Consider the following 72,089-nt stretch of genomic DNA (forward strand, 5'->3'; position numbering starts at 1 on the left):
ATTTTGTCAGGGTTTATATGCATATTCCACAAGTTATACAATTCAAACAACTCAATAGTGCTTATTGCTTTCTTATTTTTTATGTTTCGTAAGGTTTTGACATATTGTTCCAGTTCAATTTGCAAAACAGTAGGTTTAATAATTCACAGTTTTTGTTTGGAATATCATATTTGCCGAAAAATACACACGGGTTTACTAAATGCTATGGTTAAGATATTTATCCTGCAATATATTGTGTAAATGGGGTTAAACACTGCAAGTGGGATTGGATTAAACCCTTGGCTAAGGAGCCAATATGAATGCACAGCCTGTGCAAAAAGTAAGATACTTAGTGAGATCGTGTGACTAGCACACCCCAGCAGCTTTAATGGAAGTAAATTAGACTGGTGAGCAACGGGTAAGGAATCCAATGTGCTCCAGGAACCGGTGCTGCCAGGACTCCCTCGGCACGGTGGCAGCGCGCAGCATGTTAGCTGCGCAGCACCGTTCACTGCAACAGCACTCATTTTCCCCAGAATTCAGCGCGGTGCGGAGACTGGTTTTCCACTGTTTGCACGTTGAGATGGGAACTGTCATTTTTAAAATCAGTTACAGTGGTCTTATTTTTTCCTCTGGCGCTCGTTGTTTGGTTTCACGATGTTTTCGGGGAGGATTAATTCCTCACATGCAGAGAAACGTCCTTGCAGGCAGACAAAAAGCGGATTTATTTAACACAGGTACAAATACAGTCTTCAGTGTAGTAGTGGTGGAGGAGTTGCACAGTCAGTGTGACTAGTCTAATACTGTTTACTGAGACTGTCACCTCGTGCATATTTTGTCATTATTATTATTTAGGGGTAAATGGACACACGAGAAAGCGCGTTTTTGACATGCAGCCAGGTCAGGTGGTGTTCAAAACAGATCATGCGAGCCCTGACTGATCATTCCGAACTGTGCTGTGTCTCGGGACGGCTTTTTTGGAGACTGTTCTTTTAAAAGTGCACTTCGCTACCGCCGTAATTTTAAAGTCGTGTACTGTTGTTTCCACTCACTGGCTTGCTTTTAAAGCTGAATATCTTCTGCACCGCTTGGATTGCTCCGAGTAGGGACGCGATAAAAGGTGTCAAGGACGCTGTCAGGACAGTAGGCGGCGCTGTGTTGAGGGCTCCGGCCTCCAGTACCTTTCCTGTAGTTCTCTTCATCAGACTCCTTATCCTGTATTAATACCCTCAGAAATCACTGCTGTACCTCTGGGTAAACAACTGTAAAGTTGATCATCTCCTGTTTTAAGTCACCTTGGGTGAAGGCATGAGCTAAAGGTTAAGAATACCAGTAATAATACTCGAGCGTTCATTGTCAGGTCCTGGTAATAACAAGATGAACTCTCTGAATATGTTCAGCAGTGACTCTGCCAGCATCCAGTTCTGGGTCCGGTCCTGAGAGCATGCAGGGGGTGTCCCGAGAGCTCAAAGCAGTGTTGAAATTTGCAAGGCTTTCTGAAAATGCCACTGTCCCCACAAAGGCTTCTGCAGGAGCTGCAGGTTATGATTTGTATAGGTTCGTAAAACCTTTCCCACTGCTTTTCATTCTCATTTACTCCAAATGGAAAATGGTGTATCCAACAATATCTTTCATGGACAGTGCCCACGACTGCTCCATTGGTCCCATGGAAAAAGCTGTAGTCAATACGGACATCCAGATTGCTGTTCCTGCAGGTTGCTATGGAAGAGTGGGTAAGTAGGTGGAGATCCATCAAGTATCCGATGTTTGTTGGAGATCCAACGTCAAGGACATCCCTTTCTTTTTTTCTTTTAGTAAAGTTGTCTTTTCTGATGACTTCATTTTAGCTAAATATATCCTTCTAAAAACATTTCAGTGTATGGAGTAATTTTTCAACGTGTATCTGAAAATTTTAAAGTCATTTATTCATGTTTAAATTTTGTTTTTTAAGCTCCACGTTCTGGATTAGCTGCAAATTACTTCATCGACGTCGGAGGTAATCGACGGTTGGATCAATGGGTCATTGGATAAATTGAACGTTAAATATGATGCAGAATATAGTATGTAGTATTCATGAGTTAATTCCTATCATCGCAAGCAGAATGATTTTCTTCTGACCAGGGATTGTCTTAATGAAACAGCCCCTGTAAGGAAATTGTATTTAAACAAATTGTTTAGATACCATTCTAACTTATTCCAACATTTTTTTTGAAGCGGGAGTTATAGATGAAGACTACAGAGGAAATGTTGGCGTTGTACTTTTCAACTTCAGTAAAGAAATATTTCAAGGTGAGCCCTTCAATGTGCATAAAATGAAACATGATTGAAACTGATGGGGGGGGGGGGGGGGGTTTTCTGTGGTGTGAATAATTTCGTCAAATAAATTAAAAATTCAGGCAATTTTGCTTGGGTTGGTATGTTCCTCATAATATATCTTCCTCTTTTAACAATATTCCACCTGTCATTTCGGTAGTCTGCAGACAGATTTGAATAGTGTGTAATGTGTAAAAACGAGAAATGTTCACTTGTAGTATTTACATTGTAGTGAAAAAAGGGGACCGCATTGCCCAGCTAATCTGTGAGAAAATCTGCCACGCAGACCTTGAGCAGCATGAGGTACGCAGAGAATGTGAGCTGGCTGTGATGTTGCTTGGACTGTCCTCAAAAATATTTACCAGTATCTGAAATGTCTCTAAATATCCACCTAGGAACTTGATGAAACTACACGTGGAGACAGCGGTTTTGGATCGACTGGCCAAACATGAGACTCCTTGAGATTTTGAGTATTTAAAGACCTTTTCTGTATTTTTGTGTTTAGAAAGACTTGTGCAAGAGGAAAGAATCCCCCCCCATGATTTTGAAATGAACACATCCTCAAAGCACGAGAACAGTATAGCCCTATTTGGGGCTTATAAGTCAAAGGATCAGTACTTGTTTACTTTGTTACCTTCTGATCTTGCTGTTGAAGCACTTGTGGGCAACAAATTTGTTCTTTCACAGCAGAATTCACTGAAGAGTGAATAGTTTCTTCCCTCCTGTAGTCAACATGGGCCACTGTTAATTTGTTGATACTAAAAAATTATGGTAATCCAGTTGAATTTATTTTATTTTAATGTTGTGTTCTTCCCAACAAGTTTTCTCCTTGTGCTTAACAGGGAGTGAAGAAAAAGCAGTGAGAAAACAATTAATGAAAGTAACAGCCAAGATGTGTGTTTAAAAATCACTGGGAGAAAATCCAGAGAGAAACTGAGGAGAGGAAACAAAACTTCTAAAGCAGTTACATTAGAATAACATCTGGAGGTCCAAGGCCAGATGACTGCCCACCCTGCCTGGCCTTTTGCCCTGAGACATGGTTTGTTGTTAATATTACCACTATGTGGTGCTATAAGTACACAATTGAAAAAGAACACAAAGGTTGGTTTGAATCTGTTCTTTAATTTTGATATATTTTACTTCTGAATCTCTCATTTTGTTAATTCAAAGCTATGGAGTTCAGTTTTTTTGAAATTATAATCTAGATGATGAAATTATGGGAAGTGCGTACTGTACTTTATTTTAAGGTCACTATTGTTAAGTGGTTAATCTTTCGGATTTTTTTTTTTTTTTGCACTGGAAATTCTTCTGCAAAAAAAGTCTAGGGTTTTGTGTTTCTAGTCTGAGGAATAGTCCTGAAAGCCTAATGACCATAAATGCTTTCTCTGTAATGGAATTATTTCATTAAAACTACTGTTATAAATTATGACAGTGCTGGATGTACAATATCAAAATTGACCTCTGAGGTCGTTTTCACCTGTGTGTCCATCATAAACATTCACTTGCCCCATAGGATTTGGTGCAGAAGTTCATTCAGATTGCAGTGCTCTTTATAAAGCTTGTATGATGTAAGTACATCTGACCATGTGTAAGGAGGACTACCTAGGGAGCAGCATGGAGGCATTCCTGCTATGTGGACACTTGGGATATTGTGACATTTCTACATGTTTTTCACAAAGAATTTGTAAAAGGAATATTGCTGAAAATCAACATTTCTCTATTCTAAGTAATCAAATCTGTTTAATTCTGGTGCCCAGATGAGTGCCCTAATACCTGGTGCTATAGTTATAGATTAATAACTTGGGCCACAAAAGAAGTAAGGCTGCTGCCACTCTACTGAGCAGGAATAAAAGGTACTGAGTGTCTATACTATATTGGTTTAAGCTGCTTCACTTGCTGAAGAAGCACACATTCTTCAGTGTTTACTAGAAGTGTAGAGGTACAATCACTGGCTGTGTGTACAAACAGAAGAATGTGCTCTATGTGTATTTTAATGTGTTGAAGTAAAACTAATAAATAATACCCATCCATACATTATTAATAACTGCTGATCTTAAGACGGGGTCATTGTGGTGCAGAGGCTATTCCAGAAGTATTTTGTGTGAATCGGAGTACACCTTGGACAGAACACCAGTCCATCACAGGGTAGGCACCCACATAGACTACAGGCAGTTTAGAGTCTCTGGTTTATGTGAAACACACGTCTTTGCACTGTGGGAGAAAACTTGCATGAACGTGGGAGAAAACTTGCATGAACATGGGAAAAACATGCAAATTCCAGATGGAGCTGGATTCAAACCCATAGTACAAGCCACAGTCCAACAGCTGAGGCACCAGCTGGGCAACCATGCCACCCTAACAAATAATCAAAGTGAAATGTGATGCAACTGGATCGAGCTAAATTGACCATTGCAGAAAATTACTCCTGATTCATTTTATTGGGACTTTTTCTATACTAATCTATTTACCACGTGTATTGAACTATACATTAAAAACATGAATATTCTGCTTAACATATTCCTGTTCTCATTTAGGGGGTCATTTTTGAGCCATACTACAGTTCATGTAATGGATCATTTCTTAAAGCAAATGAATAAATTTATGCACTATATCCTCTGAAAAGCAATCTACAGCAAGCCTGCATGCAGAGAAAAATCTTACTTTCTGGCTATTCATTTGTAACACCTTGATCACCACAAAGACAAATAGCCTGACTATTTTTAGTTAATGAAAGTAGTATTAAACTTGTCACTTCTGGTTAAATATTCCATGATGCCTATCATTACATGAACTAGGAGTGCAGCTGCAATCCAAAACAGGTGACGAGGGAAATATCCCAGCAGCACACTGGGCAGCTTGTTGGTGCTCCTGCCAATTCTCTTTTGAATGTCTTAAATGGAAGCTCACAGGGCATGTTGGAAATATAGCATTTAAGCAGAATCAGACCCCTTTAAACCAAAAATATGTTTTATTGTGAATTTACTGGAACTAAACCCTCACTGATGTGAACAAACTCTGGTACTGAAGGATCATTTCATCATCTTGGATGAGAGCACTGATTGTACTTGTGAGAATGGGTGTGGCCTCCAAGGCCTCAGTGCACAACGTTGAGTCACAGATATTAATTACATTGACAGAATGGCGTATACAGTGAAGAAGTAGTTGGTCATTATAAGCACCATTACAAAACCCTTCCTTTCAGGGCTTTACCTAGTTAAAAATGCTTTTGATGATTAAAAAGTGGCATGGTTACAGTATAAACACACTTCATTTACATGTAGTATAGGAATAACTGTGAACAAAGAGGCTACTGAGCTAACTTTGGTTGGTTGCAAACTTAATCTTCAGACTGTAGAAAACTTGCGTTTTGGCTACCATGTTCATATGTTAATAAAATGTCAGATGGCCCAAGTATTCCACAATGAGCAGGGGAAATATGCAAATAACACTCGCAATTAAAATAGCAACATTTCACCCTGGAAGAAAAACAAAATGTATCATAAATGTATCAATGTGATGATACAAATGGCAAAATATATAATTTATTATCAAAACCCAAAATGGGGAAAAACCTTTATAATAGCAAAACAACACCCCTTTGAAATCCCACAACCATGGTTGTGTAGTGCGGCTTATAAAAGGTGACAAAGTGTATAAAAGGGTCAAACCCATGTACCTTTAAAGTACACTCAGCACCTTTGCTCGGCCCTTGACTTCACTTGTTTAATCAGTGACAAGTGAAGTGCTTTCAGTACAGACCACCCAGAAATCACCGTAATTCATGTTTGGCTAGAATACCTTAAATAAGAGCCACCTGGTGATCAATCATTTTGATTACCTGTGTGATCTAGACAAATAAATGCACTTATCTCCATGTTGTACTTAATTTTATTATATTGAATGCATGATTATTTTGAAGGTACACAATTTTGCTCCGCTCCTTGCCAAGGTCACCTGCTGCTGCTACTACCTCCCCCCGTAGTTTTTTAAAATCCTCATCAAACTTGGGCAATCCGACATTTTATTCATAAATCTAGGATGTCAAGTTACCAGCACAAGTTAATATATAATACAATGCTGATCTATTCAATGGAAAGCTAAATTATGTCAGAAAGTCTTTCAAGGCCGTGCCAAATCCTCAACATCAGCTAAGCAGGAAAGTCTTAGCATCAGTGCCTTCTTGCAATGTCTATGTCCCACAGAGTGTCACGAGATTCGACATACCATAATACAAAACCTTATTCAGAAGAGCGCTCTGAATGAAGCCTGAGAAAATGACTGCTTTTGGGATAGATTTTTTGCTCATGCTTTTCCTTCTCATCCCCTGCTTGCTAAACACATGCCAGTGTTTCTTTTCCATATGCTGTATGCAATAAGACATTGTATCCATGATATGTGGAATCATCTTTGGGAGTCATCAATGCAGTCCCTCAGTCTCTTTGGTTACAGGCAATCTCACTGGTCTCCTTGTGCTGTTAGTGGAGAACAATCTGCACTTTCATTCGTAGCGTATCTCCCAGCTGTCCCGTGAGGTAGTCTTTATCATGGTTGTCTTCCAGCTGGGCCAGTTCTTTCTTTCTGTACAATGGAATGCTGCTGATTTGTAAATAATAAACTCCAGGATGTAGTTTCTTCTTGGTTAAATGAAGATAGCTTATTCCTTCTTCCTGGTTGATCTTGAAGAATCCCTCCTCATTTCCCAAGTCAATCAGGTAGCGGATATGGTTGGAGAGTGTGGAGAGTGCGGGCGTGAACTCCAAAATGCGATGTTTGTTGTTCAGGTCGCTGATGTTGAAATTGAACAGAATGGGGTTTTCAACATCCACACTTGCCAGGCTGACTGTTTCTTGTTCATCCTGAAAATGACAAACAAATGTGCATGCACTCAGTCAAGTCTCAGTAAACAAAAATATGCCATTTTAAAACCACTCATACTTTTATTTTTAATCAGTGACAAGATATAGTAAATATTTATAAAAAATAAATATAATTTTAAGATAAAATTTTCAAATGACAGCATGAATGGACAAACTGGGAGAGAAATGGCTAAATACAATTTGCTCTTCGTCTCAAAAATGTAGCTCATACATATTGTGAGTTCTTTTGAGAGGAGCCATCGAGTTACCTGCGAGTCTGCTAGAAGTGCATCATCCGTTACATCGGTGCTTCTACGTTTTCTGCCCTTCTTTGGGTAGCCGTTGACTTTGCATTCATAGCAGGCCTCTGGAGAAAGCGAGTTGTCCTCTGCATCTCCACCTTGGCTTACACCCCCAAAGCCAGTGCCTGAGATACAGTGCCTGAATCACAAACAGGCAAAAGCCTTTGGTTAGACCAGTAGTACATGCATAAATACATTGTTGCTTGGCAGTGCCATAAAGCTCTCACCCTTGCCCTGCTCTGTAATAGCCCGGGGGACACCCACACAGGTAGCCCCCGTCGGTATTGGAGCAGCCATAGTTGCAGGGGTTCTGTGGGGAGGAGCATTCATTGATATCCTCACAGCCACCGCTGAACTGCTGGTAGCTGAAGCCTGTGGGGCAGAGGCAGCGGAAGCTCCCCAACGTGTTATGGCAGGAGGCTTCACCGCAGATCTGGCTGTTCTGGCACTCGTTCTCATCTGACCACGACAACAAAGAAACAATCGTGCAATGAGGTCCATACTTTTGTCTAGAGCTTATCATATCTGCACAATAGCAGGACAAATACCTTTCACATAAATCTCTGAGCTATCTTGAAGTATTTCATGCAAAAGTAAAACAAAAACAAATATTTAACTGACTTTTAAAAAGTGTTTCAAACCGTTGTTGCAAGCTGCCAGTTCAAGTAGTTAATTCATTTAACAACAGATGCATAACAAATAAAATTTTCAACTGTTGCAGTGTATGCTTTCCTTTTACTGTTATACTTAATGCAGCCATTCATCTTATCCAATCAGGGGTCTGACATGCTGAATACACCCCCAGAAAACAGAGGACATAATTAAGGGTATACCCTGAACGGTACGGTATGGGTACTTACACACTGAGGACAATTTAAAGCTACCAACTTGTGTGAATTGAGAGGAACAAAACATTAAACATAAAGTATGCACAAACTATACTGAGGTTCACTGAAATGCACAACCCTGTGAGTACTCGTGGAGCAGCCATGCCACTCTTCTCTTCATGTAAAAGCTGAAAATTAGCTGTTAAATGAACGTGACGTATGAAAGCTGAAACCTCGTGGCCACCAACCACAGGGGTTGTGTGTGCCTTTGGTACAACAAACACTTTCAGACCTGGGTACATCTAAATTAATGTGTACACTGATGGAGTCCCTCACCTACACATTGGTTCCACTGGTAGTGCTGGAGGTAGCCCTGAGGGCAGCTGCACCTGTAGCCTCCTACCAGGTTCTGACAGCCATGTTGGCACCGATGGTTCCCCTCACATTCATTCATATCTGTCAAGACAACAGGTGCACACTTAGCAATACAGTGATGGTAAAGTACCTTCACCATCCCATAGCATGTTAAATACAAACAAAGAAGCTTCAACAGGGCACGTATGTAACCAAATTTATATGAGACAGCAGCGGAGGAGGACAGTGAAAGCAACGCCCTTCAATGGGGGTGTCCAGCAAATGGGAGGCAGCTGACCTTCACAGCCCTGCCCATTCTGGTCCAGGGTGAATCCACGCTGACACTCGCAGTTATAGCTGCCAGGGCTGTTCTGGCAAATCCCGTTGGAACCACACAAGCCCGGGTCCATGGCACACTCATTGTTGTCTGCAGGAGGGGTCATGAGAGAGAAAATGCAATTCTGCTAATTGGGTCAGCACAGGAACCTAGAACACTGCATTAAGTGTATCAAAATCAACCGGACACACTCAACCCCTCCCCGAGTTCAAACGCAGCAATTTCAGTCTTGCAATGCATCATAACAGGCTCAGAAATCAGCTTTGGCCAATGAAATGATCAATATCCAGTGCTACTGCTAACATTATTTTAGGGCAAAGTATTCATATTTACACGTTTGTTTCCCCTATGGGAGTCTGCTATCTGATTTTTCTTTCTACGTTACACCGAGAAACAGTGACACTGTCAACATGACACTCTTTAAACTCAAAAGTAAAAAATCTTTTATTTTTATAAATGCACACTAATTGGATCCAGGTTCAAGTCCCACTGATGTAGCACCCTTGAGCAAAATACTTACCTGGAACTACTCCCATGGAATAAATTACACAGCTGTCTAAATGGATTAATAATTAGAAGTAATGTAGTGTAAAAACTTCACACTGTAAGATACTTTAGAGAAAAGTGTCAGAAAAACAAATAAATGTACATTTATTTTAGTGAATAAGAAAGATGCTTTACAATGACCACTATTTGCTAAAGAAGTACCTACTGGACTGCTTGAAAAACTTTGCCTAATTTCAAAGATTTAATACTGAATTCACGGGAATTACAGTAGAAAGAGTTAAACCCTGTTGAATTGATCGTAACATAGTCATAATAAGTCATAGTTATGTAGAAATTAGTCAAGCTTAATTTGGTGTTTAGATATAATCCTGAAACCACTAATTCCTAGAACTCCAAAATGAGTTATTTTACAGTGAGTGCTGAACAATAAACGGATGCATTAGTTTGAGTCACCTGCCCTAGCAGAGATCTGTGCCTACAGGACTTACCAATGCAGGCTGTGTGGTGCTGAGTGAACCCAGGTGGGCATTTACAGGTGAATCCGCCGATGGTGTTGACGCACAGGAACTGACAGTTATGTTGTTTGGTTGAACACTCATCCAGGTCTGGAGGTGGAAAAAGGAAAAAGAGGAGAAAGAGTCACACTCGTGGGCACCCATCTGTCGCATTTCTCCCACCGCCAGTTTCTAGGGAGCTCTGAATACAAGAGCAATGTGAGTTCTTTCCAGTTCCTACAGTGTCTCCTGTCCTGCCACAGAGACCCATCTCTTTCAGAAGTCTTCACTCTGGCAATTAATCCACATTCATGCAACCAGTCATGTGAATGACACATTGCAAAGGGTATGTGACCTATTAGACATCAGATGAGAAGTCCCGGAGAGACCTAAAATGTCAGCGCATGTGTGTGCTTGCATTTCTGTGTTTGCTGATGTCGCCTCCGGGCTCCTCACTCCTGCCAGTGAAATAGCAGAACAGAGTTGTGGTCCAGGAAGTGAACAACTACATGTGCCAAACAACACAAACTGTTCCTTCAACAAGCACCCATGTTTCTGCTCCTCAGACACTGATCAAAGCCCCTGCATTTCACAGGCCATGTGTAGTGAGAACACACTAATTGTTGATTATTTTTCCCATCCAGAGTTAGTGCCCTGTAAATGAACTGGATTTCGGGGAAACTTTGAGGAAAATCAGTCCACAAATATGTAAATAAAGATTAAAGATTAAAAATAATGGCACAAAGTTACTTGTGTTTGTTATGAATTCTAACCCTAACTTTAAAAAGGCCTTATTCACCAGAACCTCTGTTTATGAAACACATGATAGGCCAGTAGGAAAGTCCACAGTGACTTCAGTAGTACAGACCGTCTGCAGAGAAGCCAACTGAACAATGAGCCCAGAAATCTCCTTGCCAAACATTAACCTTACAATTAAATCAAAGTACTGTGAATGCCAGTATCTAATTAGGATGAATTCTATTAATATTAGTATTTTACTTCACCAACATTATTTATACACATTCAACAGCCTTTGAGTTACTTTTGGGGAAGGTTAATTTAGTACATGGATCCTCAGAGGATCCTTGAAGTACAGGTTTGTTTTAAAAACAACACTGTTTAGCTACATTTAGCTAGCTTTGGAAAAAAACATTTGCTAAGAAAAGAACATAAACAAAGGTTAAAAACAAAATATAGATACATTTTTATTATATATTACTACGATATTACTATCCACTACACAACCCATTGTGAAGGCAATCCATTTTTGGTGCAATAACTTCAGTGCAATTTTGTCCCTGATTTACTTTACAGACATTTTTCTGGGAGGGGTCCATAGCTTTCATCATGTTCTTAAATTGGTCTGTGCCCTAGAAAAGATTAAGAACTTCTCATTGAATGCCAATGGGCTGCGGAACCATAAATCCTGTCTAAATGCAGAATTCTAAGCATGTGAAGTTGTATGACCTCGGCAACTCTTGCCGTCCTCCTGCAAGATGTAGCCCCTGGGGCAAGAGCATAGGTAGCTGCCATCTGTGTTCTTGCAGATGAAGTTGCAGGGCTTCGGAGCTTGCGAGCACTCATCCACATCTGTAGTGCCAAGAAAGGTGTGAGAATTAAGCATTTGAACAATAAAGGTTCAAATGGTGCAAGAGAAACTGCTGAAAGGTACAAAATCTAAACTCAGTAGGTGTATAACTCACTAGCTGTAGTTCACTAGTTGCACTATGAAAAACACTCATCTTAAATTGTATTATACAGCTGTAAAAACAAAAGCCGTGTAAAGTGTTGTATTATGCTCATGAGACTAGTCTGAATCCAAGTATTTCTGTAACGTGTCATAACTCTGTTTTCGTGATCTTAACAAACCACTTACCGACACATGTGGTCTGAGTAATGTCAGCAGTGTACCCCAGTTTGCATATGCATTTGTAGGATCCCAGAGTGTTCACACACTGTCCGTTACGGCATAGGTTTCCCATGACCCGGCACTCATCGATATCTGGAAAGAACGAAGGGCTAGATGTACATCATAACTCAGTCGCACACCAATACGTTATACAACAAAACAAACATGACAGCAATGTGAAATGACAAACACAGTGGTGGTCCAGTGTCATTTCCATGTACCTTGGCCATCAGTGGTGTACCCAGGCCCCAGTGGGCACATCTTCTTGTACTGTGTGGTGCCTGGCAAGGGGCAAAGCTCACAGTTGGGTCCCCAGCCACGTCCGCCATCACAGCAACACTCAGATTTGGTAACACTATTACGACTGGTGGAGGTCATCTGGCAAAGGGTCTGCAACACCTCTGTGAAGCAGAAGCCCTGTCGGTTGTCTGCAGAGAGGAAGAGGAAAAGTCACACACAAAGGCAGAAGGTCAGAGAACATCCACTTAAAAATAGAGCTGAAGAGGAATCAGTCTATGGTCAGTAAGGTGATATCAAAAACTATCCATTACAGATTTTTCTGTTGCTGTTCACAGCCACAGCTTCTTAATGGCCTGTGGTTCAACTGTTCAGCTGTGAACTTGTCATTTTTATTCATTTTAGTACAGACCTCAGGTTTCAAGCACTTTATGAACACATGAACAGATAGATGGAAGAGAAATTGCAGAAAAATAACTTTGCACTGGTAGCTGTTTGGTAGTGTCTTTGGTAAAGGTCTGAAGCACAGCAGAACATGTTGAGGAATAACATCTATAAACCAAAGATGAGAGAACAGGGCTCGGCCCTCCTGATAATTTAATAACAGCCTGTTGTCTTGCAGTGACGGCCTTTGCCATCTTGGTGGCATCATAACATGATTTTTTTGAAGGTAGGCTAGTATGGAACTCACCAATACATTCAGTCTGTGAGGGACTGGGGGTGAAACCCTGGTCACATCGGCAACGGTAGCTCCCCACCATGTTCTCACAGCGGCCATTCACACAGATCCCGGGCTTGGCTGTGCATTCATTCAGATCTGGCACGCAAGACAGACAAGAGTGCATCACACGTGAGGCCCTGAGGTCAAACGGAGGACGGAATAACTTGGTGCCCATGTTTACACTCAGAGAGTAGTGGGAAGGCAATAATAAACACCTTGGACGGTTTTACCTCATTCAGTTATCATGTAAACTATTTGAAGCAAGTTTGCCTTTTGCCAAATGACGTCAGGCAATTACAGAACACTAAAGTACTGCTTTTGAATTGCTCAACAAAAACAACAATCAGCTAAAATCTCACATTGTTTCACTAAGATGCAATGCAAGGCTTTCAACCCAATGGAATTTCAGTTGTATCAGCCATTATGGCTAAAAAAGCCTTTAATAAATAAACTTGATACCTTTCTGTACTGAGGGCACATTACAGACTTCATTCTGGCAACAACCCCGAACTGAAAAGGCAGATGTCTGAAAGAATGATTTTTCTGCCAAGTAGCTTGCGTACATAGAAAGTTCAAGCCCTGCTTCATTTAAGGGTGGGGTGTATAAAGATCTTAATAGAGATCCTGACAGGTTTATAGGGTGCCAGAATGTTTAGGAGATTCATTTTTCTTTCCCAGCTAGCAATTTACACCCATGGAGATGGAATTCAGTGAAATGAAGCCCTAAGTAACACACAAGTGCATATGAGAAACAACACAGCCAGTCTTACCCATACAGCCCTCGCCGTTCGGCTGTCTAATGTATCCCGGTGAACAGATGCACATGTACGTGCCTATCAGGTTCTTGCATGTCATCCCTCTGCTTTCACAGTCATCGATGCCATCCTCACATTCATTTTGATCTAGAAGAAGACATATTTTACTCCACAGGCCATATACTCTTAGTCTTTATGTTGCTGGGTATCAATTATCATAATGTGCAGTAACAAACATAAAATTAAGGACCTTGCCGTTCATTTCTGAAAAGGGGTACACAGAGCCTCAAGTAACACACACACCAGCATAAATTGCTGAAACTACAGGTAACTTTGGGGAAAACTGTTAGAAAAGCTACCACTAATAGCTAATATTAGTATTTATAACGATTTAGGATACTTGGGTGTTTAGGATACTACAGTGGTGTGCAGCCTTTGCTGTTTCTGAGGAATTTCAGCTCACTGTGTCACATGTAATGTTGTCCAGTGAAGCCAAAGAGAACTGTAATCCACTTACAGTACAAACTACTCCAGACTGACATGTTTAAAAAGTGAGATAGTGCTGTGTTTATAAATTAAATGAAAATAACGCAGTATAACTCAGACACTGTCTAACCAATTCAGCCAGCTGTGGCTTTTAAACGTTCAGCTGTTTACATCCTTGGCCTTTTCAAGTCCACACTGAACATGAAACCATTTTAACTTTTCCCAACTCACAGTCTCCACAGCCCATGCTTTTCCATTTAATTGTTAGAGAATACACAAAGGATTGATACTTTTTTAATCATTTATTGTGTAGGTGATCCTTTTTCCAAAGTGACTTCCAGCTTTTTCTACCCATTTTTATAACTGCGTATTGAACTGGAGCAATTCATGTTAAGTAACTTGCTTACAGGGAAATCAGTAGAGCTTCTCCTGGGCTTCAAACCAGCAACCAGGTTCTCTTTTATCAACTTATTTTTCTGTACATGAGGAGATTTAATCACTTAGTGTTATGTATCCAATCCTGTTGTGTATGAGAACAAAGACCAGGACATGTGAACCAGGCAAAACAACGAGGACACTATACCTTTGCACATTCTTTTGTCTTCCCGCAGGACGTAGCCTGCAGGGCACTTGCACTCATAAGAGCCCACCGTGTTGACACAGCGGAAGGCACAAAGCAAAGGATTCTGGGTGCATTCGTTCACATCTAAGAAGACAGACAAGCCACAGCTAATGTTAAATGCCAAACAATACATCTGCAATACAGCTGTAGCATCAAAGAGATCCTTTTTAGATTCATTTTTTTTTCCATTTCACTGAAGAAAAGAGTAAAATTCCTTTCTTTTCATTTACTCCATATTGCAGTTATAGGGAAGTCACTCGCAAAACATAAACACGTGCCTACATGTCAAAGTGACAGTAAATCAAACTGTACCTTCACAAGTCATCATAGGTCCAGGCTCAAAGCCCTCGTCACAGGCACACTCAAAGGCCCCAACCACATTGGTGCATGTCCCATTCCCACAGGGAGCTCCCAGGTCGCACTCATTGATATCTGTGACACAAACACTTTCAGCATGTGGCCTGTTTCTTCCAACATCGCTGTCTGCAGGGGTGTTAAAGATGTCTTATAGTAATGATGAAAAACAAAACACCCAAGGGCTCTCTGATCTTACCTTTACAGTTAACCCCAGTGTAGTCTAGTTCGTATCCAAAAGGACACTCACAGCGGAAAGACCTGTCCATGTTGATGCACTGCCCAAACTTACAAGGGTTTGTCAAGCATTCATCAATATCTGAAATATTCATGGAACACACATTCACAGCAAGTGAGTGAGACAAGTCAGTATGGTTCAATCAGTCAAGAAACAGAATACTGAAGTCAACCTACCTACTGGGTTGTCATTTTTGTCAGTAGTTTGGCCCACTCCAGGACAAAGCAAACCAAAAGCCTCTGGAATGAGAAATACCTCACTTTCCAAATGTACCCTGCAGTTTTTCGTATACACAAAAGCAGCAAAGCATTTATTCTTGTCATTAAGAAGCTCACAGAGAATAGAGTGTGTCATTTCTGCACTGTTTGTTGTAACCTTGTAAGCAAGCGCATGCTGGTGTGTGGACTCTTACCCTCATCTTTGGTGGGACAGATCTCGCAAGGGTCACCCCAACCCTGGCCGGGCATGGCACTGCAGCAGCAAGTGCCCTTGGTGGTGTTGTGGGGTTTGGGTGCCAGGCACCTGCCATTTTCGAACTTGGTATAACAGTAATTGACACGAATATCTGAAGAAATAGGGTGGAGAAACCAGTTTAGAATACATAGCATTTACATTTTCATTCATTCATTTAGCAGATACTTTTCTCCACATGACATACATCTCACAGAAAATACAATGTGTGCATTACATTAAACCTTTACTTTAAGGTCTGTTAGTAAAAAAAAAGACAAGGAGGCAAAATTGGGCCCCATTGTTTGCTTTGCTGTTTTTGCTTGGCCTACCTTTACAGAGCACAGTACACCTGAACTCAACTTTTCATTATATACAAACAGCTCAAAGAGCAGAATAGAAAATGTAGGACTGTTAAGGGTCTAATTTCCCTGTGAAACTGACAGGTCTGGTTATCCTACACAAATAGAAAAGATTTATATCCATCGATCCTCTCACAGCAGCTGTGTGTAAAAAAAGAATCATATGTATGACCCATGTTCATCGAAGTGTCACATCTGATCATAATAAATTGTGACTAGTCTCTGGAAAGGGTGCCTGGAAGCTGTTTATTAGCTCATTGTATTCTTGAAGCTCTAAAGTCTGCTTCCAATTTTATAAACCGTTCTCCCACCTTTACACAGTCCATCTGTGCACGGGTAGACCAGGAATCGTAAACATATCCTCCCTTTTGGTGAATGACATCATCACAAGTTTTAAGTGGGGAACTCCCAGCCTGTGGAGGAAGTCCCTCCAGCTCCATAGGTGAAGAAATGGAAAACTGCTGAGAGCTGTTCACAGACACCCTCGTGTACTACAGCCCAAGAGCAACACGCAACCACTAAGGAAGAAATCTGGAGAGCGTTAACTGCCTTACACCCTTGAAAACCAGAAGAAAACCCTCCTGTTGAACAATCAAATGTTCCACCTATTGAATCATTTTGTGCTAAAAGCCTTGTCTAAGACTCCATTGTGCGCATATGTATGGGAAATACATTCCCCCCAGCTCTCAGAGAACTGCACTCGTTTAGAGTCAGTAAAAGGGCTAGCAAAATCATTCTAGACCCCTCACATCCAGGCCACTTCCTCTTCGAACCTTTGCCATCTGGCCAGCGCTACAGAGCACCGAGCACCAGGACAGCCAGGCACAAGAAAAGTTTATTTCCTCAGGCCATCTACCTAATGAACAGCTAAATCCCCCCCCTAGGGAGTAAACCAGTGCAATACACAACGCTATTTATATTTATATTTATATTTATAACTATTTATCACATCATATCTCTTACTCACACTCCCTTGCATTTGTATCTAGTGACTATTCTTGCATATTGGGTACTTTGTATTTTTATATATTTTTTTACCCCTTATTCACATACTCTGTCTTCTCATCTGTCTTGTCACTGTCATTCTGTCTGTGCTGTGGAAGTTCCTGTCACCAAGACAAATTCCTTGTATGTGTGAACATACTTGGCAATAAAGCTTGTTCTGATTCTGATTCTGAAAGGGCTTAGTTTATTGAACAACTTGCCTTTAATTTTGTCTGAGTCTCTTTTGAAACTATTCACTGACCATCCACTTTTGGTTTATAGCATTTGGTTATATACAAAATATTGCTAATTTCCACAGGAATGAATTTATTTAGTCTGTTTAACATTAAAAAAATACATTATTTTTATTCATCCTGAGGTCGTATGAAGCGTCCTGAATGTGTCAGTTTTTCTTTCTTCTGGCTGGTCTCCATGGGGAGCTTCCATGGTGAAAAGGTTAGAGATAGGCAGCAATGGACTCACCTATACATCTTCTTCCACTGGGGGAGAGCAGGAAGCCCTCTGGACAGGAACATGTGAAACTGCCTTCTGTGTTGTCGCAGGTGCCAAGCACGCAGAAGTCAGGACTCTGTGCACACTCATCAATGTCTATGCAGCAACAACAAAGACATCATTTTAAAACTATTTAAACAAAGAATGGTTCAATGGTTCTAGTGTAACCAGAAGCTCTCCTTCTAGGAAGTGGACTGGGTAATGTTCAAAGTTCATTCATTTTGGTGCCATAGTGACTTTATTTTACATCTGTAACAACAACTCAGTTATCTAAACACCACACAGTTACTCATGGTTCAGGAAGCATTATGTGAAGCTGGAGAGGAAGATGAGCTCAACAGCATCATTCTGTATCTAAATGCTATAAACAACCTGAGCTCAATGGTATTACTCATCCATGGCTCTGAGCGAAGGGGAACAGTTGGGAGTCCACAAGATTTACTTCCCCTATTTCTTCCCTACGTCAGCAAAGCCAAACGTACCTTGAAGTCAAATGTGATTTTAGCACTATGAGCCACATCGTATTTAAATGCAATTTTGTATGAACAGGTGCAGCTCTTGCAGCCCTTCCCGTCAGGGAGCAGTTTCATATGTGAGGCATTTAGCTTGTCAGCACAAGCCAAAGCACATTTGTCTGAAAGGGAAGTATTTCTGCTTCACAAACAGATTTTTGCTGGATATGCTTGCATGATTTTTTTTAAATACAGCAAACTTTAAAGACATTTAGACCACACAATCATGCACATGCAGGATCATATTTCTACAAACAGTTTACTTTGAGCTGGATATTGTTTTAAGACAAAATCCATGATCAAATTGTACAAGTTTTGCATGCAAAGGCCCTTTGTCATGATTTCATAGGACTGTGCATTTTTGGTGAGGGAAGGCACACTGGTAGTTCCCGCTAGGTGAAATGAATGTGCTGTCAATAAGATACATGACACAGCAAAATAACATGATAGATACCTTCACATTTTTCATCAGTGACGTAGTACCCAGGTGGGCAAATACATCGGTAGGTGCCATCAAGGTTCTGACATGTTCCAGGTCCACATGTCCCCGGATTCACGAAACACTCATTTATATCTGCTCAGAGAAGCCACATCAGGAAAAACTGTTGAACTTCACCCATTTAACACCCTTTTCTAGGTCTTATCTCAGTTTTTGAATGGAAACCATGCAGGCAATGCAATTTATATGGAAAGAAATTTTTGGTGAATGGAAGGCATTATTCAGCACCAAGACCAATTTGAGTATGGTATATTTGTCAAGTCTATAGCCTTGGTTTTTTGAAATGAAATAACTCAAGAAAAAGATGCCATTATTACAGATAAGCAAGATAAACAAGATCCACATAATAAAGAATGGCTTTAGAGCCCTGTGCCAAATGGGTCTCATTTCTCTTGAATGCAGACAGTGAAAATTAGGTCAGGCAATTTAAAAATAGTAAACAGGTACATAAACAATATAATATGCATGTAACTCTTTCTATGTGATGTATTAATGACTTTCAAATGATTGTGATATCAATCTTCTGACGAAATGTAAATGTACATACTAAAACCAATAGTTCTGGAGCATGTGGGTGCCTGTTGATGCCTACTATTAAGTATATGCCTGAGGGCAGCTGTTGTTAAAAAGCGTTGCAAATACCCACTTACCTATGCAGTTCCTGCGGTCAGCTGTGAGCTCATAGCCATCACGGCATACACACACGTAGGAGCCAACTGTGTTGATGCAGTTCCCATTCCTGCACAAGCCTCTCTGGAAGCTGCATTCGTCGGTGTCTGAAAGAGAATGACACCATCAGATAAAGGCGGGGTGATGTGATTCTTAAAGGAAAAATTGAGCCAGCTGCAACATCAAAAACTACCTGAAAAATCAATTTTATCTGTCACAAGTTGCATTTAGTTGAAGATTGTTTTCTAAAACAAATTTCACACTATTTTGTTCATACACTATATTGTTTCACACTGTTTTGTTCAGTTACCAATGCAGAACATGAATAGGGATCGTTACCTGTAATCCTGTTGTGGAACACTTACCGATGCAATCGTTATTGTGCGTCAACTCAAAGCCGGGGAAGCACAGGCAGCTGTATGATCCTACTGTATTTTTACATGTTCCATTCCCGCATGGCTGCCTCTCGCACTCATCAACATCTGAAAGAAACAACATTAAGGTATTGCATCACTCTGCCTCTGAGAACAGCCCATCAGCCCATCCATACTTTACTCCTTAGTTACATAATGGGTTAATAATGTGAATCCAGCCACATTACTTAACTTCTGGCATAGCTGGAACTCTTTCTGAGAAAAAAACAAATATAACAAAACCCACCTATACACATGGACAAATCCGGAGTAGCCTTGAACCCATTAGGACATACACAACGGTAACTTCCCAGTGTGTCAATACACCTGCCAGGGTTGCAGATGTTGGGGATGTCAATACATTCATTGCGATCTGCATTTAGGGGAGAACATTTTTTACTGAGCAGACAACCTGATTTACAAATTAGTAAAACTGAATGAGGCAGTTACACATTTTTAAATGCACACATAAACATGTACACATAATGAACTGAAAAAGTTTTAAAACAAGGCTCAACATACTAAAACCCACGTCATAAGCATTCAGCTCCAACCCAGCCACAGTACTGAGAAATAAACAGTTGAATTATTCTCCTGAATAATGTCCAACACTAAAAAAAGCAGGTCTTGTTTGATCTAATAACAAATGCTCTCATGTGCTGAAATACTCCATTAAAATGTGACTTTGAAATTGTCCTCTGAATAAGTGAACCTTTTTACATTTTGAACATAACAGTTTATAGAAACATTAAACTTTATTATAATGTGCCACTTTTCATCTAAATGCACATTTTCTGTAACTGATGTACTGTTTTAATCCTTTAATATATTGGGCTGGGGGGATGTGGTGGTGCAGTGGGTTTGGCCAGGGCCTGCTTTGCGGTGGGTCTGGGGCTCGAGTCCTGCTTGGGGTGCCTTGCGACGGACTGGTGTCCTGTCCTGGGTGTGTCCCCTCCCCCTCTAGCCTTGCACCCTGTGTTGCCGGGTTACGCTCCGGCTCACCGTTACCCTGCTTGGGACAAGTGGCTTCAGACTCTGTGTGTGTGTGTGTGTGTGTGTGTGTGCATATTGGACCTCATAAAATAATATGGTATGAGCTGTTTTATATTTCCAAACTCTTGTGTAGTGGTGTTCTGTTGTTCTTCTTTTATGTCAATAAATTTGAGACAGATTACACTGCCTTTCTTAGCTTTTAAGACAAAAGAATTACAGGAACCAAACACACCTAGCAACAGACTGACTCACAAAATCCATTTTGTTTTCTTCCTGTGAAAAATACCTCATGCTTCAGTGGGGGTAGCAAACAAAAGGTGTGTAATTGAACAGCAATTCAACTGTTGCGAGTTGCTAAGGCTGCAACTACAATAGAATCTGGGTTTCCTAAAACATAATACTGTAAGCTTTTCTTTTTCCAAATATAATCTGCAACCTCCTTTTCCATCCATTCCAAAGGCTTTATAAATGTGGAAAGTGAAAAAATCTCTCAAAGGCTGAATACATACCCAGGCACTGGCCAGAAGGGGTGAAGCGGTAACCAGGCTTGCATTCGCAGCGGAAGCTTCCAGGGAGGTTCACACAGTCAGCATTTTTCTGACATATGGGGCCATTCTGGCACTCATCAATGTCTTAGTGGGCAACATCAATGGTACAACATACGAGAGGAAAGCACAGAAAAATATATTACAACCAAAAATGAACACACAGCCTGGCATGTTTTCCAGAACCAGATCCACAACAAATTTTGAGGAAACTGGAGGAAACAGGGCATAGTACGGCTCCTCTAGGAGGAGACATACTCAAGAAACAGGTAGGCAGAGCCGATACTGACCTTCGCAGAAGAGCAGCTTATCATTATAGATGAAGCCCATGGGACACTCGCACCTGAAGCTGCCAATCATGTTGATGCAAACTCCATTCTCACACACCCCAGGAATCTCCCTGCACTCGTCAATATCTGTCCAGCAAGAGAAGTGTTCTCACAATTTCCTACCAATAACTACAGACTGCAGCCTGCCAACATCTAAAGTTGACATACAGCTTTATTTTCAGGTATCATCCTTACAGCTAGTAGAATATGAGCAGTATGATGTCTGTGCTGCTTACCTACTACCTGCCCAGTGTAAATGTCAATGTAGTATCCTGGCCTCTCGCTGCCACACAGGATGGTGAATTCATCTACAGATACAAATAGCAGCAGTGGGTTAGCAGGTACTAGCAGTGATTGTGAATTTGTGTTCATACCATTGTGGTACTCACTTGTGCTGGGCACAGGACACTGCTCGCATGGTTTGTTCCAGGCTCGGCCAATGTTGTACGAGCAGCAACACATTTTTTTGGTCATGTTGAAGGCCAGTTCGCCGTCACAGGTGCCATTGTCAGAGTTGTAGTTGCGGTAGCACAGGCTCCTCCTCATATCTGAGGTAGAGGTCAAAGGCAACCACTGGTGTCAGAGGTGTGTAAGCCTTTTGTCTTGTCTCTCTTGATAAGCTTTTCTTTAGTTCCTTGAAAATCTCATGGAATAATCTCAGGCTTTAAGGACAGAAGAGTGATTTCTGGCTCACGCATGGACAGCCTTACCCATGCAGTTGTTTCCACCGTTGATTTGCATGTAATCAGGGGGACAGAGGCAGGTGTAGTTCCCTATGGTGTTATAGCATTCGCCCGGACCGCAGATACCCGGTCTCTCACACTCATTCACATCTACAACCACAGTGAAAGAGGAAAATCATTTTCATTGCAACCCGCGTGTCTCCAAACAACAGAGAATTATTTTGTGCATTTTCAATATAAACTGGACATCATGTAAGAATTCCACAAACTCTGACAGCTAGCTGGACTTCTTACTTATAAGGGTACACTCTGCTCTGTGCTAGATCTCAGAGATGTTGTATTTAGAAGAGCTTGTTCATCTATTGGTTTGTAATCATAACACAAAATCTCTTTCACTAACAGTGGTGGCCTTTCAGTACAGCACAAGAACAAATGAAGTCAAAGCACTATGAAGTGTTGACTCATGAAACATTTTTATACATTACATATAGACACTTAACACAACATGATTATCCGCTTCCTCCTCTTTCAGGAAGCCATGTGACAAACTTGCTGTCAATTAATTTTCAACTAATGAGTCCCAGGGGGAAAAACTGCTTATTTTACCTTCACAGATTCTAGTTTCCTCATGCAGTTGAAAGCCCTTTGGACATTCACACTGGAAGCTCCCAAACGTGTTAATGCAGTCTCCTCCTTGGCAAAGCCCAGGAAGTTCCTGACACTCGTTGATATCTGCCAGATGGGAGAGTAGGAGGAAATGTAGAATGCTCCAGTATCTCAGCAGCACATCTTCAAAAATGATGCAGCACAAGTATGCTTAAAGACTAAATGAAAAGTCCATGGACAATGGCCTCACCTTCCAAAATAACTGTGATTGGGTTGGGCCGGAATCCCTCTCCTCCCGGACACAAGGTTTTATAATCAGCTATAATAAAAACAGTTAATAACACCATTCAATGCACAATGCTGTATGATGGTATTTGCTTGTTCTTAACTATTGTTATGAATTAATATTTTGCTGAAACCTTTGTCCAAGACATTTTATGTTGTTAGATCCACTACACTAAGCAAGTTACAAGTATCCCATGCTCTTTTCACACACACACACACACACACACACACACACACACACACACTATCTGAAATCGCTCGTCCTGAGCAGGGGTGGGGCAAATGGGAGCCTAACCTGGCAACACAGGGCACAAGGCTGGAGGGCGAGGGGGACACACCCATGGTGGGACACCAGTCCGTCACAAGGCACCCCAAACAGGACTTGAACCCCAGACCCACCAGAGAGCAGGACTCAGCCAAACCTGCTGCACCATTGTGCCCCCATGCTCTCTTCAGAGCAATGTAACATATTCACTCACACATTCACACAATAAAGACAATTTAGAATCATCAATTCATCTGAATCACATTTTTGGACTGCACAATGAAACACCTGAATAAAAACCATGTGAACACAGGGAGAACAAGCAAACCCTACACAAACTGAGCCAGATTTAAACCCATGTTTGAACCTATAGCCCAAAAGCTGTGAGGCATCAAATTTACATATTGCACCACTGAATTTTCATATTTAACATGACACAAGTACACTGAGAAAAATTAAGAGGTTGCCAAGGATACCGTAACAAAAGGCTTCAACATACTGGAGCACTGAAATGCTTAAATAAGCACGATTTCATTAAACACTTTTTAACATGGGGCATACAATCTACTGAGTCCTCCTTAGCTTCATCTCAGTTCCTAAGTGTTAGGTGTGATCACAACCTATGAAACTCACAGGAGTTGAGCGGAGGGCAGGCCTCACAGGGGGTCCCCCAGGCTCGACCCTGAGAGCAGCAGCAGGAGGCCTTAGACACCCCCCTGCCAATGTCGTTGGAGCAAACCAGGCTTTCTGATGCATCACCTCGGAAGCGCACCTCCAGGTAGCAGACACCAGATCGGGTATCTAGGAAGCAGCCCAAGTGAGGATTGGGGAAGGGATTACTCTTGTGCATAGCAAAAAAATAAGTACTTCAAAATAGTTTTGTTAACTAAACTTGCGTAAAATGCTTTCCTGCATCCATGCATAAAACAGTATAGCTGTTGAGGAGAACCAATTTGGTGCACCTGTTACCACTAAAAATAAACATTTTCAGGTACTCTTGAAGTGGAATCAGGAAGTTTACAAGCAATTTGGGAATAGAAAGGCCCCTGCGACTCAGAGGCCTGACTCAGAGTCTCACCCACACAGCCGACTCGAGTTGGGTTCAGTTCAAAGTCTGGTGGACAGTTGCAGATGTAGCTGCCAGGAGTGTTAACACAAATTCCACTAATGCAGAGGGTTGGATCACCACACTCGTTGATATCTGTGAGGCATTTAAAAGAACATCATCAAAGGCTGCTGCTTTAACTGGGAATCACCGAAAACCTCTGAGCATTGGAAAAGGTCATTACATGCAAAGTGTGTTGTGGAGAAAGAAGGGATGATCACACATGCCTGTCAGAGTTGTGCATTTTTGTATTGCATCAGTGGTCATCATTTTTCAGCATGGTGACTCATACTAATTCCCCATGACAGCATACATGGGGGATAGCAGTTAGCCACATACAGTCACATTTTCCACTCATGATATACAAGATGTTAGCTGAGGCTGGTAAAATACAAAACCCGCTGTCTAGCAATGTTTAACCTGTGTAGGTGTTCTACAGCAGTGGGGGGCAGCACTAAGGTTTAAATTCAAGGCAGGTTGCCATGATAGACCATACCTGTACAGTTTCCTCCGCTTCGGTCCAGTTCATAGCCTATGTGACATTCACATCGAAAAAGGCCTGGAACATTGTGGCACCTTCCATTGACACAGATATCTGGGAAGGTGCACTCGTCTATGTCTGTGGGTAGATTGGAAAGACTACTGATTAATTCGGCATGGGAGTTACATAAACATGCAGCAGATATGGGGTTTTATTACACCTCCTTGTTTATGGGTTAATTAATATGTTATTCCTCAAAGACTATTGCAGTTTTTAATATCAGTTAATAAAGATGCATACTAAGGAAAAATATAGTCACTCTTCCTCCCTCAACTCTTTACCTACAGTTATACTGCATTAGTAATTGCTTGCTGGGCAAAGCCCGAGCAAAATGTCTGAAAAAAATTACACCACAACTGCAGACTGGCCTACTTCACATACATGAATTAGGGACCACAGCTTAGCTCCTTTACCTTCACAAGCCTTCCCATCCAAGGTGGGAATAAAGCCCATGTCACACTCGCAGCGGTATCCTCCAGGAGAATTCAGACAATGTCCACTCTCACACAGGTTAACATTCTCCGCACACTCATCAGTATCTGTCACCAAACACAGAGCGAGAAGAACATTATTATACACCCTTCTATTACTCCAGAACAATTCCAGCATTCACATGCAACAATACAACCAGAACTCCGGCATGACATTAGCTGTCCCAAAGCTAATAAGCATAAAATTCAGTGTGCCATGCCGTGATTTGTGGGTAATGGTGAGCACTGTGTGTGTTGTATACAGTTTGTAAGCACACTCTGTGCATGTTGTCTCTTATGCACATGCTTGTGTGTGTATGTGTACATGTGACTGTGAATGCAAAGCACCACAATGCTGCCTGGACCTGAGCAGAAGAAGCCGTCTCCAGTGAAGCCCTCCTTGCACAAGCAGCGGTAGGATCCCATGGTGTTCTTGCAGTCTGCATTGTGGCTGCACATGTGAGTACCATTCGAGCACTCATCCAGGTCTGAAATGAACAGCAGACCCATCTCACACTTTGTTGGTTTTCTCTCACCAGGCTTGCATAGGTGCAGGCACATCTGCAGCAGCTCTGGCTCATTGGTGTTACCTGTGCATTTTATCCCGTTGCCTATCCAGCCAGGGCTGCAGCTGCACTTGAAGCTGCCAGCTGTGTTGGTGCAGGATGCATGTCTGTCACAGTTGTGAGCCCCAATTTCGCACTCGTTGATATCTGCAGATGAGCCATTCAAACAAAAAAATGTCACGCCACAAAAACCTTCTTCACGTTAGTACACAATTTATCAGTTTTCTCTATCAAGTTTAGGGGTTATCAGAAAATAATGGAACAGCCACTGGTTGCACATCATCACTTATGTTCAAGCAGGTGCTCACCAGTATCCATAGGAACACTGATGAAGTTTCTGTCCTGCATTATGAAATGATACAAAGTGCCATGCCTGCATAAGATTTTTCACCAATGCATTTCTAGGCAAAGTAAGTATTTCATCTCATAACTATGTTTGGATAACCCCATGCAGCAGCATGGCTTCTGCTAAAACATATTCTGCTTTCCAAATCTGGTGAGGAGCCAAAGAATCTGTGCCTCACCCCATAGCTGAGAAACTTTCTCCACTGTTCGGACATCAACAACAGAAACCCAGCAGGCCTGATAATGATCAGACAGGCTCCCTTGAGTCCAATGAACCAGCCACTAATTAAACCCCTCATTAATCTATGTACATTCTTTGGAAATGGTGTCTTTTTTGATTATTAGTAAGATCATGTGAACAATTCAGAGCACAGAGAACAAAATGTCAACATTTTGGAATGTTCATATATAATCATGTGTGTTCTACAGTCGTACACCAGTCAGCACAGCTAACGAGATTCAGTAACACAAGCAGATGGGCAAATAAATGACTTGTGTCCCCTCCCGGTTCAGACAGTGTGTGTGTGTGTGTGTGTGTGTGTGTGTGTGTGTGTGTGTGTGGGGGGGGGGGGGGGGGGCTTTTATGTTTATTGCTAAATTCTTTTATATATTCAGTCTTGACACATTTACAAGTTCAGGTGCTTGGGAATTTCAGATACTACAAATATAAAGAAATTAAAACAGATGAGTTAAGTCAAGCTTAAACTAAAACAGAGCTTAATATGCTTTTAAACAACTTTCTCTGAATAAAATGTGAATTACAGGCTCAGAAATGAATCCATTGTATCACTTTTTTTTTTTTTTCTAGAGCACCCTCTTTCTGAAGTCCAAGCACACTCCCAGTTAAAAGGAACCTGGATCCTAAACTAAACATGATCTATAAAACAGGGCTAATGTAGAAGTAACTGCTGTTTTATGCCCCTCATTAGTTTGTTATTTATAAAAAAATAGTACATTGTCATACAAACCACCCACACACACACACACACACACACACACATTTTCAGAACCGCTTGTCCCATACAGGGTCACGGAGAACCGGAGCCTACCCGGTAACACAGGGCGTAAGGCCGGAGGGGGAGGGGACACACCCAGGACAGGACGCCAGTCCGTCGCAAGGCACCCCAAGCGGGACTCGAACCCCAGACCCACTAGAGAGCAGGACCGTGGTCCAACCCACTGCGCCACCGCACCCCCTCTTGTCATACAAACCCTAATTTGTATTTGTATATTTGTGAGCATGGACGTACCCAGTGTTCCTGCAGGTGTCAATATAGTGAGGTAGCTTTGCCCCATGTAGCCAAGCCCCCAGCAGAGCTCTTGAAAGGTCAGAGCCTTGTTTTCGAACAAAGGCCTGCATTGTACACTGTAATCTCAACCCCATCTGTTTTTCACAAAATGTTACAATGATGTGGCAAAAAAGCAGTTGCCCCTAGCCTTGACAAAAACAATATCTGGCTAGGAGCCAAGCAAGCGGCATGGAACTTGGGAACACCAAACAAAATGGACGGAAGTCATAAAATCAGCCACACCAAGCCCTCCAGAGTTTGTCCAAGTGCAACTTGGACTTACTTTATAGCGCATCTAGTTAGCGATCAACAAATCAGAGGTTGCCTTAAAATCACACACATCTCCCCTCTTAATTTTAACACAATTTTAAACCTCTATAAAACTGTGGTCTTTTTAATATGGAGGATAAAAACATGGTAAACTCTGATTAGAGGACTAGAGGATGCCTTTAAGACATAGGTAAGATTAAAGATACTGTAGGTCTACTGAAGCTTTGAAGCAAAAGAGAGGGAAAGAAATAAAAACATTAAAATAGATGCTTGGTACAAGGGATGGAAAAATCCCACCAAGAGCAGGGCAGGGCAAATAGATACTGCACACATACTGTGTCATTGTCACATGCTGCTCAGTCCTAACAATGATAAATGCAGATCTTGATTGTTTTAAAGGGTCTAATGCTTCTCATATGAAGGAGAATGGTTCTATCTGTCAAAGCAGAGGAAAAAAAATTACTTCAGGCATTGCAGAATGTGATTTAAAACATTTTTGCTGCTCACTGTGGACTTCCCTTGCAGACTACAAAGAGGGCTCTGTGCAAGTGATTTAATGCAGCCCATGCAGAGCCACTCTTCAACTAGTAAACCCTTCTGATGCACACGTGTATTCCCATCATATCTTTATGCATTCAAGTAACGTTAAATAAAAAGGAATATTATTCTCCAAAAGCAAACATTTACAGCTGGATCAGACCTGCATTTGAGCAAAAGCTTTAGTTAGCAAAGGAGAGAATGATCCTGACCCTGAGACCCACATTTTCTGAAGGACTTTTCAAGAGACATATGAATATGATGCCTCAAACAAAATGACAGACTGGGAAATAACATCCTAGAACCAAAAAATATAAACATCTACATGACATAGGAATATGCACAAACATTGGGCAGATGTGGCAGAGAGGGATTCTCCAATGCATGATTTGCAAAGATTTGTTTGTTGGAAACAACTCTCAGTGACAAGAGAGCTGAGTAATCCAGGCTGAATGTTAATTAAAACCAGTAGCCATCACCTTGACTGCTCCATTCAAACTGCTATTGTCTATACACATTCTTAGAGAGCTCTGTGTTCTGTCTGACAGCAGCAATCAGTTGATACACTCCACATGACATATGCCGCTCTGAATCCCAAGCACTGTTCTACATGGACTCCCTTACTGTCAGTCAGTGTCTCAGTCACAAAGCCACCATGACACCTGCAAGCGCAAACTCACTGTCAAACACACTTCCCTCCAATGACTGGGACTTGTGCTGCACTTTCCCTGTTCGGTGCACTTCCTCAATCTGTCTAAACAAGAAACCAAAATGCTCCTTGGATTAATCAAGGCTACATGACGCACCCAACTCCAATTTCAGTACGCACACAGAAGGAAAATGAGAAGGGTCCCAGGTGCTTAAAGACTTCTGGGAATGCTGTGTGTCCAGGCACGTGTATAAGGAGAAAGAACACCATCGGCTTTCTTGTGAGTCAGATCACACCCTCATCACACGCACTGCTGTAATCATCCCTTGGCCCAAGCACAGACTATTTAACAGCACACACAGGGTATGGGGGAAACTCTGATCCACTGAACCCCTGAGGTTTGTTTGCTTTGGACTACTGTTGTGTTTCACTGAAGTCGTTTGGCCACAAAGTGATGGTGAAGTTGGGTTAATTACAGGACAACATATGAACAAACAAGAACTGAAGTATGTTGATGACTATTCACCAAGCATGGATGGAATGATTTCCTGGAGGTGGTGCCTGTAGCCTAACAGCAGCTGAAAGGACTCTACTCTCATAGCGCTGGCCACTTGCTCACTCCCCGATTTTAATCCTTTTACCACCATTATCACCCCGATATTCTTTCATCCACTTCACAGCTGGGGTTATCTATTGTGCATTTCACACATTTAACTACACATAGCCTGAGCATTTTATCTGCTTCAGCTGATGAAGAAAAAGCATGTTAGTACTAGTCCAAAAATACCTTCAACACACATGAAATAACCTGAACTAACAAGTGCACAAGCAAAACTGTTAGTCCAAGAGATGATTATATGAAATAGGCTTCGACTCACTGAACAGCCTAATGACACATGGATGGGGATCCCAGCAGACAAGCGACCCCCACAAACAGGGGAACAACCTACCTGTGCACCCAGTGGTGCCCTTCCTTACAGAGTAACCCAGGTCACAGTGGCAGATGAAGGAACCCTTAGTGTTCTCACAATTCCCACTCAGGCAGATGTTGGGATTCAACTCACACTCGTCCACATCTTTAGAAAAAGTCAAGAGGGAGAGGAAAAGGTATTTAACTTTCTATAAATCAACTTACTATTAATTCATACCAAAAAAGAAACCCCTTGCTTTCACATGGCATAGTAGCATCTGGAGTAAACCTGTACGTACTATAACAACCATGTCATTTTCTTATACATGAACACCTAACCAGTCTTTTGAGCCTGCCACCAATGATGTGTTCTGAATATGACAAAAGGAATCTTCTGAGCACTAAAAGTAAACTAAGCTGTTCCAAAAGGGATGAGTAAAATTACCCAGACAGGTCTTCATGTCCTCTGAAGACATAAATCCATCGAAGCACAGGCACTGGTATTCACCAGGAATGTTTGTACATTGGCCTCCATCACAGATATCTGGATTATCTTCACACTCGTCGATATCTGGAGAGGAGAGTGGATAGGGTCTATAATTTGAGTTGAACACCACTCACAAGTTGAAGACTGGTTCATAAGTATACAAGCACCCATGCCATTTCATTAAACAAACACAACCTGCAAGCCCTTTCACAATCTAAATTAATGTAAATTAATTAACGGGTGGTACAATAATGAAGGGAGTAGCATTGTTGTTCACAGCTTCAGGGCTGTTTTGGGCATGTGTTTGAGTCCAGCTCAGCCTGTCTGGAATTTATATGTTCTCCCTGAGTACATGTAGATTTCCTCTACGTGCTTTGGTTTCCTCACAGTCTAAAGATGTCTTTCAGGTGCACTGGTAATTATAAATTGCCCATAGTGTGTGAATGTGTGAGGGAATGGTTACATGTGGCTATCAGGGTTGCCAACCCCTGCAGAAGAAAATAAAAAGGGACACTTTTGGGTTCTTTATAGGAAAATAAGGGACAGTATAAGGGACGCTCGGAATTTCTTTGTAGCTAATGTATATGTGTAAAAAAAGAAGTCTCTGCTTGACTGAATTAAATGCTAAAATGAATCTAGACACATTTAACTTGCTTTTAGCTCACTGACATACATGTCAGTTGTAAAAAATAAATTAATCTTTACAGTAATACCTCACCCTACATCGTTTCATGTTGCGTCAATTTTGACTTTACGTGGGTTTTTTGTTAAATATATATGGAAAAATACAATTCGTCTTCAGTCAGCTGAAACGACTTTACGTCGGTGAGCGGAAAACATTAAAAATTGTTAAAAACTTAAAAATCACTTAAAAACAATAAAAAAGTGTAAAATCAAATAAAAATAAATGTTAAAATATATAAAATAATGTATAGTAATCTATAAAATCAATTAAAAGCTTAAAAATAAAAAAAAATTGTCTTATTTACCTGCCGTTCGGCGCCGATAATGTTGTGTTTCTTTAGTATTAATTGAAGTGTACACACTTAAGGGGAACGCTTATTAGGGGTTTATAGGGGGTCTAAATCAGTTTTTTAAGGGTTATTTCATTTTCCGTCGTTTTTTGACCTAAGTCGTGCCCTTTGGAACCAATTAACGACGTAGGGTGAGGTATTACTGTATTTTATTTTCTCTTCCTCATTGAACAATCCATAAGCGTATCACCTGACTAACACATTTCCGATTTCATTTATTTCAGATGGAATGATGACACTGTCAGATGAGCGGAATATTTTTTACACTCTGAGACCAGTCAATGATCCATGACAAATCATTCATGGTTATGTGAAGTCAATGGTGTGTTTTAATACAACCCACATCCTATCCCACAGCTCTGCCCTCCTTAAATATTTCAGCAGTTTTCCATGGAAAGATTTAATGCTCATGACAAGAGGCAGTGCATAACACCTCAGTCAAAAGCGATTATATCATATTTCTGTGAAAACCTCAGGATCTAACAGAACTTTTGTGACATAAACAAATACTTTTTCTCTTAATGTAATGCATAAATTGTACTTTTACTGAGTTGTACGTCGCTTTGGACAAAAGTGTCTGCTAAATGTACACACACATTTTCAGAACTGCTTGTCCCATACAGGGTCGCGGAGCCTACCTGGTAACACAGGGCGTAAGGCCGGAGGGGGAGGGGACACACCCAGGACAGGACGCCAGTCTGTCACAAGGCACCCCAAGCAGGACTTGAACCCCAGACCCACCGGAGAGCAGGACTGTGGTCCAACCCACTGCGCCACCACACCCCCCTCTGTAAATGTGCTATCTTCTGAAAAAAAGTTCTAATTAAAACAGAAGTCTAAAACTTCTTGTTACAGCAGCAATAATCAGCCCTTTTTACAGAGATTCCTAAAGTTTCGCTTCTTATTACAGCACAGATGAAACAAGCTCTCAAAGTGCACCCAGGTAAAAGTGTTAAAGTGGTTTTCAAGTGAATGCAGGAGTGTTGGGGGAGGTGGTCACCTGTGCAGCTCCTCTGGTCTGGCATCAGGGCATAGCCACTCCGACAGCTGCATTCATAACTGCCCTCCGAGTTAGTACAGAAAGCCTCGCAGCCACCATTCTCAATGGTACATTCATCAATGTCTGTGGGTACCCAGACAGGGTTGAAGGGGAAGAACTCACCATCATAATGCCCAACCATTTACATTATAAACAACCAAATACAATAGCATTTAATTAATCTACAGTGGCATCACATCACACAATTCTAAAAGCTCTATGACGAACATAAACAATGAAGTAATCCAAGTTGAGGCGCAACTCTCACCTATGCAAGACAGCCCATCCTCTGTGGACTTGTAGCCAGTGTCACAGGAGCACTGATAGCGCCCAATCATGTTCACACATTGCCCATTCTTACATAACTTGTCACTCAGCTCACACTCATTGATATCTGTAATGAGATGTAAAAAAAGACCTTGTTTCCAAATCTTTAAACATTGAAGGTTCATGGCTGAAAAGCTGTCAAGAGTAAAACTTTATTTTGTGGGTTACTGGGTAGCTTATAACAAATGAGAAATAATATCCACAAACAAAGTCAGTACTATTATATTCAGACACATGATAACAGCCAAATCCTGCATTTTTCCAAAGTTAGTAATTGCTCATATTAGAAGCATGTACATTTATTCATTTAGTGAACAATTTTTCTCCAAAGCAACTTACAAAGCTAAGCTTACAATTATCACAAGCTTACAATAACTTACCCATTTATGGAACTGGGTAATTTTACTAAAGCAATTTAGCACAAGTACCTTGCTCATGGGTACTACAACCAGGGGTGGGGATTAAACCAGCCACCTTTAGAGCCAAAGGCAGCAGCTCTAACCACTATCCACATATTATCTGAACTAAGTAACTTGCATTCTCTTACTGCCTAAGTGACACATTATTTTGGGGTTTTTTTAATGCGGTATGATAAGAGCTGGGGTGACTTTGTGGACTTTGAGCTTGTGTTTCACCTAAAGGGGAAGTGGAGAACAGAGAACTGGGCTTTTGGGAACTGGAGAATGGGATTTTTTCATACACAGATGGACACGCTGCTGTCTTTCTGTAGCACAGTAACAGATCTTTGTGAAAATAAGAGGGCCCAGGGCTCATGTTCATTTGCAATATACTCAGAGTCCTTGGAAGGTTGCTTGCTCATTAACCCACAGCCGAGAATCCCGGGGACCATGCAAGCTTTTTTTGACCGGAACTGCCAAAATGCAAAACTGAGGTTAACCCAGTCAGATGTTTCATCTGGAATTTGAGCTTTCAGAATAAATTGAAATATCAGTCTCCATCGCAACAGAAAAGAAATGACACAAACATCCGCAAATGACTTTCAACCAAGAACAGAAGGCATAATTTAATGGTCTAGGTGGTTTAACCTCAGTTTAACTTTGGGATATTTTCAAATTTGTCTGTGAATCAGAGACAGAGAATAGTTAAGAACACAAGCAGCTTAACAACTGTATAAGGCATACAGATTTCTTTTTGCAGTTTTCTTGTGCAGTTTCCACAGTAAACTATCAGTGAATCCATGTATATTTCTATGTACGTACAGTATGTCTACAGTATCTATCTATCTATCTATCTATCTATCTATCTATCTATCTATCTATCTTTCTTTCTTTCTTTCTTTCTGGGCTGGATGTATTACTGGACAGGAAGCAATACAGCTCCACGTTCAAAGTGGTGGCTGCTTGTTGGACCGGTGCTAGCTGTAATCCTTTCAAGACTCCTATGTTCAACCAGTCCAAACCCCTTTTCACAAGAAATGAAGAAATTATTGTCACTTATAAGGCAAACCCTTCATCACTCCCTGTCCCATATCATCTGCACTTTCAGTCCACCATTTCGCCTCACCTAAACAGGCAGATCCATCTGGAGCGATCTGGTGACCATCAGGACAGAGGCACTGGAAGCTGCCCTCTGTGTTAATACACTGTCCACCCCGACACAGCAGTGGGTTCCTCTCACACTCATCAATGTCTGCATGGAAGGGCAAAAACAGGAAGGCATTTCCCCAGTTGACAGAGTGACGCAAGGCAGAGAGTTGGAGTAAACATATCAGCAGGGGTAGGCTTCCAAGGTAAAAATAGTCATATAAACCTATTCATAAATAAACTCCTATTTTTGCAGATGGAAAGACATAAAAAAGAAGTAATTGCATATAAAAATAATTGAGGAGGGTAAATAAATGATGGAGTGTTCCTTTAATGGATAGGCCTTTTGGCACAAGGCAGCAAGGTCACTCTGCTCATGCAGCTGGAAATACAGTGAGCATTTACATCACACGCCTGTGAATCCCATAAAGCTGATTCAACATACAGCATAGACTCTAGAAGGAAATTACCTTAACAGCCTTGCAAGCAGAGTTCAATTATGAGCAGTGCCAATTCTTCCACAAACAGTTCATTTGTAACCCTTAAAAAATGTGCGGTAACGGCACAGAAGTGATTAAAGCAGCACGACAAGTAAGAGAGCGGGGTTTTCCCTTGCTTTTCACCAACAAATAAGCCTTGTTTCCTTATCATGCTATATGCAAGTTCCTCTGGCCTCAGTGCAATGGTGCAACACTCACCCATGCAATTCTTCATCATCATGAAGCCACTCTCATAACCCTCAAAGCACTCGCACTCAAAGTCCCCCGCCGTGTTGACGCAGGTGCCCTGGCCACAGAGATCAGGCGAGATCCTACATTCATCAATGTCTGCAAGGACAGATGGTAACATTAGTGTATAACAATGAGCTGACATCAGTCCTCCACAAAATTTTTTTTTTAATGAAATGAAGCAACTGCAAGTGAGGTATATATAATGCATAGCGAGCAGCCGCTCGTCCTACCAGTGCAATTTCTTTCATCGGAGTCCAAGGCGAATCCACTGTCACACCTACACCTAAAGCTACCTATGGTGTTCCTGCATTTCCCATTAGTGCATAGGCTGTGGATCATCTTACACTCGTTGATATCTAGAGGTTTGGAAGGAGGATGAAAAAGACAAGTGCTATCAGTTTTTTCATTGCAGTCAACAACCACTCCTGTAGAAATAGCAGGTGCCAGCTATCAGGTGCTAGGCATGAGGGACTGCACCTTTGAGAAAGGGCTTGCCATTGATAATTTCTCCCCTGTGAGAGAAACCCGGACCCCGTGGACAGAGCTGGCTGTACTCGGGGCTGCCCGTCTCCGGGCACTCTTCACACTCTGGGCCCCAGGCTACGCCCACCGAGCAACAACAGGCATCCACACGGTGCCGGCCTGGGATAGGGGCACCACAGCGCTCGTCCTCATGGGTCAGGTAGCAATGTTCAGTGCGCAGATCTACGAGGACACAAACATGTGTCCTGAAGTATATTTGAGGAAAAGGTACATCACAAGCATGACACAACATCACTAGGAGGTCATTGGTAACAGTCAAATCCAATAACAAAGGACATGAAGGTGGAGCTTAGGACCACATACCAATACATGTTCTACCAGTGGCATCCACTGTCATTCCACTGGGACACTGGCAAACAAAAGATCCCACGGTATTTACACACTTTCCGTTGATGCAAACTCCAGGAAACACTTCACACTCATTCACATCTATCACCAGAAAAGAAAATTAACAACACACTTTAAAATATGTGGCTGTTTAAATCTAAACATGAATTTCTGAAAACTGTAAAAACATCCTGCTTGTTAAATTCCCCATATTGAACTCCTGGTTTGCTTTTAACAAATGTTTTTATTTTTCATCACAGATCGAATGTTATTCACAGAATAAATCATGTAAACAGTTTTGTAAAACTAAAATTTTTCACTTTAAGTTCATCCAAAATCGAAAAATTGGACAGAGCAAATGACTAATAAGAACTAGTGAAGACAGTTCACCATCAGAAATGCAAGGTGTTTGTCTCTGCCAGCCGAAAGGCACTCATACCTTCACAGGTTGTCCCTTTAATTCGGGCATATCCCTTAGAACAAATAGGATCTGAAAGCATAGTAAAGACACGCATCCATGTTTATGAAAGGTAGCAAAAATGTTACTTAACAAGAATGTCTTAACTGTCTGCAACACTGCAGTCACTGACAGTGACACTTTTCACACAAGGATTTTTTGAGGATCAGAGGTAATACATGGGAGTTTTCCTCTGGATGGACACAGCACTCACCTGGCTCACACTTGGTGCAGGGGCTTCCCCAGGCCTCACCAAGAGTGGCGCAGCAGTGGGACTTAAGTGTGGCCCCATTTATGTTGATCTCACAGCGCCCATTGACAGCCTTCAGCCAACATGTTCCTTTGCTAGTCTCTGCAATCCCAAGGGAAAAAATTCACAGCCTTTCAGCAAAAAGTAAATAAGTTTGTGCGTAACTCTCAAGCTAGTCAACTAACAGATCATCATATTAAAGTGAAATATTTCAGTATGCTTAGTAGGCAGTTGTGGTTGGTGTAGGAGCAATTTATTTTGTTTTTTTATGGTTACAGATTTTTAATGAATCAATTAACATTAACTGTTATGTTCAGTGTTGCTACCACAGTGGCCCACCAGGGTATCCGAATGACAGTGTTCCAACCATAACAGATATTTCACTACTGCTGTACTACAGCACACACCAGGATTTAAGCGAAGGATAATGCATCCATCAAAGGTTGTTTACTAAATATACCATGTAACAACAACAAATGCCACTCTTCTTTCAAAGCACATCATTCATTGTAATAACCTGTTTAGATGGTCTGCTATCGTGTGTGTTGTTGTGGTTCTTGTAAACAATGTGCTTCTGGAGGTAATTATGCAAATGAAATGTATTTTGGGAATTGTGTGTGAAACCACTGTTCCTTAATCATTTACAATTCAAGCCCAGTCTTCCCAGAAAATAGTCTCCACATCCCTTTCCACTACCCACAGCAGCTCACCATTTATTACCTCACATGAAGATTTTAGTGTGCTGTTTCCCCACAAACAGATGCCCTCTTTGCTGTTACCCCACACAGTCTCCAGTTTGTTGTAACCCCCACATATAAACTCCAGCCTACTGTTACCGCAAAGATTTCCATTCATTGGTACCCCACACACAGATCCCTGCTTCAGCTCATTTTTCATCCTGGAAGAAGCAATTGTTTTACAGAACCCACTTACCGATACACTGGGTTCCAGAGCTGTCTAAAGTGCTGCCCGATGAACACAGGCAAACAAAGGACCCTGGGCTGTTCTTACACTGCCCATTCACACATGGGTTTGACTCGCATTCATCAATATCTGTGGGGAAAACCATACTATCACTGAACAAAAAAGTCACACAAGCACCAACATAAATTTGCTAAAGTGGTATGCAGATGCCCACCTTCACACACATCAAGTTCAGCATCGAAAACATAACCCTTCTCGCAGTGACAGGTGAAACTGCCAGGTGTGTTTCTGCACAGCCCGTTATCACAGAGGTGTCTGTTCGTGGCACACTCATCAATATCTGTGAAGAAAATTTATCAAGACTTGTTAATTTCACACATGATAAACAATGAAAACATTAAGAAAATGAGAAAGCAAGAAAGTAACACACCAAAACAATGTTTCCCAGTAGTATCAACTTCAAATCCTGTGTTGCAGTTGCATTTATAACTTCGTAGCAGATTCTCACAAACTCCATTCTGACATATATCTGGATCCAAGGCGCATTCATTTATATCTGCAAGGAAACAATACAATGAGAAGATGGAATACATGCAAATTTTCTCCAGTACTCAAAGTGTTTATTGGAAATACAACCGGAAATAAGTAAGGAGTTTAATCATCTTTATAGACCCAATTTAAAAGGGCAGTTTAAATAGTTTTTATGTACCTCTGCCATCGGTTGTAGTGCCCAGTCCATGACTGCACAAAGCCAAGAATTCAGCTGGAAAATACCAAAACAACATATGTGATTTTAACAACCCTAAATACAAGAACAGCAGCATGCAGGTACTCTAGAAATCTGAAAGCGGCAGACTCGGTAGTATGTTATTATCCATTTTTATACTTTCTAAATTATCCTATTCATAGCAAACATAAAACTCGTGGTAAAACTTGGAATCTTTTAAACGGCATGGCAAAGGGTAAAAGGCGTAAAAATTATACAGAAAGAAAGCATAAAAGGTTTAGATTGCATTTGCAGATCATAATACAAGTATAAATTACAGATTTCATATTCTAAAACACTAATTAGACCTCATGCCAACAGGGCAATCCTTCTCCTGCAGGCAGACTGTGAAGTTATCAAGAGCAGACAATACCAGTGCACATTTCACATTTTAATAGGGACATACATTTAAAGCTGTAAATGGGGACAGCCTTGAGTTTTTTTGCAAAAGTCATTACACTCTATTCATGCAAAGAAGAATCGACAACTATAAATATCGTATGCCTTTGACATTTTCAGACCACAGGGATGCAGTTTTCTGCAACCAATTACACCAAATTATTAGTTGACCGTATCGGGAATAACAAGCTTTAGTGTCTTTTGAATTTCGCGTTTTACTGGCTTTGGCAGAATGACAACTCAACAGGACACCAAAAGAGGTGGCACAGATTAAGGTAGCACTCAACAAAAATGGTTGTTCACCAGTTCCTTGGGAAGCCGTGACTAGATGATGCTGTGTAATGTCCTTACCTGAGCTCAGTGACGGACAGGGCTGGCATGGCTCCCCAAAGCCATACTCAGGGTTGGCACAGCAGCATTCAGATTTTGTCACAGCACCAGTAAAGGGCTTCACACATTGTCCTCTCTTGTAACCTCCATAGCATGTGCTTCGCATATGTGTGTCTTAGTTATAAGAGGGAGAAAGGTTATATGTTCCTACTCCGCAAAAACAGTTTGGCAGAAAAAATACAGTGCAAAAAGTCCTCCCAGCAAAGATCAACTGTGTCACAGAGGAATGGCATACAAAGCGTACATAAAAGATTATTAATATCAACATGTTAATGAAAATTCTTCAAAAATTGTGCAGATGTATCCTACATACTGTACATGTTTACAACTATAACTTTTTGTTTCATTAGCAAAGGTTAAAGGGAAAAATTTCAGGGTGCAAGAATCCTATTGAAGAAGTGTTGATCGTTGAACTGGAAAGCAGGTTGACTCACCGACACAGACGCGACCATCAAGGCCTACCGCAAGGCCGGGCATGCAGTCACACCTGAAGGAGCCCGGTACGTTGACGCATTGCCCGTTCATGCATATGCCCTGGGTTTCACACTCATCAATGTCTACAGTAAGACAGACAGATTCTCAATGGACAATGAGACCAGTGTCAGGGTCATTAAAACACAAGCAACAAAGCTCCCAAACTGTATACATCACACTATAAGGCAGGATTCCCTTTCAAATTATTATTATTATTGATTAATTTATGTTTGGCTTTTTTCCACAACAACTGGCAATCAAAAAATCACCCATTTATACAGCTGGATAATTATGGGCTATACCGTAAAATGAAAATACTTCCGCTCTGTTGTCATGATGTTCCACAAAGGCCAGTTAAACATGGCCATTATACATTCATACTACATTAAAACCTGACATTCATCAACTTTTCATGTTATACTCCCTTCCAAAGAGAAAACAAAAGGCCTGAAAATGACATGCCTGCTTTAAATCTACTTCATTTGACATGCACAAAAGCATCTCTACAAACCATTAAGACTGGCTAGACATTAGGGGAACCCCAGGAGAACCAGTTAGCTCCCTGAGAAAAAACAAGAAGCTGCTGCCAATCCTCTCATATACAACACAATAAAACCCTGACTGCATTTACATCAATTTTGTCATGTTATTGGCACAAAAGAGCACAGAACAGTCAGTGAGTGAGTTTCTAAAATTCACTTTCCTACTGAGTAAACTAAATGTTTAAATTGTTGGGAAACAGTGTGAACACTTGCTATCAAAGTCATCATATTCACCAAGCCGTACAGTCTCCTTTTCAGTTAGTTTAACTTCTGCATTGCCTAACAGTATATTTGAAATCACAGGATGGTGCTTTCCAAACTGAGGCTGGTCCCGCAACTGAGCCATTAACTTTCCCCTGTTCCAGACACAGAGGAGAGTTTTTGACATGCTTGGACCACATATTAAGGGTCCAACAGTTTGCTCATACAGGTCAGTTCTGCTGAAAAGATAGAATATTTCTGAATCAGATAAAAGAAGAGCATGCAGGTCTGTTAGGTGCCAAACATACCCAGACATAGCCGGCCTGTGGAATCCAAGTAGAAGCCAGGTCGACAGATGCATCTGAAACTGCCGTCTTCATTGATGCACATGCCATTGAGACACATGTTCCTAAGGAGGCACTCATCTTGATCTGCAACCGATCAATTGCATGTGCTTCTGTTACAGGCCACACATTTTATATCAGCGTCTCCCTCTGCAAATATATTACCCTTTCCTGACTCAGGATGTTTTCTCTTGAATTTACTTCTACTGTGCAAGTTGAGTGTTCTTCTCGGATTCTTTTGCAGACACAAAGTATAATTTTGGTGTTTTCTGACTGATCCGGCAAGAGTTTCTCGTTCCAGAAACTTGGTTTTAGCACTGCCTTCACTGCCACTACTGTCAACTCTAGTGTCATGTACAGTCCATATGTTTTGCAGTTATATAAAATACTTTGATTGCCATAATGTTTCCTGAAGTGTTTTTATTGTCACACTGCAAATGTTGTCCACATTTAACATACACACACAATGTCTACAGCCACTTGTCCCGAGTGGGGTCACAGCAAGCCGGGGCCTGGCCCGGCAGCACGAGGTACGGGGATGGGACACACCCCAGATGGGATGCCAGTGTCCCGGAGGCCACTCCAAGCAGGACTCAAACCCCAGACCCACCACACAGCAAGCCCCGGTCAAATCCACTCACTGTGCCCCCCCCAAATTTAATACACGATGAAAAGTAAATTAGCAGTACAATTTTTAAAGAAATAAAACCAGACAAAATTACCTTGACAGTTCTTCCCATCAGCAGAGAGCTCAAACCCAGCATTGCAAACACAGTGGAAGCTGCCTTCTGTGTTGACACAGCGGCCATTGTTGCAGATGCGTCCATTGGCCACACACTCATCCAGATCTGTGTGACACACAGGAGGAACACTCTGTTTATAAGTATCCCCTCAAAGAGATCTTGCAACCCCCTTCTCTCACCCCAGACCCGTTTCATGCACTACTTGGCACCATCTTCACACAGAACGTGCAACATCCTCTCAGGCAACATTTGACACTTCCTCCCACTCCAGGTATGGCCCAGGACCCGGTACTTTCCTACCCAAGATTCAGATTCTCTCACCTCGACATTCAGTCCTGGTAGCTGTTCTCTGGAAGCCAGCTGGACACTCACAGAAGTAGCTGCCAGCAGTGTTGACGCAAACGCCATGTGCACACACATTTCGTTCGCATTCATTCTCATCTGAAGGGCAAGGCACATCTGGCTATCAGCACAAGTATTGCTCCGACACTCATGTCCACTCATGGGGGTACTGAACCACAGTTTGTCAGACTCAAAGAGGTTTTTTGCTGATGATGGACAGTACATAAAAATATACTCCCCTCACATATCCTTACCAACACACTCCCCACGCCCATCCAACTTGAAGCCCATGTTGCACTCGCAGCGATAGCTCCCTGGGATTGGCACACAGCGGCCATTCAAACACAGGTTCCGGTATAGCTGACACATGTTGGTGATGTTCTGGGTCAAAATCACTGCATAAACACACAAACTGACCATTATGTTATGGTCCACCAGTATAATCAACAGTACTGGTTAGAAACACAGAACTACAGTGAATAATAGACCTATTGAAAATAAATAACAGTACAAAAATTGAATGGTCTTATAGTGAAAGGCAAACTGGAAACAGAAAGATGTCTATTATTTGACCTAAGGAAAGAAAGAAACACCTGCAGTTGGAACTGGAAAGGATGGAATACGATCAGGGGGGCGTGGAATTGGTTGTCCTGGACCTGGAAGGACTGGAGGTATCGGTACCACAGGTCTGGATGGGATTTCAGGGATGAAAGGGCGGAGTGGATCAATGGGCAGGACCTGGGAGCACAACCTCTGGAACTCCTCTGCAACCAGAGAGAAATTATGGTCATTCTGACAACTTGGAACAGCTCAAACCTGTGTCTACTTTGCTGGGCATTCCTGTATTCACAGGAGGAGCTCATTAAACAAATATGGGAGCACAAACAGTGAAAGAAACTGTACAGAATGCACAAAGCTTGAGAAGTGAACTGATACAGCACACAGACCCGTTCCAGGAATGGGACACATTTCTGGGGTGAACCCATCCGACCAGCATCGCCCACTGTCACAGCAGCACTGCATCTTTGTCAGCAGCTGTGAGCTTGGACTGGCACAGCGGCCATTCAGGAAACTGGAGAAACACTGTCCACTTCGGCCATCTGCAGAGAAATAACCCCTCCTGTTAAACAGCAGCTACACACTGTACAGAACCACAGCAGCTGTACCCTATGCAATCCTACACAGTGTGATGGAAATGGAAACTGAGGACAACTTAAAAACCTCACTTTTTAACAACTTTTGATGGCCATCCAAACTGATTCCAAAGGAGTAAAGAGGAGGGGAAATAAAAACATCGCCAGTAGTGGACATTCACCCAGCATGTGCGCATTGGGAAACTGATAGAAATGTTTGGCAAAACAAGCTCTTTGGAAAAGGGAAAAACCTCATAGCAGAGATTCTTTCCAAACAAGGTTCCTTGTACAGGCGGGGGCCAGTGGTGATCAGCTGGAGTTCTCTGACCCAGATTCCTCTCAGCCCATTTTGAGATGGAGGACAGACCTGAGCACTGCTTGATTTAATGCTCTCATTTCTTTGTTTGGACACTCCATCTTCGCATATTACAGTTCTGCAAAGTCGGTACTAATGACTCTATGATTTTACCTCAATATGACACCAAACAGCAGCACCTCCCTTGCTCCCCACACACTGTAGCGACATCTCCTGATGCTTGCAAGAATGTGTCATCTATCCAGAACCAAGGCTTCCGCACTGCACCACTTTACTGAGTTTTTCCCATTTTCATACACTGAAGGTGCAGTAGCAAGAAGCAAATAACCAAAAATTCCAAACCTGAGTCCCATTTCTCTGTGCTCCTCTCAAATGAAAATGAACGGAAAAGCCACCTCTGTATATGAGGTTGGGTGTGTGGTTTTTTTATGGAAAATGCCATATTCTCAGAATGCCTGCAGGGCAGTTGATCTCCAGGGATCTTCCTGGAAGGCCAGAGTAAGTTAAAGACTTCCCTCAGCTTCTAATGAGGCAGAAGAAGACAGCTCCATGCAGGTATGCACAGTGTGATGCTACACCCCATGTCTGTTCCGTTCACGCCAGTGAAAAGGAAATGGCTCGTTCCTGTGGAGTCAGAAGCACCAGTCAACTGACCTACATTTTTGCTCTTGGGCTTACAGGAAGGGTTGCAGCAGTCTCTCAGCATGGCTTCGGTTCCGCTGTTCCTCCCACGTGGGACTGCACGCAGGAAGAACCCCTGGGAACTCGGCCTCAAGTGGCCAGGGAACCGGAGGTTATTGATAAGAGCCTGAGCTGCAGTCACTCCCCTTGATTTTTTCCTAAGTTTTAATGTATGAGCTGCTTTTCTGTGATAGAGGGGTCAATGAATTATTTCTTTATGTAGTCATTTCCACTGTCTCCAACAGCCCAAAACTTTTTCTCTTGCTTTGTGTTACCAGACAATCCCAACCTAGTTAACTAAAACAGGACTAACTCGTGCTCTACATTCACATTTTAATTTTTCACTCTCCACAAATCAGTGGACCTTTCCTACATTTTCTCCACCTATATATTTCCTTTTGCAATGTCAATACCAGGACAAAAAAAAGTTCTGATGGCTGCACCATACCTTCATTTGACTTCAAATAAAAGAAGACACAACTTTTAACATATCACTAAACCCACAAATTATTAAATATTCAGGATATATATATATATATATAAAATCAGTTGTATCACAAATGATTAAGAAGTTGAGTGTTCACATACTGTATATCTGTCATCATTACCTCACCTATGCATTTGGAGCCATCCAGTGGGGTGTAATAGCCCTGAGGACACTTGCAGAAGTAGCTTCCCGCCGTGTTTGAACATTCACCGGTGCTGCAGAGGCCTGGGATACTGGCACACTCATCAATATCTGCAGGAAAATTAACAGAAGCCATTCCAAAACACTAATTTTGTACTTTAGTCAACTAAAATGGTGTCAGACATAAGAGGCCAAATGCCCAATAACATGAGAAATTAGTAAAGAGAGTATCCATTATTAAATCATGGCAAAAAGCGAAATCAAAGAGAACAGTTTATAAAAAGGTCCTATCATTGGGTAATATTCCTGGAAACCATTTTGATGTCAAGACAGTGCTAACCACACTGGTTTCAGCTGAACTGGCATGGTACATTAATGTGAGTTTCAAAAGTAACTCAGACAAATTTGAACATTCAAATTTCAGAACTGTTCAAAGAATTAGCTTATTATTTCTGGATACAATTTAGCAAAGACATTATCCTACACATGATATCCGAAAGCACATCTTTTACCACTCCAGAAAATTAAACTTATATGGTTATGCCTGGTCTGCAACTTGTCACAGAGCTTTCCTAATAAGCCAATATTCTTTACAGTTATAATAACTAGTTGAATTGGGCTTTTATGTTCTTAAGAACTTAAAGAGACACTGAAGCTGATTTTTTTTTATACATAAGCACTTATTTCACTGCCAAATAAATCTTAAAATAACTTTACTGAACATCTTGGATCATAAAACCAATCCACGTACCAGTTCCACATTTACAGCATGCTGCAGTTTTGTTTCTGAACAGGTGGGTGTGAACCTTCTGTGTGTTTATTAATAAATCTGTGTAACACAGCAGATTTGTGAGTGTGAAGATACGTCTGAGTCACACCCAGCTTCACACACTGTTTAAAACCCAGCAATTGCCCAGCTTCCGCTGCTGCCAGAGGGATGAATGAGGAGGCTCTTATTTGAACTGAATCTGGAAAAGACTTGACATCTCCATGTGAAATCAAGTCCACAGTAGAGCTCATTGGACCAGGTTTCTGTCTCTTCGGCCCTCAGCACATGATGCAGTGATAGCATAAGCTGTTCTATTACTGCCCTGACACCTATCCCTCATGAAAGACATTTACTGTAAAAGCAAGCCAATAATGGCTACTTCATGTCAACAACACCAGTTACTTCTTGGAAAAGTATTGTTTTTCCAGGATTCATATATGTATAACTAAAAAACACATTTTTAAAGTACACTGAAGTATATGCATTTGCAATATGTTGAGGCCAGTCTTCTGGGCTTTGAGACAGAACTCTGTGTGTATTCAGTGTTTCCTTTCCCTCTTCGTAACCCCATGAAGAGCCTTACCTTCACATTTCTGTGAGATTTCGTTGAATTTGTGACCAGCAGGGCACTTGCACTCAAAGGATCCCACAGTGTTAATACAATTTCCCCCTTGACAGAGTCCAGGAATGGCCTGGCATTCATCCACATCTACCAAAGAGAAAAAAAGTATTAACAAAAACAAAATCATGTCTAATTTGTTTTCAGCAAAATTATTCATCTGTAAGGAGCCATTACTTTAACAAACAAGGAAGTCTCCATATATTAAAGAAAATTATAGAGTGCAAAGCATCAAGGTTACAGTTAAGAAAACTGTCATAATATTGAAAATCTATACAACTCTGACTAAACTGAATATTTAATAGTCACGTCTTTCTTGGTGCTTAAAACCTTCTGCACTGTAGGAGCAAGGCCTCAAATGGCCTTAGTTGAGACAACTATAGCTGAGCTGGGAGATGAAGTCTAAGACAGAAGCCAACTGGCCTAGAAGCAGGTCTCTGAACTTCCAGACACAGACCCTTCCCCCAGGGGGCTCTGATCAAGACCACTCCCTGGAGGAGCGAATGGAGCGAGGAACATACAGTTTGTGACAGGAATGCAGCCCGACATCATCAGAGCGGAACTCCAAATTACTGAGGAGTCGGCCCTCCTCACGCTCTCCTGCCTCCTGAAGACAACGAGACGATGAAAGGATTTACACAGCTGGAGGAATCTAAGAGGGCCTTTCCAAAAACGAGCACAAAGAGGTCTGGACCCCTCCACTAAGGGTTCTCACAGCCACAGTGTAGTTAAAGGCCTATCTGAAAACGATCTCAGCGGGAAGAAATGCCGGTTTTCCAGGATGATAAAAACCTGACAAAAGAACCAGTATACATAACAGGAGCCTTAATTTCATACTGCTGACAAGATGGGAAGGTGACAGCCAGGGCAGACCTCTGTGGGAGTGATGTGTATCTTAGGCTGGTCAGTGAGCTCAGCCTGAACCAGTGAACCAGTTTGACTGTATCAAAGGAGAACCAGGAACGCAATGGCAGAGGCAATAGAGGCAACTTACAGAAATAATGGCACTAAAATTCAGTCAGTGTGAATTTATGCATACCTTCCTGTATTCTATGCATGTTCGCTCACTTATGCCCCATTTAGAAAGGCCCATGGCCCTGTTACTTTACCTTTAGAGTGCCTGCAAAATGCAGACATTTGTCTGGGTGTTAAACAGTTTGCATGTGCAATGTGTCCAGTGTCCTAAAATAATTCAGAAAGGGTAAAATCAGATTACACTGTTTATTCTTTATAACCTTTGACACCGATACAAAGCCACTCATCCTAGTTTACTTCTTAATTAAGGATTACTGATGCAAAGCATTGAGACACTAGTGTTTGTATTCTTATGTTACTCTCAATTCTATGCTCAGCTACTCAAGTAATGCATGCCAGAAAAAAAATGGTGGGATCAGATAAACAAATTGCTTTGAAAATTCTGTGTCTGCTGTGAAATGCACTTTTGTTCACTCTGAATAGTACATCACTTTGGAGAATATCCATACAGTTTAAATAACCACTTGTCCTGAGCAGGGTCATGGTGAACTGGACCCTATCCCGGAACGCACAAGGCTGAGGAGGGTACACCATGGATTGGACATTAGGCTACCATTGCAGGATAGCCACACAAGCACACACTCACTTAACCATTTACACAGTATGCGCAATTTAGCATCACCAATAAATTTGAACTGTGAGAAAATCCAAGCAGACACAGTGAGAACATGCAAACTCCACACAGACTGAGCAGGGATTGAATCCACATTCTCTCACACCACCCAGACGCTGTGAGGCAGCAGTGCTACTCGCTGCGCCATTGTGCTGACACTGTGCTGAGAATAGCACCTGGTAAATGAATAAATGTAAATATTTAAAATCACACAAATGGAGTGCCACACAAGCAAGTGTCCATGTCAAACTCAGCAGTTCTGGATGCCATTCTAAAAATTTCAACACTTGAAATTAACACCAAGCTATCCAAAAATAAATGGGTACTATGAAGGCAACAATGGCACTGGAGTCTCCCAGTGTTTGTGCACCCTTTCTTAAGTTTTACAATGAAAGAACTTTGTGTACACTTCAGAAAACAGAGGAGCAGCTGTGCTGAGAAATCACTGTCAAAGGAAATTTGGTCAGAATAAATGTGCTTTACACAGGGCATGTTCAGTGAACCACAAACAAATTTCCAGCAGTCCTCCTCTTGAGCTCCCATGAGCTGCTAGTCTAATTGAAGCCAAACACCCCATGGAAGATGTGTGAGGATGCGGAGGCTACCTTGGCAGGCTCCTGTTCGATGGTTGGGAATGAAGCCTCGACGACAGGGGTGCGGCTGGGCGGGGCACATCTCGCAGGGGTGCCCCCAGGCACGTCCCACTGTGGCACAGCACAGCGTCTTCGTGCACACGATGCCTGTCAGCTGGCCCTGACACATCTGGTTGCTAACCGAGGCAAAGCATGGCCCAGTTCTGTAGTCTGCAGGAGGCACAGTGGTGAAGCTCAAATGTCACAACTGGAGTCTCTTATGAATTCATTACATAAAAGACAACATTTTCAAGTGTTTGGGTTATCGTATTGTTATTGTATTCTTATTTCTACAACAAAAAACAATGGGTAATATAAATAATGCACATGATTTCAGACACATCACTCCCCCTCACAGTTTCCTTATAAAATTTCACTTACAGTCTAACTAAACACAATAGCCAATAAGTCATTATGATCTTTGCTGATCTGCAAATGCTGTGCTGTGATTCAAAACCTCAAAATTAGTCAGAGAAAAGTGATGTTAGGCACATATTTATACATACCAGATATGCATCAGTTGTGCATAAGCATCATTGTTCTAAATTATAAGGGTCAGGAAACCATATTTAATAATTGATTCCACCTTTTGAATCAGACAGCTGAAAATGGACATGTCAGTGAGGAGACTGAGAGGTCTTAATAATACCTTAAATGTTTAGAAACATACATACGTTAGAGAAAATGCACAACTAGTACACACAGGTTATATCATATTTTAGTCCCAGAACATCCATCCATTATCAATAACCACTTATGTGGTGTAGGGCTGCAGTGGTCCAGAACCTATCCTGGAAAGCAAGGGTGCGAGGCAGGGTGCACCCTGGACAGGGTCCCAGTCTATCACAGAGCAGTCACACATATTCTTATTCACTCAAACACACACAGAAAGGGCAATTCAGAGTTATCTATTCACATGAAACACATGTCTTTGGACAGTGGAAGGAAATCGGAGCACCCGAAGGGAATCCATGCAAACACAGTGAGAACACACAAGCTCCACATGAATTGAACTGGATTGAATCCACATCAGAACCCAGCATCCAGATGTTGATAATGTTAGAGTCCCTTGACAAACCTCTGCATACAATCTTTTTACCAAAAAAAAATCTTTTTGACCTTTCATTGGACCAGTGGTATTTTAATCACATTTATGAGCACATTGAAGCCTGTCTTACAAACTCAAAACATTTAATGATCTCATATGAAGACCATGTGATGTCAGGTTAGTCACTTATAGGTACTCAAGTCTTTTTCACTCAATTCTTCATTATTTCTACACTTCCTACTTACTCAGAAAGCCTTTAAAGACCTACTTTTTCTATAACAATCTTGTGATTGCCCTAGTTTGGGAAACAAGTGACTAAAATCCGAAAACGAAGCTAAAAACCTGTAGGCAGCAGCCAGCTAAACTTCCCAGGAAACCAGTCAAGAGAGCACCTTTTACTGTAACTGGAGCATTCCCCTCCTCTGGGGCACCGGCAGTGGCTCACCAGCACTCATTGTGAAACTACGTCCAAACACAACTATGGTACTCTTGTGTGTCTCCACACATCTGGGAATCATCTGATCCGCCCACCTCTGCAGCACTCTCTCCTGCACAACCCACTCCAGGAGACTCAGAGAACACATTCACATGGGCAATGTTCAATCTCACAGCCCTCAAAAGCTCATATGATGCCTTGGTCATACCTTCTACATCTATGTTTTGAACACACACAGACGCCTTAATTTCAGCACGTTCAGGTCTCCACATCAAGGTAAATTTCAACATAAGATACATTTTTTACCAAAATACTTACTTCTCGTTTCTCTTTTGAAAATATCTATATCTCATGAGAAATAAATATATAGTTTTGGTTCGAGTCAGGATAGCTTTGCAAAAACTGCATCCAGTCTCTGGTTTGTGACCCAAAACAATAGGTTTGTTGTGTTGTGAAAAAAACTCCAGAAAGAATGAGATCATTTATCATCTTGGCCAAAGCCCAGGTAGTCTGTTCATACCAATATGTCTTCCTGTTGTTTCACTGCAACTACACAAAAATCTCTCATCTGGACACTTTCTCTTCATTGAGCGCCTTCTCTTACATCATATGTTATCAAGAATAATCTTGACAAAAAAATGTTATGCCATATTCTATCTTCCCGTCTTCTAGTGGACATCCTAGGTCTCAAGATGTAATGACAAACCAGAGCAGAAAAGCAGCACGCACGCACGCACGCACGCACACACGCACACACGCACACGCACTTTCTGAACCGCTTGTCCCTATACAGGATTGCAGGGAACCGGAGCCTACCCGGCAACTCAGGGCGTAAGGCCAGAGGGAGAGGGGACACACCCAGGACGGGACGCCAGTCCACCACAAGGCACCCCAAGCGGGACTCGAACCCCAGACCCACCAGAGAGGAGGACCCAGTCCAACCCACTGCGCCACCACACCCCCTATAGAAAAGCAGCAATTAATTTAATTAATTAAACAAATTACATTCTTTGGACTTGATAGGCTATTTTGTTATGTCATAATATTTCCTTCATTAACTGTAATATACTCCTTACATGGGGGTGCGGTGGCGCAGTGGGTTGGACCACAGTCCTGCTCTCCAGTGGGTCTGGGGTTCGAGTCCCGCTTGGGGTGCCTTGCGACGGACTGGTGTCCCGTCCTGGGTATGTCCCCTCCCCCTCCGGCCTTACGCCCTGTGTTACCGGGTTGGCTCCGGTTCCCTGCGACCCCATGTGGGACAAGCGGTTCTGAAAATGTGTGTGTGTGTGTACTCCTTACATCTCAAGCTTAAACCCAGTTATAACTAATGTCTATTCAATATACCACATAAGAAGTAATCTGTGTCGCTGCACACCAGCCGATAAGCGCCAGCCTTAGAAGCGCTTCTTGGATTAACTGTAACTAAAAGCAGGACAAGGCTTGTCCATTATGACTGTGTGAGAGCTATATGACATCTATATTGACTCCAAAAATGTGCTGCACTTGAAGCCCTGAAAAATAATTGGATCTAATGACATCAATTACATTCAAGCTTTACAATGTGTAATTGCTGCTTAAAAAGGAAAAGAGCCCAGAGGGGAAAAATATTCTGAGGTACATTTACAGATAAGAACTGACACGCTACATACCATGAACTGCATTTGTTCTTCAAGTCATTGTTCTGGAAGAAGTTTTTACTGTTATCTGCCAAAGTATCAGCCACACAATGTGATTGCGTAATGACTGAATCAGTGCGTAAAATGGAAACACTGATGCTCAAATTATGGCAAAAAGACTGCACATGTATAAAGTAACTCTGTAGAGCAGACAATGAGTAAAGGCAGGGAAATTCCAGGGAATCACATACGGGGCCAAAACAGATGTAATACTCCAAATATTAGGGAAGAGTAGGCAAGGACAATGCGACTATCTGATCCCAGATCTTCCTGCTTTTGCATATATGAATGACACCGGCTGACAGCAAACAGTATAATAATTAGCTTTGCATATTAACATAACCTCTGCCAGTCTGAAGGAAGACTGGATCCCCAGACAAAACAGTTATAAAATATGACAAGTATACTGGCAAAAACCATGAGTTACCATAGAAGCCTACTCAGAGATAGGGAGATATTAAGCTTTTTTTTCTGTCTACTAAATAAACTCATTACCCAAAAGTCAGACAGGTAACTGGATCTTATGTTCCTAAGCCAGGAAGGAAGTTTAAGTGCAGCCAGGCGGATGAGTACCTATTGCACAAGCCCGTACTTGGACCACAGCTAGAGCTGCCAAACTTCTAATCTACATTGGACATCACAAATGTTTCATTTTCATTCATCCTGGCATTTCAGTTGTTTTCAGAAACCAAGGTTATTCTTGAAGCTATTAATATATGAATAATATACACTACAAGAATTCAGCCATGAATTCCTGAGGGAGTGATAACCAATCAAATGTATCGCAGTGCATATTTTTATTCACTATTACGATGAGTTCAAGCCTGCATGGCCATAAAGGTTGGAAATCACGTGATATTTGAGGCTGAAGATATTCACCCTTTAGTGAATACTGCAGTGCAAGTATGTGACTTGGAACAATTCCTAGGCTGTGACTGGGATGGCCAGCAGTATATGTTTCCTGGGTGTAACCAAGTACACACGACACTGCTGCCAAATTAAACAATTCTTTTTTAATTTCAAATTGGACATAATGTTACAGATAAGGAAATGTAGTGGTGGATTTTTCCCAAAAAATAAATCTTATGCCATTTTAGTGTTTATTGCATTAATATGCTAAGTGCATTGACAACTTAGTGAGAATGGAGTATATTTTGAGAAAGCGCTGGAATTGTGAAAATCCCGATGGTATGAAACCAAAATGCAAGCTGCACAAAACTGATCCAAAACACCTTTTTTTCATAGAAATCGTCAGTGAGTGTACTGTTAAGCTGTATCCTTTCAAGTAAAAAAAAATTTTAGAACACTTTTGCTGCTCTGGTGTGGAGTCATTCCATCCAGGGTGTACTCTGCCTTACGCCTGCAATAGGGTCCAGACCACAACAACCCTGACTTGGACTAGTGGTTAATGACAGTGCCTGACTGAGGTTCTCTCCTTTTGCTAAAAGCTGAGGCAGAGTTTTAAAAAAATCTGATTGTGAACAGTGCTTTCTGAAAATGAAAACAAGACAATTTCATGCTAATGATTTAAATATATCGCTTAGCAAACTTCATTCACCTGAATAAAACTGTTGGATAACAAATATAAGTAAAGTTGTACTCTCCACATTGAGCAAAAATGTTAAGTACCTTCCTTCACATCTGAAATGTAATTTGTAATGGAGGATGAGTCAAAATGAGTAACACTGGAACAACCGAATATGAGCAAAACAAATGACTGTGCCACATACACACAGTAAAATGAACAAGTAATCTGTTGTCACAGTTTTACAGAACTGGCTAACAGCTCAATTTTAATCATTTCCTGCACAATTCTTTTCAACTTCAATTCTACTGAGACCCTACGGAAGGAGCTCAACTCCACTTGATTTCTCAGTATAATAAACACAGTGGATAAGGCCTTTACGGCCTGTGATCGCTTTCTCTTGTCTGTGGTATCATCACCTTTCAAGGTTGAAATCATTTCAACCTCTGTAGAAATCCCCACAGAAGAGAAAATATTTTTCGTTTTTCTATCAATAACACTATTGTCACGTCCACGCCCACACCTCAACCAACAGCACCTGACTCCAATCAAGCACCTGACTAACCGCTCACCATTGAAAAGACCCTCTTCAGCTCCCATACCTTTGCGGAATCTCGTTAGAGACACCTTTCCTCCTTCGCGACATCCAGTCCACACACAACCCTTGTTCCCAGTTTCCAACCTCCAGTTTTCGACCCCTTGCTTCGTTCCCTGACCACATCCACAGATCTTCGCTCCAACTCCGACCGCCGATCGACCGACCCTTCGCTTCGTCCCCTGACCATGCCCATGGATCCTCACTCTTACTCCGACCGAAAATCGAACAATCCTTTGCCCGTCCCCAACACCAAGACCTTGCCTGAGCCCTTGAGTCCAGACGAACGACCCTGCACTTGGGTCCAGTCGTTCCGGCTCCCTTGGTTCCGTGTGACAACTATAATGCTATTGTTACTAGAGTAGCCATGAACAAGAGGTAGATGTAATGTATAAGGTTATTTCTTTTCCAAAACAATGTAGGCCAATGCCACAAAAACTTGTCTCACCATGACCTGTTCTGCGATCTGTTTCCATACTGGCCGTCCAGATAAGTTACCGAAGTACATATGGCCTTTACACACAAACAAGGCAGCTTCTACATGAAATACCTGCAGCTAGTCACATGGTCCATTAAAATAAAACAAGTTGTAAACAAATTTTAACCAGAGGTCCTTGGCTAACAAGAAAAAGAGCAGCATCCATCTTTTGTGGTTTGGAGAAGTGTGCATCTTAAGAAGAGCAATTGACTTCAACACATGCAACTAAAATGCACTGCATTCACAGACCCAGACCAGAGGAAAGTAAGACAAGCCATTTTCAAAAAAACCAAAGCAAGTTAGCTAAAGCAAAATATCATTAGTGACATTGTAGATTAGGGAGCTCAATGAGCAGCCTACCTCTTTGGCATTAGGCCCCAGTGAAGGTGAAGGTAAAGTTCAATATAATAGAAAGAGGGGTAAGTTACGGTGAATGAGCCACTTGTTCTACCTGAACCCTCCTCTTTTCATCTGTATTGTACACTGGAAAGCAAGCAGGAGTACTATGAGCAACCTACCTCGTTCACACTGAGCGCCGGTGAAACCATAGGTACAGGCACAGCGGTTTGGTGCCACACACCTCCCTCCATTCAGACATCCACTTTCACAGACAGCTGCGAGCGAGAGAGGAACATATAAAGGGGGATGAGTAATCTTCACTGGCTGATGGACACAGAAATGATTGTTGCATTGAGGTAGGTGTGACATGGGCGTGAGGGAACAGCCCTTACGTTGTCCACAGTGTGGCCCGCTGTACCCTTTCTGGCAAAGGCAGCTGTCTTCCATGCAGGTGCCACCATTCATGCAGCGGATGTTACAGTGTTGAACTGTTTATTAGAGAGGCACAGTGATGTCTTAGTGGTGCAAACACACAGTTCCTTCTCGGAAGGTAGACAGTACTTACTGAGTGTTACCAATCACCATTGTTAGACAATAATTTTGAAACAAATTATCTGTCCAGTTTCATGTTATTTCACAGTTTTGTCTGAGTTGTAGGAGAATATGTACTTACTACTTATTTAAAGTTATTTGACTCCTCCCAAAAAAGTTTTTTTAAAAACTAAAACTTGCAAAGACATATAACAATTATACAAACCGTTCTTGCAATTACAAAAATGAATTATTGTAAGTTTTAATAATGTTTCATGAATTACAGATGTTTAAACTGTAAAACTAAGTTCATTCACGAGAGTTTATTATCTCAGCTGGAACCTAATTTGACATTGCTATGCTGACAACTCTCGTGATTCTACCATGTAAGAGTGCACTCAGGTTCCTTTCTATGGTGTCTAACAAAAACAGAAGGGATTAGGCAATGAACAGGAAATGATGTAATCTGTTAAGCAGAGTAAGAACGTTATACCTCATTCTTATTTGAATTAGACCTGCTAAAAAATAAACCATATTCTCAGTAAAAAACACTAGTTAAACAGAGCACACTTAGACAGAGGGATTTAAGAAAAAAATCCATATTTTACAGCAGTCGTTTCTGCTTTATTCATATTTTATATTTCAGCTCAATTATTTTCTTTAAAGAAGAGAACATGGTCTTAAAATGTGCAAGACAACACTGAGAGTTCTGTGAAGAATATTTTCTAGTACCAAATTTAGCTGGTACCACAGAGAATGAACAACAAAAAGATGACAAAGAAAACGTATTCAAAAACAAAGCACCTGACTTAGAGCCACAGGACGGAGCAATCTGACCACTTGGGCAAGTGCACATATTGGGTCTGGAGCAAAACCCGTCTCCACACGAGCTTCTGCAAATGGCTGGAGGTTGGGTGGGGTGGGGTGGGGGTAGGGGGTTCAGAAAGAACAAATTTGTGAACCCTCTGAGAAACAGACACAGTGATGTGTTTACTGTACCTCAGTAAATCTGGAGGAATACAGAGGCCTGGTAGAGTGAAACAAGCACAATGCTTTGGAAAGTAACCACCTGCACTCCACAAATACAGTAAATAGGTCACTCTCAAAACTAAAAAGTGGGTGGGAGACCCTGGGCCATCAGATCTCCAAACACAGAGAGAGGAGTTGGCATGGTCATTTCGTCAGAATGGACCTTGCATATTCATCTTGCTAAATCAGACACACACTCTAAAGACCCACGACTCTTTGGTCCTCCATTAATAAAAAATATATTTTTACAACAATGAAACAACTTGCCAGAAAGTAAACAAAGGCCACGCACTGGCTGCGTTCATGAGTTAGCAGTGGATCACATAACTCCACACTTCTCAGCTTAAGAAAAAAAGATATTTGAAAAAGTGTATTCATATTGAGTCAATCTTACACAGTCCACACTGCAACCGGGTTTGATGAAAGTTACAGGGCTGACCAGTCCTTTCAGAAAAATGGCAGTGTGCATTAGTACATTCTAACACCATAGATATGTATGTTTGCTTGTGGGTACATACACAGACGTAGATACTGTATATGTCTTAGAATTTGCCTATTGATAAAATGACTTCCCTGAAAGTCAGTATGGGTGTTAATTTGTAACACAATATTTGTATAGTCATCAAATGTAAAGCTTACCAGAAATGAACAGTGCTTTTTCCTAACGTAAACATTTTCCTAGCTCAAACATACATGTTTTATGGCCAAATATAATGTTTATTTGTACAAACATCAAAGTGTATTTCCAATGAGTATTTTCACTCATTGGCAGTACAGAAAAAAAACTGACAGTTCAGAAAGATTCTGACACTTACGAACAATGCATTGGTTCCCTCCAGAAAGGGTCTTCCATCCAGGGCAGCAGTATACATTGGAACGTGATCCGCAAACATTGGGTCTGAAAAAAAATTTTTTTTTAAACGCCTTGCTATATGTCATTGGACATGGTATGTAGAAAGTTAGTCCAAATGAAATTTTATACATTGTTTGTGAAATATAAATAAAGATCACAGTTGCAGAAAATATTAGATCCAGGGATACTAATCCCCATCAGCTTCAGCATCATAAATTTCAGTATTTTAATTTACCTGCAATGTATTTAACATTTTTATACTGACAAGATCTTACGATGTAAATGAACTATTTTAGTATCTAACTGATCAATTTTTTCCTCTTCACGCACAGACAAACTGTTAAAAAAGGTCATTTCTGAAATGGCTCTTCTACTTCAAGCTAATCTAACAACAACCTAGAACAATCCTTGAATTGCGAACAGCAACACCTGGTGGTCAAAATTAATTTCGATAAAAAATCTGGCATCTATCTGAGGACATATAAATGAGGTCCATTCCGCACCATAACCGCAATAAAACCATGCTGTACACTTCTTAATAAGCAACTTTAATAAACAACTTCTTTAAAAATCAGTGACAAAGGTACTGTGATGTATTCAGAATGCGAAGGGTTGTGTTTACTTCTTTAAAAAGTCAACATTAACAAGTTAAGTGATTTTTTTTCCAAAAAGACTGAAAAGAGTTATTCCTAGCATGTTTGGTCTTGGTGTCATGCTTCTGGCTCCACCTCAGGCAAGGCCACTGCTCTGGCCCGTGCTCTAGTAAAATATGTCTCTACCCATATATGGGGTTCCAATAAAAGGGCTAGGAATGCACATGTAAAATGGTTCTGTGGCATATCCCTACAGTGACACAAAACTCTGTAAGGGTCCTTTGTTTCGAGGATTGTTTATTTTCTGCTGCACAAAGAGGAATGATGCCAGTTTTTAATGACAAAACTGGCAGCACCCTGCAGGAGAGCTTTCTCATCCCCTTCTTGTATTCTCCTGCAATCAAATCCATAAACGAACCGCACAATGAGAACTGACTGTGAGGCAGTCAGCGAAACTGTGGGAAGTGTCCGGTAGAGAGGTGACAGGTCCGGACAGCACACATGACATGTTCACAGATACGCTGACATATTTTGACAGCTGTTCAGATGCTGTCAGATGCTAAGTGCCGACAGATATTAGGGCGGTCGGATGTGGACCGATTGACTGAATTTGCAAGAAATGTTAAGATACTGAAAGATCAAGATGCTGACACATTTTTACATATTTTGAGAGATATTATCGACAAATTTTTACACATGGTGAGAAGTGCTGGAAAATAAGGACAGATGCTTAAGATAATTTTGAACAGATGCTGACAAATACTGAAATGTGTGGGTTGATTCTCTCGCTTTACGACCTTGGCTTGTTCGTTTCACGAGAGCGACCGACGTGAAGGAAACGAAAAACACTTTTCTTAATTACTAAAACTACTCTCGATTAACTTCCTAGCACACGAGAGATGAAGTAAACAAGAACGAAGCGGTAAGTTTCATCTCAGTCACTGTTCTCATCCAGGAATAATGTCTTTCTTGAGATAGTAAATTATACGTGTGTGTGCGTCGTCGCTGGACACTTTCATGAGTCTCTACTTATTACTGAAGTCAAGGTGACGGGTAACGGGCGTCCTCCTGTTCCTCAGCGCGTGCAAAGTTACGTTTTTTCGCAGTCTCGGCAAGACGTTGCTGTGTAGGCGACTGCGAACGGTTCTGGAGGTTTACCCCTTGAGCACGTCGTGCGCTCCCCCTCTCCGTTTGGTTCTGCTGGCCCTCGGCTCTCCGTCCCCTTCAGCGGGTCGCTCCGCCTCGGCGTCCCCAGTCGCCCCCTCGGCAGCCCGCGCAGCGAGCAGCGCGGCGGCCGCGAGCCCCAGCGCGAGCCTGGCCAGGCTCCCCCGACGCATACCTCAGAGAGACACCCTTCTCACGGGCACACTCAACTTCCACGAGCAAAACGTAGCAAAAAAGGGAAAAACTGAAGCGCACTTTAAAGTGCGCCTTTCGCTCGAAGCAAACTCCCCTTTCCTCCTCGTCCGAGAGGAAAAAGCTGCAAGAAAAAGTGAGAAAAGAGCATTAAAATTCGCAAAATGTGCACGCAAAAGTTGTCAAGCCTGTACAGCAAAGGACCGAGTGGTGCACGAAGAGCCTTCTCAAAAACATTTAGCAAAAGAGAATAAACATCCCAGTACGTAAATTGACTGAGACGTTCGATAAAATATTAGTGAACCCAAGTGAACCTCCACATAAACTATGAAGTAAAGGAATTCCACGGTACCTTCTCTCCAATAGGAGAATAAGTGCTCAACCCGCCCCACAAAAAATATGCAAATGTTTTTTCTTTCTTTTTACAGCTGGTACAGTACTGGATAAAGTTTTTTTTAGCAAGCAAAGGCAGGGAAAAAAATGAAAATAAAAAAATCTATCGACGTCAAAGTCGGAGTGACACTATTTAAAGTTTACCATCCTGTTCCTTCCTTAAAACAAAATGTGTTATGATGATATCGGCTTACAATTTAAACAATATTCGAGCTGTTGGCACTTCTTTCGGGGAGTGATGAGTTGTCTACCTTCCCCTCTCTCCTCTCCCTCTCTCCTTCCTTTCCTTTCCCTCCTCTCCCCTCTCTGCTCCCCTCTCTCCGTCCGTGGACCTACTTGTTTCTCTCTCCCTTTCCCTCTCTCTCACTGCCTAAAACTTGAAGTTTATCTTTATTCGTTATTCTTTAACAGACACCTTTCTCCAAAACGACGTACAATGATTATTACGTAGTGCATAGTACTAGTGCTTTCACTATGTAGTACTGACTGACTGTGTAGTACTTAGCTGACACCTTTCGCCGAGGTGACTCACACAGCCGCGCTCGCGGGGCCGTCGCTACGCTTTTTGGCGCCTTGCAGGCGAGAATTACTTCGACACTCCTTAGGCTTCTATCGCTGAATTAATAAAGGTCCGCATAATAATACAGTACGTACTGTATTATATGACAAAAATTATTTTTACTTAACACATACATGATATACATCAAGAGTGGAAAACGAAATTTACATGTATTAGAAAAACAATACGTTTTTATGTAATTATAATGTAAGGTTTATATATTATGTAATTATTTTATAACATGTATCTCGAGTATCTCAGTAGTAAACTTATTTTCAAGTTCGTTGTGGGGGGGATGTAATGGTGCTGATACTGCTTTCTGCGCAGACCTACAGTTCGTCTCACAGAAAATGTCACGAAGTTGCAACATCCCGAGGACGCGGAGTGGCGATGCGTCGTACGACGTTTAACCATAAATTTTCTAATTAAACTGTGTCTTTGGGATTAAGCATTGTTTACAGTGCAGATAAATCCTCCTTGCAGTCATTCAACCATCTCTGTAAAGCACAGTAGACTAGTGTAAAATACCTACATACATAAACTATGGGCAGTGTACTGTATATCCCAAGTTAATCTGGATTCACACATGTCTTTGTAAAGTGGGAAGAAACCCACGACATAACATGGTAAGAACATGCGAACTACAGACTTCAGTGGTGGTCGAACCCACCATGCAGTCCAGATGCTGTGAAAACAGCACTATCCGCTGCGCCATTGTGCCAAAAGCACATCACCCATGTTTTCAGCAGCTGTCTTGGCAACAAGTTACAGTGAATGCAATTGTACTGTTTTCAAGTTCCATATAATCATTTATTAAGTGGATTAGTAGAATGGCATTAAGAGTTTGAATATTGCCAATGTCCAGTCCTCACACACTATAACACATAGAAACTCAAAGACCTTGCATAAAGGGCACAGTGATGGAAAGTCAGGTTCCATACCTGCTCAGTAATATGTAGGCTAATGGTACAATACTGTATCACCCATTAGATTTGCAAATAGGCTCACATATAAATTATGAATTAGAATGCTTACAGTGATATTGGTACAAAACCAGAAAAGGTTTTCTTTCCAGTGAAAACCACAAAAGAAAAACTAAGACTGATATTTTCTTATACATCTTCTATAGTTTCGTTACCAGTAAGCTATACTATTTTGTTGCCAACATGCAGAAGCTGGTGAGGGCAGTCAAAAATGAACAATATTTCCTAAAGCATGGGAATAATTTGTTTTGTGAGCCACACCCAGCTCTTGGTGGAATAATTCCTGAACAAGTGAGTCAAGTTCGTCAACACTGGCAACCTTAAGCACAGGGAAAGAGATGGTTGTCGGGGTCGGTTGGAGGGCTTCTTATTCTTCAGGCAGCACACAGACATGGTACTGTTCAAGAAGAATTACAGAAGGCCAGCTGTAGCTGTACGTCACTGTAATAAATAATGTAGATGTACACTGTATTTCCACATGGACACGTCACATCTTGTGTGGAATGATATCATGTCATATTTAATATCATTTCATACAACGTATGTAGACACATCACATTGAGTGAGCAACACTTGTCTTAACTGGTGAATTGACAGGACGGTTTGAAGCCAGCTGTCCATGGTTTAGCATCATTGCATCCCCAGGTTCACTACAGGTCCTTGCTGTGAAGTTTGCTAGTACTGTGTACAAAACACTTTTTATCATCATTGGCATGATGGCACAGTGTGAAGAGCTTTTGCCTCACAGGTCCTGGGCTGTGAGCTTGGATGTAGATTCAATTTAGGCTCAGTCTGAGCAGAGTCCCCATCTTCTCCCCATGTTTGTTTGAGTTTCCTGTAGTGTTCCTGTTTCCTCCCACAGTCCAAAGGCATGTTTCACATGAACCAAAGACTTTTAGTTGGCTGTAGTGTGTGAAGGTGTTTGTGTTATTTCCTGCCGTTCTGTGCATGGCTATGAATCACCCATAATAACTATCAGAAGCTTATTATGGGTGACCTAGCAATGTAAGTCACCTAGGACAAGGGTATCAGCTAAATACAGATTATCACTAACTGTACATTAATGTGTTTAAAAATTTGCCAACAATTGAGATAACCCAACATACACTTATTCTAGCATAGGGGGTTCAGTGTGACAATGTAAGATCATCAATAGAAGACCAACTTTAACTCCGCTACTTTGACAACACTTGTCTTCACATTGATTGGTCATTGTTCATCTTCCACAGATTTTAAGTTCCTGTTGTGACCAGACATATTCGAATAACTGAGACTCATAGCAACTGCTTACGTTTGTTCTGGCGAAGGGAGGGGCTGACATCTGGAAGATGGAGTCTTTTTCTCTATCCAGTTCAGGACTGGCAGCTCATACACTGACACATTACTTGGTCCATTTGTATCATATTTCAGAAGTGGCCAAAGAGGAGCTTTTTTCTCGTACTGCTCTATTTTAAGAATTTATTTGCCCTCTTCTGGGTATTTGTCATATTACTAAAATCATATGGAGAACTAAGGTGGTTTTTAATAGCATGAACGAAAACACTGGCTAATGTGATCTAGTTATGATCTGATTTTTCTGCAAGTATTTTGTCATTTCCCAGTTTATCCAGTATGTTTATGTGCTATATCTCATAAAATCAGCTTAATATTGCAGTTTGAGATCAACAACCCAGCACTTGACCAAGTTATTTCTCTATAACTTTCCCACATTATTTGTTGTCTTTGGCCTCAAAAGACTTTCCTTTTGTCTTCTCAGACTGTGGAACTGTTTGGCAAGTTTCCACTCAAGCTGCCAAATATCTTCAAGAAAGAGATTTCAAAGCACTCAGAGCACTCAGAGGGAAATGCATTTTTATGAAGAGATACTGTATATGAATAGAGAACTTTATTGTGCATAAAAGGTACATTAAACTGAAGTGTACGTTTAATTTCTTCATTTCAAGATAGACAAATATACCACACGCAACATAAAAATATAAAGAAGTACAGTTCCTGCGATATTCTGCTTAAAAGTTTCTGCTATGGCTTGAAAAAAGCAACAGTTTTGGTCTGCTGAAAACAAAATTTGGAGATGTAACAAAACAATATATGGTAAGGCACAATAATATCAATAACAACGATAAAACACAATTTAAAAATCCCAGTATCTATTATCTTTCCTATACCAACATAGATGTTATAATTTAAACTTACATTTGACATTTACATTTATTCATTTAGCAGACGCTTTTCTCCAAAGCGACATACATCTCATTGAAAATACAATTTGTGCATTAGATTCAGAGAACGAGACCTAGTTTCAGACGTGTGATCTTAAGTACAGTTAGTTTGTTTCTTTCACCATATGCACCAAATGTTCATCACACAAGTAGCTGCATGAAACTTTACCAGAATATCGACGATTCCTGATCACCTTTCTAGTAGTTTTTTTTTTTTTTTTCGAGATACATATAGACATTTACATTACATTACAGGAGCAGTTGCGTAAAGGATTTATTCGGGTATGATCTTAAAGTTATGGTGCTTGAACATTTACACTTTACATGAACTTAAGAGATCATGAGCAAAGTGAGCCTGGAAGAGGTGAGTTTTAAGACCCTTTTTAAATGTAGACCAAGATTCAGCAGTTTTGACAGAGAGGGGGAGGATGTTCCACCACAATGGAGCCAGAACCGAGAACCTTCTTGCTTTGCTTTTTGTGGGTGGGACCACCAAGCGGACAGATGTGGAAGAGCGTAGCAGTCTGGTTGGGGTGTAGTGACTGATCAATTCTTGTAAATAGCTGGGAGCAGTTCTATTGATGTATTTGTAGCCCATAACCAGGGTCTTAAATTTTATCTGGGCAGCTATAGGAAGCCAGTGCAGAGAAACGAGTAGAGGAGATACATGGTAACACTTCGGCAAGTCAAACACATCTCGGGCAGCAGCGTTCTGTATCAGCTGCAGGGGTTTGATGGCAGTAGCGGGAAGGCCACACAAGAGAGAGTTGCAATAGTCCAGACAGGATTTTACCATGGCCTAGACTAGTAGTTGCACAAAGTCAGTTGTGAGGTAAGGACAGATCCTGCGGATGTTATGCAGGCTGTATCTGCAGGTCTGGGTTGTGGCTTCGATGTGCTGAGAGAAAGATTGACTTGAGTCAATCGTCACTCCCAGACTCTTAGCCGAGGAGGTAGTCAAAATAAGTGAGTTGTCCAGTTTGATTGAGAGATGATGACAGGCCGCCGGGAGGTCTAGGATCTGTGTTGATCTCTGTTTGGAGAGGTTGAAGTGGAGGTGGTGATCAGACACCCATGCAGAGATGTCTGACAGGCAAGCAGCAATGTACGCAGAAATGTGTGATGCTCCAGGTGGAAAGGAGAAGAAGAGCTGGGTATCATCTGGGTATTTGAATCCATGGGAGACAATGACAGGGCTGTGGGAGGAGGTATCAAAGGTGTCACAGCAGAGGACCCAGTACCGAGCCCTGTGGGAAACATTTCTACACTATGTGCAGTATGTACATAATATCTACACAATGTTCTAAATATTACAACATTGGTTTTACAGGCTCAAGTAGACAAACTGCAGATGAAGTGCTTGTGTCATTTAAAATAGGATTAACAGTGATCTTGCAGCCATATAGTAAAAAATATTCTCTCTCCATATCATTTCCATTCTCTTATGTGTTGAGTGTTGGAAGAGAATAAAACGGCCCAAAATAAAGGGTCAATGCACCCTAAAATCTGTCTTAATCCCCTGTCTGTCTACAGCACCATGAGAATGCTCTGGCCTACAGGATCAGCTGTGAGGATAAGCTCAGCCCTCAGATGTATGAGCTGTTTCCTTTGAGCCCTCCTCTACTGCAGAAATTGGCAGCACTCCCCTGGTAGACCCTCAGGGTTCCCGTCTTAGCATATGGGACTCTTCTCCAGCATCATATCCTTCACTGTATTTTTCATATTAGGCTCAGTTTTGTTTTTCCCATCTGTACGGTGTGACCTCACAGAGTTCACCCTCCACAAGGAATCGTGTGGTTGCCACTGAAATGGATCTTCTAAGCTGCTGTTATTCAATCTTCTCTTTAAAAAGGCTCATTTAGAAGACAGTTTTTACTCGCTATGGCATTCTCTGTTTACTTATACATTATAAGGTGCATATGGTGAAAGGGAATGAAGTAAGGAAAATAGGAGGGATGAGCAGTTGCTCTGAGCGGATACACAGATCCGTCAGTCCTCAGACTCGGCAACTGCACTGTACTCTCAAAACATTGGCGCACCAATTGAAGTCATCATAAAATATATTTGTGTTCCTTTTGCAGGTAGTTTCACGCATATCTAACTTCAGATAATATTAATAGCTCTCCCTAACATGATAGAAGTAATTTTCAGCAGAAAAATTAGCAGCTTATTTATTAGCATTAACTACACATTTTCATCTTCTCGTCTTCCATTGTTTTTAAATGAATCCTTCAACAAAAAAGGTTCCTTGTGTTACAAGCATTCAGGTTATGAATTTTTAAAGACACAAACATTTTCCAGTTTATATTTAATGAGAACTGTGAGACCACTTTAATTTAATTCCCTTCCAGGGTGTTTACAACTTCTGTCCCGGCGCGTTAGTTTGTGATAAGATTAAAATGTGTGCACGGTTATTTGATGAATCAGGGCGAGATAGAAATTTTTTTCTTTCAGTCATTTTATTTATTTGTGATTTTAATGTAGGGGGTGCGGTGGCGCAGTGGGTTGGACTGGGTCCTGCTCTCTGCTGGATCTGGGGTTTGAATCCCACTTGGGGTGCCTTGCGATGGACTGGCGTCCCGTCCTGGGTGTGTCCCCTCCCCCTCCAGCCTTACGCCCTGTGCTGCCGGGTTAGGCTCCGGTTCCCCATGACCCTGTCTGGGACAAGCGGTTCAGAAAGTGTGTGTCTGTGTGTGTGTGTGTGTGTGTGTGTGTGTGTGTGTGTGTGTGATTTTAATGTAGTTTATGAAAAGTATTAATGTAGTTAATAAAACTTATTTTCATAAGCCATTGGAGTGGTTTTTTCCCGTACGGGACCCCATTATATAAGGGATGAGTGTATAGGGAACAAGCTCTCTCAGCTTATTGCCATAAATATCATTAATGTGGTGGACTTGAAAACATCACAACACAAAGTGATGTTACTGATGTAGCCAGTATGCCTATAATAAATTAAGTTTAACACTTCTGTAGATATAGATAGATAGATAGATAGATAGATAGATAGATATACTTTATTGATCCCACACGGGAAATTATTATGTTACAGCTGCAGAACACAAGTCAGATAAATACTTGCAATATATATTTAAAAAACATATAAAACAAGTGGAAAAATACAAGTTAAAAATACAAGATAAAAATATATGTGCAATTATGTATACTGTTGGAAAAATAAAAGAATAAAAAGTATATTAAATAAATTAAAACAGAATGTAGTGCAACAGTAAAGTGCAAGTTGTACAAAACGGTAATACAATCAGTAACAAGATGAACTAACAATAGTGCTGAATAGTTCATCTGTCACACAGAGGTGAGCTGTTGTACAAAGTTATTGCGAACAGTAGAAATGATTTCCTGAACCGTTCTTTACGGCAGCGGAGCTGAATGAGTCTTTTAGAAAATGAGCTACGCTGTCTCTGCAGCGTGCTGTGCAGTGGGTGGGAACGAGTGTCCATGATGGAGAGCAGTTTGTTCAGTGACCTCCTATTCCTCACTGACTCAAACGTCTCCATGTTCTGTCCAATGATGCTGCCAGCCTTACGGATGAGCTTGTTCACCCTGCCTGCATCTCTTGCATTGATGCTGCTCCCCCAGCAGACCACGGCAAAGTAGATGGCGCTCGCAACAACAGACTGGTAGAAGATCTCCAGCATCTTGCTGCACACATTGAAAGATCTAAGCTTCCTCAGAAAATAGAGTCTGCTCATTCCCTTCTTGTACACAGCATCAGTGTGGTCCCTCCAGTCCAGACTGCTGTTCAAGTGGACACCTAAGTACTTGTATTTCTGAACAGTCTCAACCTCCTCCCCCAGGATCTTTATGGGTCTGACTGCAGTTCTTGTCTTCCTAAAGTCGACGACCATCTCCTTGGTCTTCTTGACATTTAGGAGCAGATGATTCCTGCTGCACCACTCCACAAAGTTATCTACCAGGTGCCTATACTCCAACTCCTGTCCATCTCTAATACACCCCACCACTGCAGAGTCATCAGAGAACTTCTGCAAATGGCATGATTCAGTATCATTCTGAAAATCAGAGGTGTACAGAGTGAACAGGAATGGTGACAGAACAGTTCCCTGTGGCGCTCCTGTGTTGCTAACCAAAACATCAGACCGGAAGCTCCCCAGCCGTACAAACTGAGGCCTGCCTGACAGATAGTCAGAGATCCAGGAGACCGTAGATGCACTGACACCCATCCCCAGCAGCTTCTCACTCAGCAAAAGAGGTTGGATGGTATTAAAGGCACTGGAGAAGTCAAAAAACATGATCCTCACAGTGCTGCCACTACCATCCAAGTGTGAATGAGCTCGATGCAGCAGATAAGCAACGGCATCATCCACACCCACATGAGGCCGATAGGCAAACTGAAGAGGGTCCAGACTAGATTTAACCTGTGGTCTCAGTTGTGTAACATATTATCCACCACACCTTGTTGATTCCCTTCCCTTATTGCAAGTTATGCATATTGAGTACAGTAATTATAATTTTTTTTATTAGTTCTACATATAGTTATATATGTGTGTTTAGAAAGGTCCAATTCCAAGATCGTGTCTAGAGCCTTATAAAGATTCTTCATACTTAATGTGGTTATTTTGTTTATACTTTGAGACACTGTGAGTCAAGGTGCAAGGGTGGTAGCACCAAGAATCAACCTGGAGGTGTCCAGCAGACATGTAGGAGTCAGTAATGTAGAGTTCAGACAAGATGTTCTATCCAGATTCTACAGAACTGCACTAATCATGTTCCTTCTCCATGGAAGCACTGATCACTGTACTAAAACAACATAGTTCAGACTGGAGCCATAGCTCAGGTTAAAAGCCTTTTCCTGCTCTTCACTCAGGAACACCAAAGATGGGCATTTCAGCAGAACTTCAGTCTTCCAAGGCACGAGTTAAATCACCTTCATCCATCAAGGAAATTGCTTCAGTTCTCTCCTGAGTGATGGTAATAAAAACATTGCTGGAGTACAAAAAGCTCCCATGAGCACATGCTAAACCAGGCCCCGCAATTCAAGCTAATCAAATTTGTCATCCTATTAAAGAACATTAATGTAAGGAGGGCCTAATCGGCCATTTTCTGAATGATCAAAAAAGCACTACGGGGCACTATGAGTAATCACCCTTGACCTGTACCTCCATTCCCTGCCCATAATCAAAAGGCTTCACCTGGACTATGTAATGACCATAATCTATGTCAGATAAGAGTGAGCTGGAGAGCTCTGCCCAGCAACACTGTTTTGTGGGAAATAAATACCAAACATCATACAAAACAGCATTATAGCAGTTAGCAGGCCCATCCATCTGCTTTACAGTAATCATATCATTCTTGTGTTTAAACTTGAAATATATACATTAAATGTGCAGATGTTCACAAATTCCCCCAAAAAAAAAATGTTTAGAATCTAAGCCATTTTCAGAACATTTTATTTATTATCACCTAGCAGGAGCATGAAGGTCAGAAATGCTGTTTCATATGACACAATACATATTATGATGTCTCCTTTTCCCACATTTGACCATCTTTGGGATGGAAAATAGTTTACATGGGAGGAAATTCAGTAATACCAAGTATCTCATAAGATGTATGACTGGACAGTAGGACACACTTGGGAAAGTGAAACAAGTTTCTTACACCTCATGCCACTTTCTTTGTATATATTTCTAAAAGCAGTTCTCGCAAACGGCCCGTTAAAGGCTCAGAAATGTAGCTATAAGTAGGACCAACTGGGTTTTAAGAGACTGAGCAAAACAGACCGACCAATTCCTGCTGAAAATCAAAGAGTTTAAGAATTTTTCTCCTTGTTACAAATCCAGAGAAAACTGTGTGGAGCCAGCCAAACAATAATAAAGACAGAGGCATTCAAAGGAATCACTGTTGGTTTTCTTTTTTACAAATTTACCTCAGGAAACATGTGAATTTCTTTCCCACCCACTGCAGTATCTGTTGCTTGCACTAGGTCCAAGAATCCCCCACCCCCTTGTCTAGGCTCTCAAACAAGACGTCCCAGAACTCAGAGCAAAGGCCTGTGTCTGGATAGTTTTTTTTTTTTTTTTAACAGTCCCACATCTATTCATTGTTTTTTCAGCTCTTTCCAAACAGACAGTCTGTATAAAATTGGAACCTACATCTACGACAGTCCTGAATGATAGATGCAAGTGCAGAGAGGTAGAACAGTTTTAAAAGTTAAATGTATCAGGCATTTTTATATGTCTCACAGCAAATCAAAGAAGAAAACAAATAGGAGGCAAAAATCCATGAGACAGATTCATATTCGTCTAGTACATTCAGTCCGGTCACAGGGCAGCGGAGCTTTACAGTGGATCTGTATATTTCCTGTGTCATGCAATAGCAAACAGACACTCTCTCACAACCCTGTCAGTCAGAGGTTTCACCCGTGGTCAGACTTTCCACTGTGTGGTGACCACTCGGGCGCGTGTGCAGCCCTGGCGGCAGCCCTTCCGCAGGAACCCCACGTGCTTCTGCAGCACTCCATTCCTCCACATATAACATCTTGACCACAACACGCACACAACGCCGCTGACACGCCACCTAGCCCCCCCCACACACACACACACCCACACATCCCAAGGGTTTCGTTCTTGCAGACAATCCATTTGTTTTCAATAACTGAATGGCTTGTGCTTTATTCTAGAGAATTCCATTTCCCTGATGCAAGTAGGTCCGCGCTGGGACATAAATGGAGCATGACAGCACACCACAAACAAGAGGAGACAGGAAGCACATTGAAGTCATTGTCAAGGCTGTGCTCTGGAATTGCACATCTGAGGGCTTAATAGGTAATTACCTTAATGCTGCTCATTGTAGTGACACTGGACCCTCAGCTTGGAGCACAGTAGCCATTGTGCTATGCCACATAATTATTTAAATCCCACAATGGGACGTTTAATATGTGTCAAAATCAACATTCCTATAAACCTCTTTTTTTGAGGCGAGTTGTAATTATTCATATTCTCTCATTTACATACAATAGTGCACGTGCGTAGCAATACTATTAATAGGATCTACTGCTGAACTTTCAAAGTATAATACTCATTTGCGGGAGTTTTCCAAGTGACCCGAATCCATAAGCAGAAATATGCATGCTGTAAAGTAAACTTCAGGAAGGGATCTGCAACAACTTTGTAGCCGTTCTGCATAAACTGCTGTTTCTGGAGGATTTTGCTGTAGCCGGCCTGACCTAGTTTCCCTTCCGCAGACAGGCAAGAGCTTGGGGATGTGTTGTGTTGGACGGCAAGGACACATCATTTCCCCAGGTCAGACATGTGCTATGGGAAAGCTCAGGGAGAGAGTCTGCTCCAAGAGAGGTTCAAGTCCAGGAGCAAAGAGAGATGCTCAAGATTCCCCTAGAGAGGGGGGTACTGACTGCTTTTGTGTAAAGCACATGCAATGAGTGAAAATGCTCCACTAACATTCTTCCCATAGGATCCATCTTTCTGTCACCATGCCATCCTGCACCTACCCCTTTCCATCGAGGTTCAGAGGTGGAATGCTGTAACCTAAGGAAAGTAACAGAGCACAAGGAACACCCTGCACTTTAATGAAGCACACCAATGTTTCTGCTTCTTGTGTTAATGTCTATGTCGTATGCTTTAAACAAGACTTTCTTTAAAAGATGTATCCAAGTCACCCCAGCCTCAAGTGACCAACCACAGTGGAGATCTGAGCATCTGGCTTTGATCATCTGACTGCTGATGTGTGTGCCTGGACCCGTGACACAAATAGCCATCAGAATCGATCTCTGCAGTCTGATGCTACTTGGTTAATTTGGCACAGAGAAGGATTAGGAATACAGAGCAGTCAGTCTTAACAATCTGCATGCTATACTCACCAGTTGAATGTAAAATACCGAGGGGGGATTTACAATCATGACCATTCCCAGCAATAAATGCCTAGAATAGCCTATAACATGTCCAAAGGAAATGTTGGTATTTATCAGTGCTATCACAGCTTATCACAGCTGCTTCTTCTTTGATTAGCGTCGCATCTGGGCTCTGGAAGACTCCTCCTCCTATCTTTCATACACAAGGACTCCTAAAGATGACAAAATTGTCCCTCCCTGAGCCTCTTAGCTGAGCCAAGGTTTGTAACTGGCTTCAATACATTCCTCCCAATCAGCGAAAGAGGTGAAGTGCTGACGCAGTAATGGCTATCTGCAGTTCTCCATTCTCCCAGACCTGACATATGGCAGCAGCCTACACAGCTAATGGTGTGTTTTCAGCTGCACGCATCGAGGCTCCTTACTGGAACTTTAATCACTCCCTTTGACCTGCAACCCCCCCCCCCCCCCCCCCCCCCCCCCCCATCTTTTACCAAAAACAGATATGTTTGTCTGCATCTGTTTACATTCCCTGTCTCGCAGGAAACGATGCAGCAGTAACCTACTGTTATGCTTAGTTAGAATCTCAGCCCGTAGTCAGACTTCCATACTGAACTCTCACACGCGTGCAAAGACGCACACGCGTGCATGTTTGCGCATGAGCCCATTTCCGTAAAACAAAGCACAACAAAGCAAAACTAAAATAAGTCCCACACAGAAGGGGATTTTTGCACTGCGGTTCACTCAGTCAGATCACCACAACATCTGTTACCACGGTGAAACATAGCGCTGATTTTCACAGATGAGTGTAATCTGACAGATGGGTCATACACACATCCGCCCCCAGTTCCACGACCAGTTTCCCCACTCGGTCCTTCGCCCAGGAAACATGGCAGACATTTTAAACTGAAGCAGGTTCAAGAAAACTGGGCGGAGTGAGGCTGCTTAACAGAGCTGCAATGTGCAGGGCAGGAAACTGCCGATGACATCGCACTCTAAGTCATTATTTTTCTTGGTGCCTGTCCTGGGGTGATGCAGATGTGATTCAGTCAGTGTAATGCCTTCGCAAAGCGGGCTGCAGCACAAGAGAAGCGTGAGGAAGGCTCAGAAAAGCCTCCCTTCAAACACACATGGGAGCACTGAGCACCTTAACTGCGTTCCTCCATAACACGGACCTTAGGTCAGAGTGGGTTTCAAGATGGGACATTAGAGGCCATTTCGTTTACACAGCCACATTTTGGAATGGAATACCAATATAAGTAAAT

At 41.7% G+C, this 72,089-nt stretch overlaps 2 protein-coding genes across 4 annotated transcripts; one reads left to right on the forward strand and one right to left on the reverse strand.

Annotated features, from left to right (window-relative positions):
* Positions 1-530: 530 nt before the first annotated feature.
* On the forward strand, positions 531-6,350 carry LOC108941101 (deoxyuridine 5'-triphosphate nucleotidohydrolase-like). Its single transcript, XM_018763595.2, has 7 exons — positions 531-716; positions 1,380-1,536; positions 1,621-1,712; positions 1,931-1,975; positions 2,194-2,268; positions 2,525-2,595; positions 2,688-6,350. Exons 1-7 carry the CDS (start codon positions 563-565, stop codon positions 2,742-2,744), a joined length of 651 nt encoding a protein of 216 aa, XP_018619111.2. The 5' UTR covers positions 531-562; the 3' UTR covers positions 2,745-6,350.
* Positions 5,242-59,536, reverse strand: LOC108940859 (fibrillin-1-like). Of its 3 annotated transcripts, none has more exons than XM_029255954.1 (66): positions 59,418-59,536; positions 58,633-58,954; positions 56,844-56,926; positions 55,804-55,902; positions 54,861-54,956; positions 54,648-54,743; positions 48,345-48,542; positions 46,056-46,181; positions 44,689-44,814; positions 42,893-43,045; positions 42,539-42,709; positions 42,200-42,340; positions 41,925-42,044; positions 41,583-41,708; positions 40,825-40,947; positions 39,734-39,856; positions 39,261-39,413; positions 38,454-38,507; positions 38,175-38,300; positions 37,959-38,084; positions 37,754-37,873; positions 36,785-36,922; positions 36,553-36,603; positions 36,090-36,215; positions 35,721-35,948; positions 35,474-35,599; positions 35,211-35,339; positions 34,493-34,618; positions 32,910-33,035; positions 32,603-32,725; positions 30,527-30,652; positions 30,122-30,247; positions 26,106-26,228; positions 25,881-26,003; positions 25,459-25,584; positions 25,001-25,123; positions 24,478-24,600; positions 24,033-24,200; positions 23,100-23,168; positions 22,850-22,975; positions 22,271-22,393; positions 21,950-22,108; positions 21,797-21,868; positions 21,522-21,647; positions 21,196-21,318; positions 19,941-20,066; positions 19,646-19,762; positions 19,262-19,387; positions 18,567-18,686; positions 17,571-17,696; positions 15,704-15,856; positions 15,468-15,530; positions 15,253-15,372; positions 15,012-15,131; positions 14,661-14,783; positions 13,607-13,738; positions 12,807-12,932; positions 12,100-12,306; positions 11,846-11,971; positions 11,437-11,559; positions 9,964-10,080; positions 8,930-9,058; positions 8,614-8,733; positions 7,678-7,909; positions 7,418-7,589; positions 5,242-7,148 (listed from the first exon to the last, which is right to left on the reverse strand). In XM_029255954.1, the coding sequence occupies exons 2-66, from the start codon at positions 58,809-58,811 to the stop codon at positions 6,768-6,770; spliced, it is 8,607 nt and encodes a 2,868-aa protein (XP_029111787.1). In that variant the 5' UTR covers positions 58,812-58,954; positions 59,418-59,536; the 3' UTR covers positions 5,242-6,767. The 3 variants fall into 3 exon arrangements, with proteins under 3 accessions (XP_029111787.1, XP_029111788.1, XP_018618781.2); XM_029255955.1 differs by lacking the exon at positions 59,418-59,536 and adding an exon at positions 59,183-59,240; XM_018763265.2 differs by lacking the exon at positions 59,418-59,536 and having other exon boundaries at positions 58,633-59,140.
* Positions 59,537-72,089: the final 12,553 nt, after the last annotated feature.

The sequence above is a fragment of the Scleropages formosus genome, chromosome 11 (genome assembly GCF_900964775.1).
Source record: "Scleropages formosus chromosome 11, fSclFor1.1, whole genome shotgun sequence".
Lineage (NCBI taxonomy): Eukaryota > Metazoa > Chordata > Actinopteri > Osteoglossiformes > Osteoglossidae > Scleropages > Scleropages formosus.

What these genes read in the sequence shown, in the direction of transcription:
- LOC108941101 (XM_018763595.2), top strand. Translation starts at nt 563, where the DNA reads ATGGGAACTGTCATTTTTAAAATCAGTTACAGTGGTCTTATTTTTTCC. An exon ending in TTACTTCATCGACGTCGGAG is followed by an intron (nt 1,976 to 2,193) that starts GTAATCGACGGT and finishes TTTTTTTTGAAG; the next exon opens with CGGGAGTTATAGATGAAGAC. An exon ending in CAGTAAAGAAATATTTCAAG is followed by an intron (nt 2,269 to 2,524) that starts GTGAGCCCTTCA and finishes TTTACATTGTAG; the next exon opens with TGAAAAAAGGGGACCGCATT.
- LOC108940859 (XM_029255954.1), bottom strand. Translation starts at nt 58,811, where the DNA reads ATGCGTCGGGGGAGCCTGGCCAGGCTCGCGCTGGGGCTCGCGGCCGCC. An exon ending in GTGTCCTGTGCCCAGCACAA is followed by an intron (nt 21,869 to 21,949) that starts GTGAGTACCACA and finishes TTGTATCTGTAG; the next exon opens with ATGAATTCACCATCCTGTGT. An exon ending in CTGTCCCACCAAAGATGAGG is followed by an intron (nt 15,531 to 15,703) that starts GTAAGAGTCCAC and finishes TTCTCATTCCAG; the next exon opens with AGGCTTTTGGTTTGCTTTGT.